The following is a 72089-nucleotide window of genomic DNA, read 5'->3' on the forward strand; positions in this document are numbered from 1 at the left end:
CTGCAGGGCACCCACACTGGAGCAGTCTGTTCCTGAAGGACTGCAGCCATGGAAGGGACCCACACTGGAGCAGCCTGTTCCTGAAGGACTGCAGCCATGGAAGGGACCCACACTGGAGCAGCCTGTTCCTGAAGGACTGCACTCATGGAAGGAACCCACACTGGTGCAGTCTGTTCCTGAAGGACTGCAGCCATGGAACAGACCCACACTGGAACAGTGTGTGAAGAACTGCAGCCCATCGGAAGGACTCATGTTGGAGAAGTTCATGGAGGACTTTCTGCTGTGGGAGGAACGCCACGCTGGAGCAAGGAAAGAGTTTGAGGAGTTCTCTTGCTGAGAAGGAAGGAGCGGCAGAGACATGTGATGAACAGACCACAGCCCCGTTCCCTGTTCTCTGCACTGCTGGAAGGAGAAGGCAGAGAATTTGGGAGTGAAGCTGAGCCCAGGAAGAAGACAGGGGAGGGGAAAAGGTGTTTTAAGATTTAGTATTATTCCTCATTATCCTACTCTGATTTGATTGGTAATAAATTAAACTAATTTCCTCAAGTTGAGTCTGTTTTGCCTGTGACAGTAACTGCTGAGTGATCTCAACCCATGAGCCTTTTCTTATGTTATCCTCCCCTGTCCAGCCAAGGAGAAGAGTGACAGAGGCAGCTTTGGTGGCATGTGGTGTCCAGCCAGCGTCAACCCCGCAAATTTATGCAAGAGCATTTTTGGCAGTTGGGTGGGACATACTTGACACTTTCATGAAGATACGTGAGGATTATGTGAGGAAAGGCCTTTGTGTTCTGGGCCTCACAAAAGTGGTTGAGTTTTCAGTAGCATGGAAACCCCTTCACTTTCTGGACAGATAGATTATGGTTTGGAGGAAAAGTACCAGGAATTTATAACAATAAGTTACTTCATTATTCTACATCCAGATAAGCAAAAACTGTCATAATTAGGATAAAGCTCCTTTGAAACCCTTCTGAAAAGTTTCTTAGAGTTTCATCCACTCTACAGACAGAGAGACATGATATATAGATCTGAAGTTATTTTTCTGAAGGCCACAAAATGCCTGAACACTGAATTAAGATCTCCTGAATGCTAACTCAGTACTACTTGACTGTGCTATGCTGATATACCCAGCTTTTTCAGTTGAGGCTTTTTCTCCTCTTCAGGTCAAGTGATTCTCAGGTAACATTTCTACATCAGTATAGCAGACTAAAAATTGTCCCCACAGATTTCCTCTAGCTAGTGTGTTAAATATCTTTCCCCTAATATTTCCACTGTGGATGCTGGATGCTGTTTTCTCAATTCACAGCAAAGTCTAGGATGTTTAACAGACTAGAACTACTGGTGCTTGTGTGTATGTCCAACACTACCAGCAGTAAAAGTGAAAATGGCTTCCAGCAAAGCAATGGTGTCTGGAAATGGTGTTGCAATAAAATAATGACATTCAGTTTCACAGCAAAAGCAATCCACATACTTAAGCTTTGTGTTATGATGCATCTGTGATATTAGAAGGGAAGACAATTGAAGGATTTAGAAATTCCCCTAGGCAACTCTCACATTTCCTCCTGCAACGTGTCAAAACAGCACAGGATGAGCATGATTCATAGGATGTTGTTATTCTTCTGCTTCCTTATGTGTCAGATCTGACTGCTTATAAAAATTCAGTTTGCTTTTGCTGTAGATGTGATGTAACCCAAAACTTGGTCCTGATGTAGGAGTTTTGACTCAACTCTAAGGGAAACTGGATAGTGGAGGTTTTTTGTTCCGGGAAAAAAGGCTTCAATCTAGATTTCAGTTCTCTTGTTTATTTAATTTGTAAATCTGATACACATTATGAATTTCACAGCAGCTAAAGGGTTCTTCCATTGGCACAATGGGAACACAGTTCACCGAAGTAGTTTTTCAGTCAGTGGCTCACAAGCCTTGGGAGATCCATGGACTGTTTCTTTGTTAGGCTTGTTTTGCTAAGGAGACTGTAAAAACTACTGTCAGTGGATTTAAAGCTATTGAACAATGTGTCTTTCTGCAGGCAAATATTACTAGGCTTGCAATTGTGACCAAAGGTAAGACCACTGGACTTGGAGGTTGCTGAGATGGCTACACACTCTATGGTATTACCCAGAATTTTACAGTCTCCAGTTTTGCTTACAGCCTTATATAAATTAGTATAGTAACTGTAACTATGAAATAGATGCTTACCACAACCTTTAAGGCTTTTATAATAACCTTGACCCGTACGTGCAGTTCATTGTTCCATGTATTTTTAAAGTACAGGCTTGGTTGTGCAACTAGTATCTACAATCTTTGCCCAGCGGCTAATGAAATCATGTACGTACATGGGCAAAGCAGCAGAGAAAGAATAATAATGCTTTAGATATGCTTCTATGTTCTCTGAGTGCAATTATTAATACCTCTGAAGTCAACAGGGTGCATTAGTACAAGCTGCTATGAACACATTTTAAACTAGGCCTCCGTATGCCTTCAGTTCTGATTCATCTGGGTACTTGCACAGGCCTGTGAAACAGCAAGTGCAGCAGTCTCATCTCCTCTTTTTAAGCAAAGCCAAGAATATACTAATTTGTTTTCCTAAATGCTGTTCTTGTGTTCCTTTCTCTCCTCTCTTTTCCTAGCCCATGGCAAGATGCTCAGGAAAGGGGATTAATGACTTATAGAAGGCATTGCTGAGACAATGTATCAAAACTGACAGATATAAAATGCCCTGCTCCTTTGTTCACCACCATGTTCATGTTCCACCCTTCACAGACCATAGGGCACACGACAATGGATCAGAGCGGTACTCCTGCTCCTGCTCAAGGGAGTGCAAGGTGCCGTGGATAGCAATTTCAGACATTCACAGTTCTTTTTCTTACAGCTGGATAGAGTCTTAAATTCAGGGAAAGCTTATTCAAGGTGAAATACTGACACATCACATTGCCCCAGATGAAACTTTTGACTTTGGTTGGTATTACCAAAACTTCTGCTATGTAAGCATGAATGAAGCTTTACTTTGTTAGTGGGTTTGAGTAACAGTCACCCCAATGATGATTACTAATGGCGTCTGTTAGTCTACCTGACCTTACTCATCTGCAGTAGTTCCAGAGTGTGTTCATTCCTCCTAAGTGACCTACTTAAGAAGCTCAGTGTTATCCTTTCCGAGTAGGAGTCACACCATATGACACTGACACATGACCAATGACTGTCCGGCTCAAACCACCTCACCCTCCTCTGGGTGTTGGTTTGAATAAACAAATAAAGATTGCTTCCTAGAAGCTCCTGACAAAGAATATTGGCATTGGTGAGGTAACTAGTCGAAAGCAGGAAAGGCAGGACTCCTGTCCTGTCTACCACACCCTGTGTTGTCACGTACCTGGAGCTCTTTTAATGTTCCTGCAACCTTTGAAGACAAGACAAAGGTCCCACTTCTGTAGCCTGTAATTCTAAGGGAAGATCCTCTTCCACCAATTACTTCTGCAAAGCTTATTTACTTCAGTGAGACTGGGGGATTCCTCCAGGACCTAAATTACTAAAACCTCACCTCTTACAGTTTATTCATAAGAGCCCCCAGCTCCTTGGCATAAGCAATGAAAAGAATATTTTCCTCCTCTTTATATACAGTATTGTCTTTGCCCAGCACTTATGAAGAAGTATACTTTATTTCTGGAAATAATTTCCTTATTAAAAGTCTATTTCATGACATTATGAAATATTCCCCCCATTTTTTTAAAACCCTTATTCATTCAAGTCTGATATGACATAACTCCTAGTTAAATATCAATCAGACTTTGCTGTACTTCAGGAATGTGTCTGACACCATCAACAGATTAAGGAAACAGAAAAATTGCATGGACCTAAGTATGTACTAGCTACTTTCCAAGATATTTTCCAGATTAATTTTTATAAAGGGGAACTGGTGATTACAACATCTGAGCACTCAGTTTAGTATGGCTAAGCATTTTATGTTGACCAAAGCATGAGATGTGTCTGATTGCGCACACAGTTAAGTGGAAACATTGATCAGTCTCTGAATTGGTACAACATCAAGTCAAATTCTTCTTGGACTCCACTCTTTCCAAGGGGGAGCCTGACTATATATCTGTCCCTTTTTGATCTGCCTTCAAGAAAATGCCTACATGGCAGGATCATCTTACAGCTACTTTTGACCTCTAAGACATCTTGGAGACTTTATTTAATAAAAATTGAAAATAAATGTATTATAAAGAGATAGATTATTATGCAAATCAATGTTATAAATAACCTGAGCTGCTGTGTCTCATCCCTGAAGTGTAACATCCTTACAAACAAATTTACTTTTGTTTTGCTCTTCCATTCCATTCATTTTTTGAATTCTAGCACTCCTCAATAAGCACCGCCTGTTACAGAAAGCAAAAGAAAACAAAAATTGAAAACATGCCTCTTCCTTTTCAAGCTGCCCATTGTTGTCCTGTTTAATGAGAACATCCTCAGATGTCCTCTGATCTCCCATTTGATTAGCCTCAGCAATCACTGAAGAGCAAAATCTGCAAAGAACTACAAGGATCTTACCTTACAGGCTGAATAGTAGTTACATGGCTAAACTACATACCCGAAGTTCATAAAATTGACAAGGTGATCTTTAGAAAATGCAGGTATGCTGCATGATGGCACTATGGTTTTGTTTACAGTATTCACACCTCTCTGGACAAAGACAGTACCATGTTCCTGACCCCATAGGTTTCAGGCATCAAGCAGAACTACACAGCAGAGTCATTTTAGGATCAGCAGTTTACTTTGAAAATGTTTAGCAAAACATCCACTCTCCCAAATTCTTATGTAAAATGATCTGACCTAAGGCAAGTCTAAGGCAGTGCTCAGTAGAGTCATGTGAAGAAACTTTTATTACTTGACTCTTATAGACAGCAGGGGATGCAGATGAGATGGTGTGACAACACTGAACCTATCCAACAAGAGGCTGAATAGCCTCATTTCTTGTCAACACAAGCATCCACACTTCGCTGGACTGAACTGCCAAGTCTTCCAGCTACAGAAAGAATGAAGTGGTTGATAGGAGGAGTTAACAAAGCATACAAAGCATTAAAATCACTGAATATGTCTATCTGGTATCTGGACAAAATAAACAAACAAACAAAACCCCCAATAAAACAAACACAAAAAAAAACCCCAAACCAACAAAAAAAAACAACTGCTAGCAAAGAGTGATCTAAATTTCCTTATTTAGCAATTCAAAGTAAGAGATTCAAAAAGCCCTGAATCTCACCCAAAGAGTGAACAGCATAGAGCAGAAGAGAATTGAAGGACATGGGAGGACTACAGAGATGCTGTTTGCCACTGCAGAGAGAAAATTTGTGTGGCCAAAGCTCAATTAGAGTTCAACCTGTGAAGGACAGCACTGTAAAGGACAACAAAAATGCCTTTTTTAAATATGCTAACAGCAAAAGGAGGACCAGAGATAACACTGGTCTTTTACTTGATGAGCTCAGTCACCTCACAAATAGGGACATAGACAAAGCAGAGACATGTAATGGTTTTTTTACCTCTGTCTTTAACACCAGTGACAGGCCCTGGGACCCCCAAAGCCCTGTGTTGGAAGACTGTGACTGGGGGAATGATAAACCTTCAGCCCATCCTGAACTTGTTCAAGACCTGCCACTCCAGCTGGATGTGAAAAAACCTATGAGGCCTGGTGAGATACATCCTAGGGTACTGAAAGAGCTGGCTGATGTAATCAGGGGAGGGAGATGTCTCCATTATTTTTCAACAGTTTTGAGGGTCTGGAGAGGTCCCAGTCAGCTGGAAACATGGCAAATATTGTCCCAGTTTTCAAGGGTAAGAAGAGAAACCCTGATAATTATAGGACTGTCAAGTCTCATTTCAGTAACTGGTAAAATTATAGAGAATGTTACTCTGGGAGTTACTGAAAGTCACTTGAGAGACAACACAGGCATTGGTCACAGCCACCACAGGTCTCTGAAGTGAAAGTCCTGCTTAAGTAACTTAATTTCCTTTTATGACAAGGTCACCCATCTAATTGACCAGGGGAAGCAGTGGATGTGGGGTTTCTTCGATTTTAGAAAAGCTTTTGGTATTGTCTTACAGTGTCTTTCTGGATATATCCAGTGTACAGCTAGACAAGTCCGTAATACGCTAGGTCAGCAACTGGTTGACTGGTAGAGCTCAAAGAGTTACAGTAAATGGTGTAAGATGTACTTAAAGAGAAACCTATTTCCTTGAAAAGCAAATTAGTCTACCAAATCTGGTAATCCTGAAGATTTAACAGAGTTGCTTTAACATAGGCATATTTTTTTTAATCTTTGTAATTCAGGAGTAAACCCATTGACTTGCATGTTGTTATACAAATGAAAAAGCCTGTGGGAGGTGAATATAAGATCATCAGATAGTAAAGCATAAACTCATGAATGTATATGGATATGGCACATTATATAGTTTGCTTTCTGAATGTTGTTCATCTGGAACAACAGAAAGAACTTATTTTCATTATTTTCAGATTATCTACAGTAGGGTTTGGGGAACTTTTTAGAATAGAATCACTTTTTTAAAACTAACATGAAACTTTTAATTATTTCTTCTTACCTTTTTCATTTTTAAAATCTTGATAATTCAGGTAACCTGAAATCTTAAAAAAAAAAAAAAAAAAAAAAAAAAAAAAAAAAATCTTTCAGATCTTGTTTTTCAAAAGTCTCTTCAAAGAGTAAGTTTTAATATAGTTGAATTATGACCTTTTTTTATAAGGTGCTTCTTGTGTAACAAAGAATCCTCCTTTTGTAGTTTAATATTGTAGCAACAGTAATATAAATGTAAAACTTTTACTTAACAAAATGTTCTTTGTTCACATAGGAAGAACTTCAGTTTGCTAATTTACAGAATGGCACAAATCAAAATTAATTTGATGGTGTATAAAAGCTGTTCTCCAAATATCCATGTATTAGAACTGTACGACACACTGGGGTGGTGGCAGTAAGAAGGATTCTGATTTTGTGTGTGTGGCTGCTTTTGTCTTTGCTTATAGGAATATTTGGGATTTTTTTTTGTCATCTAAACTAAACAGTCATGGAATATATGAGAGACAATAGATGCCTTTACATATATGGCAAGCAAAGGATTTTAACATGGTCTGATTATACTGACACAATAAGGGTTCTGGCCTAAAATCAATGCAGCTATAAGATTTTCACATGTGTCTGTGGCAATTTTGCTTGACTGTACTAAACCCTTGCAAAGTTCTCTGATCAACAACTCTTAAAGTACTGATGAAATTATTTCACAGGGAACATCCGGTTTGCTGTAACAATACTTTGCTCTCCCAAGCTCACCACACCACTTCTTGTGATTCTAGTCGTTATAAAACAGCTGGCACCCAAACAGCGCGGCTGGCACCACTCTGTCAACCCCCTGACATGCATCAACTGCAGCTTCACAGTTGGGGCTATTCATATCCCAAGTTTCACGAGTAAAAGACTTTTCAATGCAGTGAGGTTTATGCAGCAACACCCGGGGCCAAGGAGCAACAGGGCTCTTCCAGCACTGCTATCTTCATGCCCCAATATCAGAATTACAGCAACTGGCTCAGCCTCAAGCTTTGCTGTTTAAAGAGGAGGAAGGGAGTACAAAAAAATTAGAAGGCAGGGAGGAGAGGGAATCAGCCTGCCTGCAATAAAATCTATTTGACAAGTGGAAATAACATCCATACTGTATGTACACTCCCGTCCCAGTTAGAAAGTGATCTAGGGTCACAGAGCTCTGGAGACTTTTTTTCCTTTTTCTTTTCTTCTTTTCTTTTTTTTTTTTCTTTTCTTTCTTTTCCTTTTCTTTTTCTTTTTTTTTTTTTTCTTTTCTTTTTTCTCCTTTTTCTTTTTTCCTTTCCTCCTCTGTATTTTCTTTTTTCTCTTTCCTTCTCCTTTTCCCTCTCCTCTCCTCCCTGCCTTCTCTTTTCCTCTCCGTCCGCTTTTCTCTTCTTCCCTCTCTTTTTCTCCTCCCTCTCCTCTCTCATTTCCCGAAGGAACACGCTGACCGCGACCCTTGCGCGGAAGCTCCCGAGCAGGGGCCGCACTCCCCGCCGTGTGGGGGCGCCCCGCCGCCGTGTCGCGCCTCTTCTCTATGCATTGCTGTAGGAGGGCCGCCGCGCCTATTCCACCTGCTACCGGCCTTTAAAGTCGAGGCCGGCCGGGCGGCGCGATGACTTGGGTGCTGGTGCGCTCTGCGGTCCCGCGGCCGAAGCGCGGCTGCGCCCCCTTTTCTTTTAGGGGGGCTTTTTCTCCGTCGCCCTCACTCGCCTGCTCTTGAATTTCCACCCGGTGGTAAAGGACCAGTGCGAGCGAGGGCTGATTGGCCCAGTAAGTCCCCATGCCTGCGGCGGGTCACCTGCGCGGCTCTGCTGCCGGCCCCGGCGCGGTTGCGGATTACCGCGTCTCCGGTCCCCTGCCGCGGTCGGGCGGCCGCGGGTAGTGCCGGCGCCGCCGCCGCGGGTCCCTCCGGGGCAAGCCATGGAGCCCAGCGCCCCGTTGGACCTGCGCGACGTCGAGCAAAAGCTGGGGCGCAAAGTGCCCGAGAGCCTGGCGAGGCCGCTGCGCGGGGAGGAGCTCCCGGGACGCCCCGCCGCTACCGCCGCGGCCCTTGGGCCCCGGCGCCGCCGCGCCGCCGCCTTGGCCCGGCTGGAGACGAAACTTCACCTCCTGAGGCAGGAGATGGTGAGTAGCCGGGCGCCGGCCGAGGGGCCCTGCTGCAGCGCTTGGGGCGATTGCAGCCTTCCCGCCCCGCCGCCCCTCTTCCAGCAGCACCGGGCCGCCGCCGACAGCGCTCCCGGCGGGGTCGGCCGGGGACGGAGGCGGCTTTCCGCCCGCCCTGGGAGCAGGCTCCGGGAAGCAGCCGCCGCCTCGCACCGGTCCGGGGTGGCAGGAGGGAGGCGGTACCCTGGGTGCTGCCCGGCGGGTCGGTGGACTGCTGTGTGGACGGCGTGCAGCTGGTCGGCTGTGACTCGCTGTTGGCTTCTGTTGCTCTGCCAGCTCTCCGAAAGTACCGAAAGCTGCTGTACCAATAAACGAAATAACGCTCTCTCTGTTGCAAATGCCTTTCTGCATCCCACCTGTTCCTTGCGGGTGACTCATACCCAAAGAGACACTAGATGTTTTCAGGCTGAAAATTTGGCCTGGTATTAAGTGACACAGTTTCTGGACAGAGGTCTTCAGAGGCTTATTTAATTCTAAACAGGCTGCAGAAGATGCACAGTAATTCTTGAACAAACAACCATTTATAATTTGGCTGAGAGGTTTTTTTTGCATTTTATTTCCTTTTCTCTCTTTTTTTTTTTTTTTTTTTTTTTTGACAGTGGTCTGTGGTGGGACTGCTGTATTTAGTTCAGAACTTGTTTACTGTCTTAACCTGGGAGCTTCTCCTACTTTGTATGTCACCATCTCAATAAACTTATTTTTTGATGATGATGTAAAATGATGATGCTGCCTCTATTCCTTTAACACAGAAAAAAAAACAACCCAACCCTCTGCAGTCAAGTGAGCAAGAACTAGCGAGCACTCATGAGATATGATTCTTATAATGCAAAGTACTTGAGATGTGTGAGTATAGTTGGCTTCTGTTTCTACTGGAGTGTAATTGTTAGGTGAGGTCTCAAAAGGGTTTTTTTAGTAGCAGTTCTTTTCCTAGCTCTTGCCACTAAGCTTATGTGAAAACAGCATGGAATTTGATCTTGCTCAGAATGAGGATTTTGCTGGCAACATATTGAGATGACTTTATGCAACTATCTTGGAACTTGGCCGTTTACAGCAAACAAAGCAATCTCATCCTATGTGAACAAGCATAATGCCATACCATCAGTTGCTGTGCAGCCTTACACATAAATAAGCAAAAGGTGGGTTAGTAAGAGTTTTTAAAGAATAAGCTTGCTAGGGGAAAAGGGAAATAAGGAAAGGATATTCTGAGAGTTAACAGCCAAGATAATGATGTTAATCTGGAGGGGTAATTTATAAATCACACTTGCTATTGTATAGCTTCATATGGTTTAAGCGAGTCTCACAAATCAAACTATCGATGTATTTTAGTCTAATGATCACTGTGGATTTCAATTTTAACACTAAGTTCTATATTGTCGGCTTAGGTCATGTTTGGTTTTTAATTTTAAGCCTGCACAAGGGGTGTAGAGTGACCTCCAGGTAGCATGTAATGTAAAACTATTAGGGATGTTGAGCCAAAAAGGAAACAAAATGTAGGCAGAACTCTTGGCATGACTGTTTAGACATGTCATGACAGTTAGGCTTGTTAATGGAAGGGAGGAAAAGTGACTTGCTGTCATCACCTTTTCCTTTTGAGTTGTTCTCTTCACCTACTTCATACTTGCAAGTTTTATGTCACAGTCTTCAGTCTGCCTCTTTTTTCCCCTGCCACAGAGTTTCACTTTTCCCTGCCTACCCTGAGCATGACCATGTTTTAGTCCCAACATCCTTGACCGCTCTGGTTCTTTGTCACTTAGTCAGACTGACTTTAACATCTGAACTCGTTGCTCATGCTAGGTAAGGGGAGTTCTGCTACATACCTTTTCCTGTTCAATTTCTAGTCTATGTATGTCCATGCTTTCAGCCAGTTTATGTAACCCAGAGCATGAAAATGAACTGCCTGCCTGGGGTTTTTCTCTGCTGTCTTTAGTGAGCAGAGAAACTGGTTACTTAAGGATTTTCCATTATCATTAAGGATTCTTCTTGTTCTTTGTCACCTTCCCCATGCCATTTTCTTTTTGACATTGTACAGATCTTACCAATTTAAGAACAGCATTAGGTAAAAATCATACTGTTTCTTCCTGTGTTTCTTTATCTTTTTCTTCTGCACATCATTCCTAAAACAGAGCCAGAATTTCCATCTTCTTGTTTCACACCTCTGTAACATATTATTCTTTGGCTTCACTGCAAGGTCTAAAAGGCCTTAAACATGTAGAAGAGTTGTTTATAGCTGCTGCAGTTGTAAACAAATGCAAAGGGAAAATATTAAAAGTTAGGAAAAACAAGTGTCATCCAACAAGCTATCTTTTTCTAGTTGTGCTGTGATGGCAGTTTCTGCAGGCTACTCACTGCACTTTGGATAAGCACATCTGTGCTTTTTTTGCTTGCTTGCTTGCTTCAGACTTGAGACAAACCTCTAAGTGTTTACAGAACAAGGTCATTCAGGCTCTTTTTATCTATGACTGATCTAGTCGTATGTAAAATACTCAAGGCTGGTTACTGTGGTGACACCTTGATCTTTGAGCGGTCCTGTCTCATTGTCTTGTTTGTGTTTTTGTTAATGAAGATATTTTGAACAGTTTTTTGAGTTTTTTTTTTTTAACTTGGCCTTATACAAATTGTGCAATTATGCAGCTTGACTTCTATCCTTTCCCACAGCTATTGTTCGTCGCGATGACTGTGCCTGTGCTGACGAGTTTCTACTAAATCTGACAGCAGTTTTATAGACACTGGCTTAGTATGTTTTGACTTATCATTATGTTTAAATAATGGCAATCCCAAAGTTCTTGGCTGTATTAAGGATGTATTTTACTGTTAACTATGTTTTCTTGTCACTTTACAGCTCATAGCTACTATAAAATACCTCTTGAGTTCCTTCATCATCCCATTGTTTGTCCCCTGACAGTAAAGAACAAGGGAAACACACCTGAACCTGTTTCTAAAGCTTGGGAGTAGACACAAAGCTTTAGCTCAGGCACCATGTGATCCTTCCAGTGACCAGAGTAAATTCAAATGTACAGGAGTGAAAGCAGGTGGAAGTTTTTGTTTATTTAAAACTGGAGGGCCATCTCCTTTGCTGTCAATGTACACTTTGTCCTCCCAGATAAATCGATCTTCTGTTCTTCCATCCATCTTGTTTATGAGAAGCTAGTACTTGCCTTGCTTCAGAACAAAGTAGCGATTTCTGTTGAACTGGATACTTAGAAGGAAGAGAAGAGATGGTGTAAGAGCTTTGAGAACTCTCAGCAAGTTGCCATGTCCTTGGGCTGGAAGAGGATGAATGATATGGTGGAAGCGATTACCTCTCCTATGTCATCTGCTGCAGGGGATTGTTGAGAGATAAGGGTATTACCTTGCCAATATTTGACTTGAAAATGCTGGGTTTGACTGTGAGCTAAAGCACCTGACAGATTGGTGGTGGGGGAGTGTGGCCTTGAGGCTTGCATCTTGCTTCTTCAGATCCTTTTGCTGTTCCCAGTGTATGGTTCTATTCCATTTAAGCCTGATATTTTAAACCTGATTTTGCTGGTAGTCATTTGAATCACACATGAGGCACCATGGGGTATCTTTCTTGAAATGTGTACCTGCTTGGCCAGGTCTCCTTTCCCTTCTTGTTTTCCTTGTTTTCCTCACCAAGGCCATGATGAAGACTGTATTAAATCCTGCAAACCTTTGAGGCATAAGGCCATCAAGTTACAGGGACAAACAAGACATAATTGCCAGTGTGGGTCAAAACACTGAGCTTTGGTCATCCTAGGATGTGATGAATACTTCATACTAGCCAGTATGCCCTTGATTCAGTATGAAATTTGTCACAACAGTAATGTTAAACCCTTTGCTCCTGTGGTATTTTAGGGGGAATCTTCCATCGGGGGATTAATAGTAACCTTTTATAACTGCAATCTTATTCCTGTTGTATCATGCTCCTGAGGTCACTCAATATGTATGACTTCAACAGCTACACACTGCAGTAGATAATCAGTGAGGTTTGTTCTGCAGGCCGAAATGATACTGATTCAAAAGCTTCATTTCTCCTTCACAAGTTCTGGGGTTACTCAAAGGGAGATTTTACTTAACACATGAAAAAAGTTTGTAGGTTTACTTTTTTTCATTTTTGTTCAAAAGTTTCCCCAATCAACTTTTTATTGCCTTTTTGAAAGCTAAAAAAGCTAAATCAAGGGTAGTCTGTGTTACATGCAGTAAAAAAAACCAGCATGCTTTGCATAAAACTGCTACAGGCAGAAAAGATAAACTGCGTCCTGGAATTGAAGGGTAAATGGCAGTGCTGGGACTTTAGGTGAGAGTCTTTCCAGTGAACACTGTTGAGGATCAAATATTCATGAGTTTGAAGGACAAAATGGGTATTCTGAGTGTAGCAGGTTTTAGGATTGTCCTGGGTTCAGCAGTAGCAGTCAGTTTTTCTCCTTCTTAGTAGCTGTTGCAGCACTGTGTTTTTGACTTTCAGCCTCGGAACAGAGCTGATAACACTGATGTTTAGACTGACCAAGGACTTTGTGAGTCTCATGCTCTGCCAGGGAGGAGGAGGGGCCAGGAGGAAGCAGGGACAGCACGCCTGACCCAAACTAGCCAAAGAGGTATTCCATACCACAGCACGTCATGCCTGGGGATGTAACTGGGAGCTACCCGGAAGGGCACGTCCTCTTTTCGGTCGGGCTCTTTTCCGGCGAGCGGTATCATATTCTCTTCCCGTGTTATTTCTCTTATCATTATTATTATTGGTGGCAGCAGTAGTGATTTGTGTTATACCTGAGTTACTGGACTGTTCTTATCTCAACCCGTGGGAGTTACATTCTTTCGATTCTCCTCCCCATCCCTCTGGGGAGTGGGGGGGGGGGGAAGTAGACTGCGTGGTTCTGATTTACGGCCTGGGCTTAAACCACGACAAGGATGAAGCAATAAAAAAAAAAGTAAACAATCCTATTGCCAAGAGGCTGAGTGTGTCCGATTTAGGCTAGAGCTATTTGGGGTAGAGACTTATTCCTATGTTCTCTCATTAGCTGATTTTTCTTCCCCTTTGTTCTCCTAGTTCTATTTTAGAGTAACAATTTTTAAAAGTCTAATTAGCATGGAGTCCTGACAAAATGAAGCAGAAGTAAAAGTACTTTTTACTGACTGGAATTAAGGCAAATATGATCTTTGTGATGCCAGTCCTTTGCTTTTTTATTTTTTTACATACCCTTAGCATGTAAATGAAGGCACAAGCTGGAGGGCAGAGCTGCTGCAACTCTGTTCTACCAGCTTTTAAGAGTTTGGACAACTTCAGATTTGCTTAGATTTGTTAGACCCACAGTTATGGGGGGTCTGCGTTTATTAGTGTCTTTAAAGGACCTTCTTAAAAAAGTCAACAACTGTGATGTGAAACATCTCTAATGCATGCTGTAGGTACAAGCTGCTAAATTCAGTGTTTTGTATGATAAGATCAATTGATTTAACTGAAGCCAAGATCTGGTTCAGTGTGTCTAGTCAGCAACACAAAGCCGTGTATCAGATGCTGGTTTTCTATTAGATTAATGGAAGTTTTCACCTAAAAACTTGATGGAAGATAAAATCTTAAATATAAAATTACTAGTGGCTAAGCCTCAAGCCTGCGTAGGAGAGGTTGATTAAGCTTGGTTTCCTAGTGAGCAGTTATTCAGTAAATTACTAAATGAGTCTTTTCTTAGAAGTAGAAAGGCAGCATACAGAAATAAAACCACATTTATTTCTCCAAGTCCTCCTGAAAGTTCACTAAAAAAGAAGGTAATCTTGGATCTTGCTAATGAGATCTCTGCTTCATACCCTCTGATTTGCATGATGTAGTAGAAGAGTTTGTAATTTTTACATATAATGCAGATTGGGCAGTGTTATCAAGATACTTGGGTTAAAAGGGATTTGTAGATTGAACCTTAAGGAAAAAGATCAAATCTAGCAAGAAAAAATCTCAGCCCAGTTATAGTACCAGAACTTTGCCAAGTTTTCCATCTTTCAGACCATCTTTGGAAGGACAAGGTGAGCAAGGTTATTTAAATTAACGCATATTTAAATGTATCTTTTGACTGGAAAATCTCATCCAGTGCCTGACAAAAGGATTCAAATTGTGGAACATCTTTATGTTGTACTCAATCAGTGCTTATGGCTGTTCTCATTCAGCTGTAGCAGACATTGACGGGTTTAAGTCCCTGGGAAGTACAGGTGAATGTGCTTACATTATTAGCTACTGCTGGACCAAAAATCTGTGAAATGTTGCTGATCCCTTACCTAGCAGCATCAATGTGAGAAACAAGTGCTCATGTGTGGATCATCACAGCTGTGTCAGAGATGTTTTGAGATTTCCAGTTAGACTGCTCATGTATAGTGAGACACTTGTCAGCCCTTATTTCGAAGAATATACATTATGCTTTGATGTTGTTTCTTTCCTGATTACTTTGTTTCAAGGGAAAAGAAAGCATTTCATCTTTGATGATGCTTTTTAAAGTCTGATTGCTGACAATTTTTAATGAAAAGACATAAAGACTAAACCCCTCCTGCACAGACCACTACAGTTAAGTGACTTAGAATCATAGAATAGTTAGGGTTGGAAAGGACCTTAAGATCATCTAGTTCCAACCCCCCTGCCATGGGCAGGGACACCTCACACTGAACCATGTTACCCAAGGCCTCATCCAACCTGGCCTTGAACATCGCCAGGGATGGAGCACTCACAACCTCCCTGGGCAACCCATTCCAGTGCCTCACCACCCTCTCAGTAAAAAATTTCTTCCTTGTAGCCAATTTAAACTTCCCCTGTCTAAGTTTGAACCCATTACCCCTTGTCCTGTCACTACAGTTCCTGATGAATAGTCCATTCCGAGCATCCTTGTAGGCCCTCTTCAGATACTGGAAGGCTGCTAGGAGGTCTGCACGCAGCCTTCTCTTCTCCAGGATGAACAGCCCCAACCTTCTCAGCCTATCTTCCTATGGGAAGTGCTCCAGTCCCCTGGTCATCCTCGTGGCCCTCCTCTGGCCTTGTTCCAACAGTTCCATGTCCTTTTTATGTTGAGGACACCAGAACTGCACACAATACTCCAAGTGAGGTCTCACGAGAATAGAGTAGAAGGGCAGGATCGCCTCCTTTGACCTGCTGGTCATGCTCCTCTTGATGCTTTTAACAAACAGATTACAAACTTTCTGATGAAATTAGTCGAACAGCATGATTTTCGTAGGAAGGGATCGCAAAAGATCATCTGGTTCAGCCTTTCTGGGAAACAAGAGCCTGAATGAGGTTATCAAGTACCCTGTCTGTTTGCATCTTGAAAACCTTCAGTGATGGGGACTCTACCACATCCCTGTGAAGGTTGTTCTAGTCATTGGTTGTCCTCACTTTAAAAAAGTTTCTTATCTCAGGTGAAACCTCAAGATGAAACAATAGGAACTGTACCTATTGCCCTTTTTCTTCTCCACATAGTTCCTTGTGAAGGTAGAGTATCTGTTCTCTTTGTAGCAGCCCCCTAAGTATGTAAGTAAGTGAGTAAATACCATGGTGAAGTTTCACCCAAGACTTCTCCAGGGAGAAAAGACCTAAGTTCTGCAGTCTTTCTTCATAAGGCAGGTTCTCCGGCACTTTGATCATCATCATTTTGCATGGATACTTTGTTTTCTGTGGATACTTACGGCTAACAATAATTAAAAATTACCTTTTGTTGTGTAAGCAAAAAAAATTAAATGAACAATACCAAATACATGTATTGAGGAAGAGCTAATGGCCAACTAGTGCCTTTCTACTCTTCAACACTTCCCCCCCACCCCCAGCAGTGAATAGTTAAAGGAAAATAATACATTTTCAGTTAATTTTTAAAGATTACAAGATCTTTTGTCTGTTCGCTGCCTTCAAGCTCAAAACCCAGTAAACTTTCCACAATGGACATGTTTATTTCCTGCGTATTTCATTTCTGTCTGTGCCCTGGAAGAGAATCTGGATACAGGAATCTGGAGCAAGTGAGGATGGAGTTACAGAAGTAAAAAGACAGAGGACCTGAGCAGTTGAAAAGCAACCAGAATTTAATTAAATTGAGTGTCATTTCTCTGGGATTTTCATCTGCATTTGTAACCATGTTAATTGGGCATCCTGAATGTAAGCAGTGTCAAAAGAGAATTCTCAGATTACTGTTTTTAAAGGTAAAGAGCTCTGAACAGAAAATTATGGGCAATCTCATAATAAAAGGGGAACTTTTGTTATGAAGGCAGACTTGTAATCTTTGTTTTCCAGCCATCACTTTCATATGCGGGGCTGCTAGTTATGAGCATTTACCAGTGGTGGATAACTTTTTGCCTTCATGCCGTTGTGTTGAATTTTGACTTCAACCACCCACTTACCCTTATTGGTGTGGAATGGGAGCTGGAATCTAGTAGGGGAACTAGAGCCTGAGATGGCATCAGCGAGTCATTTAGTTTCTGAATTTGAGAAGTCTGTAACTTTTGATAGCAACAGTAAGACCATCTCGGATCAGAGGTTCTGTGCCACAGACAGTCTATAATTGTGTAGATATTTTTTAAATCTTACTGAAACACAGGTAACAGTCAGTGCTTGAAACTTCAGCATGGTTTTTTGTGATTTTAAACCTCCTGTACTGGAGATAGATAGGAAAGTGATGACTTTATGCACTGTGATGATGCAGAAGTAGCTTGACTATATATTGCTTTAAAATAGGTGAAACAAAGATTGCCCTTTTCAGGCTTGTCAAAAAGCTATTGCATTATTTACAATGCTGAAGAAACTGTTAATGGCAGCTGTTAAAAGCAACTGAAGAAAGAAGCAGAAGAAAACTGAATTTGGACTGAAGTGTGAGGGTATCTGTCAGCACAGAAATTCTGAAGAGCAAGATTACCCAGTTTGGGCTGATTAGTTTACTGAACAGATAGATAAAAACAAAACAAAACAAAGCAAACCCACCCCATCCCAAAAAGAAAAAAAAAAGAGAAAAAAAAAAAAAAAAAAAAAAAAAAACACCCACCCTCTGTAAGACTTATATATGTCTTACATATCTATTGCAAACTTTCTGATTAAATCAGCCAAACTGCATGATTTTCATAGAATAGCCCAGGTTGGAAGGGCCCTCAAAAGATCATCTGGGTCAGCATTTCAGGAAAATGAGAGGCTGGATGATCTTGTGTTCATGTTAGGAAACATCCAGGTCACTTGAGCTGTTCTGTCATGCTGTCCTGTGGCCTTGTACATACTGTAGTTGTTTGCAAGCACAGTTTTGAAATATCCTTGTCACTGGGTAGAGTCACAGAATGGTTTGGGTTGAAAGGGACCTTAAAGATCATCTAGGTACAACACCCCTGCCATGGGCAGGGACGCTGTTTTTTGCTCAAAGCCCTGTCACGGTTTTTAACATGCTTTCTCTTTGTTATCAGTCATTTACAGCTTAGGTGTCAGTGGGTGTCTTACCATGTCTGTCTTTGTTGAGAGCTGAATTCTGTCCACAGTGACCAGTGGTCCCATAAAGGGCTCAGGTTATGAAAAGCTGTTCAGCTATGTACCTGAGCAGTTTTGCAAGCATCAAGAAATGCTTGACTCTGTTAGGAAGTGTTCATGAGAACCATCTGGAAGGAACACTAGTCTGAGGGATGATCAAAATAAGTGACCAAAATACATCCGGAGAGTCTGTAAGCCACTTTGTGTTACAGCCTTGAAAAGTATAAACAACACAGCTCAAGTGTTTTCAAATCTAGAAGTGTATTTGGATGGTCAGTTATTTTAGAAATGTCCTGTGTTGTGTTCCAGTGCTGTGGATGAGCATATGGAATAAAATGTGTCTGAGGATTCTCCCCTTGAAGCTGCACCACAGAAGGCTTCCCTCTTTCCATAACAGGAGATAAGGAAAGCACACTAGAGAGTATATATATGTCAGGTGTTAAAGTATGCAACCTCCCACAGAGCTTCCGTGAACATGGAGATGTGCAATACTGGCAGAGCTATGCAACCCTAGTCTCGGCAATCTAATCCTTCTCTTCCCTTTGAATTAATCTGGCATTTCTTAATACTTATGTTTTGTCAGGGGAATGGTATGGCACATTTGTTAATTAACAGGAAACAAACTAGCTAAGCTGCTAAGAGAAGTTATGTGAATGTTTCATTTGCTGTGATGTAAAATAAACTCTTCTCAATACTGTAAGGCCCTGCTGAGTGCAATGCCAGGTGAAGCTAAAGCATTTAGTGCCTGTAAATCAATGTTAAATTGCTATTTGACTACTGGGAATTTCAGATTTTATAAACAGTCCACTGGCTTAATTTGTAATTTTGTTCACTGTTATTAGATATCAGCTGCATTCATGACTAAAATGCTTCCAGAAGGACAGACATATTGCTGCAATGGCCATGAAACCTCCTTCTCTCTAGGCAGAGAAGGAAGCATTCATCCTATTATATTGTAACAAATGTGCTGAGTGTTTCCAAGCTCTCAAGGTGGAAGCAAAGACAGAACAGTTCTGTTGCTTTCCATTTTTCTGAGTATTATTTTTTTTTCTGTAGGAAAGCATAGCTTATAGAAAAATTCTATTTGAAATGGTTGTACTGCTTTTTGTAACTCGTGTGGTTATGGGACATAGCAGACATTGGACCTGACTCTCTTTGTACTGAGTGTTTTCTGAAAAGATTTTTTTTAGTCTACAAAGCTTGAGATTCTGACTTTGACCCTTCAAATAATTATAAATGACTAGGAAAAACAGTTCTGACAGCAAAGAGGAAACTGTGAAGAGTTTCTGTGTAAGAAGGATCTTCCTTGGTTTGTCATTTCTTCAGAAAACTAGTGAAGTGAGTACCTAGCATCCTTCCTGGGATAAGACTAACATGTAAGTTTGGAAGCATGCCTGGAGAAGGACTGTTCCAGCCACGTTGCAAGCCTGAATTTGTTCTGCAAGTTTGGCTGCTGATACAGACCATTTTTTCTGTTGGGCAAAGCCAAATGATGTGTGTTGAGAATAAAGTACATAATGATAAAATAGTGGCAATGTAGTGTTTTTATGTAGTTGGTACTGAAGAAACCTTTCCATGGTCAGGAAGGTTTTCTGACTAACAGTATTTGGATGGGTCTAAAAAAATACAACAAGGTGGAGAAGTCATTCAAGTTTTACAATGTCTCTGATACAGACTATTGTTCTAGTCTTCTCAAAACTATACAGTTATGAGGAGTGAGCACAAAGCCAGAGTGATAATTTTTAGATTACTTTTCCTGATCCGTAACTACAAATGCATTTTGCCTTCACAGGGTCACCTCAGCGACTGTCACAGTTAGTGGGCTGTTCATGTGTTGTGGGAGAGCTGTGCTGTACACTGAAATGTTTTTAAGTCTTGAGTGGTGGCCTGTGGCAGGTTCCTGTGGTTATAGGGTTTGTAGGAGGAAACTAAATGCTGCAACAGTAGAGGAGAAAGCCTCTTTGCAAGAAAAGAGGAGTACCACAAGCATGTCAAAGCAACAGTAATTTTTTTCAACTTCATTTGCCCATGGAATTTGCATACTCCTTTGTTAACTCCTAGCACTAGCTGCTGTGACTGATGCAATGGAGTGGAGGCACAGCTGTTTTCCTCATAAGCAGATGAGGTAGCTCACAGTGACCATTCTGAATTCAATCCATAGAGCTGATATTGCAAAAGCAGGCTTGAATTTCAAGTTCAGATTTGTCCCCAGTAGTAACATTGTCATGTCTTAGTTCCGGCTTAATGGAACAAGTTGTTTTGGTTTGGTTTTGGGTTTGGTTTTTTCTTTTGGTTTGGTTTGTTTGGTTTTGTTGATGTTTTCTTTTGTTGCTTTGTTTCTGGTTTGGGTTGGGTTGGGTTTTTTGTTTGTTTCTTTTCCTTTTAAAAATAATACTGAGGCAGGGAACACTGTTGTCTCAGTAAAAACCAACATTTTCAAACTGGATCTTCTTTGACTTTTTAGTTCTAGGCTTTTAAACATGCTCCCACAGTGCCGGTATTCAAACCTATTAATTTTGAAAGGGATGAGCAGGTCTGGAGTGCTCATTAGTCAGACCTAATTCATAAATTAACAGATATGTTTTCTGGGTTTTTTTGCATGGTATTCTGAAGAGTATGTTTTGGTCAAGAGAAGCATAAGTAAGGCAGAGAGTGAAATCCAGTGAAAAAAAATAAATCTAGATATTGCTGTTGAGCCCCAGTGCTGTCTCATGTTGGTGGGGAAGACACAGTTCTGTGCTGTGGCTGGTGTCCAGAGCACATCAGAGTTATGCTGTGATCATCCGTTAGCGGTAACGCTTTCTGACACCCACAGCCGATTGTTACCACTGAATATTGACCTGAATGTTTTCAGTGGTATTATCTTGTCTGTCAACATATGTGAGTCCCTACTATGGATTTTTCTAGACATTTTCACCTCTATCATAGTAGATGCATTTCTAAGGTCAGATGCTGCTTTTCTGACAGCAGTATGAGATACTTGGAAACATGCAATAAAAACTTCCTGTCATATTAAAACCTTTTTGCTCTTCTCAAACCCCAGCATTTCCTCACTGCTCCCTTTCTTGTTCATTCGACTAAGCTCTAAAGTAATCAGGACCCTTTTATAAAGCTTCCTTTTATATTCATTCATACTCCTGAGGCTGGATGTTTCTGTCTCTGAATTCTATGGTGCATCCATATTTAAAAAGGTGATTTGGGATTTTTTATTTGGGCAGGAAGTGATGAAATAGGGACTTAATTAACTGACCTTTATTTTTTTCCTGCTGCTTACTCTCTGATGTATAGCACGTTTCTCTCCAGTAATCACTGTCATACCTACTTAGTAGGTATTTACACTGTCATTTTTCACACTAAAATAAAGAGATGGCCAAAAAATCAAAATGAAAAAACAAACAAAAAATATTTCCCCCATGACAATTTTGTGTTACAGTTAAGCATACAAGAGACCTCAAATAGTGTGATCTTAAAAAAAACACAAACTGAAACCCCACAACTGTACTCTCCTGAGTGAATGATTCATCCAAATGATTGAGATTTTACTAGGTATTAATGCAAACAGCAGGCTAACCACAGATACGCCAAAGAAAAGGATCATCCCTATTTTAGGGAGGTGGAAAAAGGCCTTGAGATCCACTATTTTGTTATGGAAATAATGTAATTAAATTATTGGCACAACTTGGTGGTATGCATTTTCCTGGTAAGTCTGAAGGGGATCAATTAGTATGTATATTTATGTATTAAAATAGAGTGTTGTAAGAGAAATGTAAATCACCAATACTGTAATTTCCTATACCACAGTGGCATAATATTTTGCTCATAGACTTGCAAGAAATTTCTTTGAGACCTATTCATTAATATATTTACACTCATTGCTTACTGAGCTAACTTGCTCCCTTATAAAGTAGCTCTGCCTCCTGATTATTCAGGTGGTGGCTCAGATCAGACCTGCCCACTTCCTTGCTTTAGTGAATGGTAAGCTCTGCTTACAGGAGAATCATTTTCTTGCTGATGTGAAATCACATTGTTCTTCTTCCTAGTTAGAAAGCACTGTTCACAAAGTTACGTTATGTTGCTGCCAAATTGCACAGAAGGACCTGTAGAAATATTTAGTGTAAGCATTTGGTGCAGGATTGTGCTGGAACCACAGCAGGTTGAAACAAAGTCATGAGTAGGTTAGAGGTTTTTAAACTAGCAAGGTCAAGGGACCCATTATTTTTTTCCTCCCATTATTTTTTTTCTAGAAGGCATGCTAAGATACATGAAAAACAACAAGGTGGTTTGTGACAGCCAGCATGGCCTCACAAAGGGGAAATCCTGCCTGACCAATTTGGTGGCCTTCTGTGATGGGGCTACAGAACTGATGGACAGGGGCAGAGCAGTTGATGTCATCTACCTGGATTTGTGCAAAGCGTTCAACACTGTCCCACACGACATCCTGGTCTCTAAATTGAAGAGACATCAATTTGATGGGTGGACCACTCGGTGGATAAAGAACTGGCTGGATGGCCGCACGCAAAGAGTTGTGGTCAATAGCTCAATGTCTGGCTGGAGACCAATAACGAGTGGCGTCCCTCAGGGATCGATGTTGGGACCAGTCTTGTTCAACATCTTTGTCGGTGACATGGACAGTGGGATTGAGTGCGCCCTCAGCAACTTTGCCAATGACACCAGGCTGTGTGGTTCGGTTGATACGCCGGAGGGAAGGGATGCCATCCAGAGGGACCTCAACACGCTTGTGAGGTGGGCTGATGCCAATCTTATGAGGTTTAACCATGCTAAGTGCAAGGTTCTACACCTGGGTCGGAGCAATCCCAGGCACGGCTACAGGTTGGGCAAAGAAGAGATTCAGAGCAGCCCTGCAGAGAAGGACTTGGGGATGTTGGTCGATGAGAAAATGAACATGAGTCGGCTTCAGTGTGAGCTCGCAGCCCAGAAAGCCAACTGTATCCTGGGCTGCATCAAAAGGAGCGTGACCAGCAGGTCGAAGGAGGTGATCCTGCCCTTCTACTCTGCTCTCGTGAGACCTCACTTGGAGTATTGTGTACAGTTCTGGTGTCCTCAACATAAAAAGGACATGGAACTGTTGGAACAAGTCCAGAGGAGGGCCACGAGGATGATCAGGGGACTGGAGCACCTCCCGTATGAAGACAGGCTGAGAAAGTTGGGGCTGTTCAACCTGGAGAAGAGAAGGCTGCGTGCAGACCTCCTAGCAGCCTTCCAGTATCTGAAGGGGGCCTATAAGGATGCTGGGGAGGGACTCTTCATCAGGAACTGTATTGACAGGACAAGGGGTAATGGGTTAAAACTTAAACAGCGGAAGTTTAGATTGGATATAAGGAAGAAATTCTTTAGTGTTAGGGTGGTGAGGCACTGGAATGGGTTGCCCAGGGAAGCTGTGAGTGCTCCATCCTTGGCAGTGTTCAAGGCCAGGTTGGATGAGGCCTTGGGTAGCATGGTTTAGTGTGAGGTGCCCCTGCCCATGGCAGAGAGGTTGGAACTATATGATCTTAAGGTCCTTTCCAGCCCTAACTATTCTATGATTCTATGATTCTAAGGGTGCAGACAGAAGCTGAAGATTTAGTGACTGCCCACTTTCTGAACAGCTGGGACTTCACTGATTGTAATGAATGCTGCCTAGAAATCTACAGTGAGGGTTTTAACAGTTTTGGAGCCTTCAGGAGAAGTAAGAATACAAATAATATATTTTGTAAAAGAAGGTAAAAAAAAAGCAATCAAGGTAACCTCTGTAACATGCTACAACGTTTTTATTGTGACTCATCATGGAAGTACAGCTGAGAAAGGTCAGTGTGACGTGCTCAACTTGTTGAAATAAGCTACATCAGCAAACTTCAACTGCAAATCAACCATAGCGTATGAAAATTTAGGTTTTGTGTCTGTAGCTTTTGTATGTACTCCCTTGTCTGAAAATTGCCATGAGCCTAGAAAACATAAGGAAAGAAATGGGAAAATGTTCCAAAAAGTGTTCCAAAATGTCCCATAAGTCCATGCTGAAAGAAACCAGATATCTATGTACTATGAAGCTCATGCACAGCCTATTAATCATTCTGTGTGTTTAAGGAGCACACATTGTTCTTCATCTGTCATTTGTGGTTATATTTTAGACATGTTAAATGGAAGAGAAAGCATTTATTTTACTCACTGGTGCTAAAAAGCTATTTTAATGATATTCTGAGCTTCCTAACCTTCAAGTGGCATGCTTCATACTTTATGGTGGTTGCTTAATAAACAAAGCCTGTGTGTGTGATCACACTCATCCCTGTTGTAAATGTGGTAGCTCAGTGACTCCAATTAGATAATGCATGTGAAATATTCTGAATTTTGGATTTTGAATACGTTGCTTATGGTATTTTTAGCGTGTTATGTATATTCTCTTACAGAATTTTTTGATGAGGTTTTACTGATGAGGTTTATATCCTTTTATACCTGCTTACAAATTTGTATCTTCATAAGAGGCAAATAATTCATCATTGCCAACCAATATTTATTTGATTTTTCATACTCTCCTTTTTCTCCTTGGGAATTAATTTTTTTAGTTACTTTAAAAATTATTACTCGGTGTTTGTAACAGCTAAAGTAACACCAGGAGAAAGTAGAATAAGGTTAGCTTTTGTGAAGAAAGAGACTTCTCAGAATCCAAAACAAATTATTATTTAGACATTGGTTGTTAGAGGAGTTCGGTTGATTGGTTGGTTGGTTTTATTACATCTCAAGTGAATTCCTGGAATTCATTACTCCATGGAAAACTGGGGTAATCTGCCTTTAATAAAACAAAGGGTAAGTAGTTATAACTGAGTAACCATAAAGCTGTTTATCCTGAATGACACAGGAAATAAATGAAATTGAATGGGAAAGAGGAAAACTGTCTCTGACACACCCTAGAAAACAGCAGTAGTATTAATATTCCTAAACCATAGTAATCACAAACATCTCTTTGGCTGATGATGATGATGAGGGAAAGATTCTACTGGGTTATAATTCTGTTTGTAAAATGGACAGTAGAGTTGTCTGATGTCCATTTCATCTAACTCTTCATGTACTAGTTCTCTTCTGCAGTACTGCTCATGTGCTGAACATCTGAGTGTCTTTCAGTGTGGTACCATATTTTGCTACTGTTTCCATCCAACTTCCATTTATTGTGGAATATCGATCAAAAATAATACTGCTTTGGAAACACGGATTCCGTAATTGCCAACCCTGAATCAGTGTTTTAAGTCCTGCTTAAGATCCTGTGCAGAGCAGAACTTCTGATCTGAGTGACTTAAATAGTACCCTGAATCCATTAAATTGTAAGTTTAAGATTTTATATCTGTAGAGACCTATTTCACTGTGTTCTGGCTAAACGATCTATCTTGAAGGAAAAGCCTTATTATTCAAGCTCAGTCATTTCCTTTCCTTTTACTAGTGGGCTCTTTACAGCACACAACTTCAAGATGCTGTGGAAAAAAATGAAACTAATATATTTTAAATAAATCTAGGAGTATCTTTTCTTCAGACCACATTTTAGGGTTATCAGTAAAATCCCTACAGACTTCTTGCAGTTAAAATAGGCAGCAGCAGCATGTGACCCCAGGAATCTAAAAGAAAGTAATCTGCAGAAAGGCGCTAGAGTTGCAGACATCTTCGACAGATTAAAATGATATATTGAACAGAATATTTAGCTTTGTCATTTTTGAAGAGGAAGGGGACCCTCTGTGTTTGGAGCTGACTGGAAGCCAAAAGTAAAAGTGACCAGGCTAGGGACAGCTAATGCGCTGTTTTGAGTGACCCAGGAAGTGATAATTGTCTTTGTTAACAGGCCAGGTCACTAAGAGTTTTATTCTAAAAGAATATCCTAGTCAAGTCCTTTTTGAAAAACAGTCTTTTTATAAAAGAAACCCATGAATATCTGTATATATCTCTGTATACAGATACGTACACAGATGTCCATATGTTTGTATATATAAAAATTCTCTTGACCAAATTATTACTGTGTTGCACAAGTTATTATGGAAGACCATAGGCTAGTTGTGTAAGGAAGAAATATCTTGTTAGAACAACCAGTATGAGAGGGAGGGAGGCACAGAGAGGTGTTTAAGCCAGTTACCCTTTACATATCTGAAGATCTGGTGTGTCTGAATGCTGATCTGTTCTGTCCACCTGTGCTGCCAGCCTGCATCAATTGAAAGATGCTGTTGCTTTAATTTCATTCTTTTCTCTTGCCGTGAATAGCTGATGTTAAGCATTTGTGATCCTTCCTGGGGACCTGTGCTAGTGTGAATGTACAAACTAAGCAAAAAGATATAAAAGCTCACCTGTAACCAGAATTGCTTTTTCACTCTTGTCACAGTTCTTTTCCTCTGTAAACCTCAAGTTTGTGCAGAGGACTGATATATGCTCACATACACCTTCCCTCTGGTGGTGCGGTGCTCTACCTTTAACTCAAAAAGCAGCTTCATTCGGAACAGAGACTGTTCTGAAATACCTGTATTAGCTATGATACACTCTATTTGGATTATTTTGGGAATGCACTTGTTCCTGTACGTAAGGAATCGAGCTGTCAAACATGATGAGATTTAATTGTGGTTAGTCCCTTTGGTTGAACCATCTTGGAAATTATTTCTTTACTCCAACAGTTATATGAGTTGCAGCTGCATAAGTGCATATGAACCAATGTGATTCTGTCTGGGCTAAAGCAGATAAGAGGCAAGAAATGTCGCAGTGACATTTATGTATTATCAAGCAGATGATAAAGTAATCCCTATTAAAGAAAGATGACACCTGGTGGACTAGTTTTTAATGTTTGCTTTAGGAAAATCTTAATGTGTGAGACTTGGGACAACATAGTAGCTTGGAGGAGGAGGACTCAAGTACACAGGAATGCAAAATTTACTCCCGGTAAGGCTGTTCCACAGAAATGTTGAAGCTGTGAGTGTATTTAGAACAACAACAAAATAAATACTTCCTGTGAACTGAATCTGAAATATATGATATGTCTATTTTATCCAAAAGGGACTGTTTCATTTGAAGGGTATTGGTGCTAGCTCTGTTAAACATTTCCTTAATCAGCCTTTTGGGCAATTTGCTGTCTCTGAGCTTGCATAAGCAAGTTGCTGAAGTCTGTAGTTGCATTTCAGTAGTTGTGTAATTTACTGCTTTCATGGCAGTCTAGTTGCTGAGCAAATAGTTTGTAGTGATTTATGGATAGGAGTAGAGGAACTGGCTTGAGCAAGAGGGCTACAAAATGGTCAATCTGTTTTCAGAACCTCATATCTGAAACAATGACAGATGGACAGTACTGTTAAAACTGAACAGTAAAGCTGTTCAGCACAGTACCTGGTTGGCTATGTTAAATCCTGTGATACTAGATTGAGGATAATTCAGAACTCATTCTGGGGACTGGGGAAGGAGACTGGGGATGCATATGTTAGTCTGTTGCTAGAAGAGTTTGAAATATGCCAACCCTAACTATTCTGTAATTCTATGATACTGTGTTAGTGTTGCGTTAACCCTGGCTAATAACTAAGCACCCACTGTCTATTCACTCATTTCCCTCTTACCTCCAGTGGGATAGGGGAAAGAATTGGAAGAAGAAAAGTGAGAAAAACTCATGGATTGTAATAAGGGCAGTTTAAAAAGTGAAGGAAATAAAGAAAAACAAACAAACAAACAAAAAAAAAGGATCAAAACAAAACACAAGTGATGCAAAGTCAGTCACTATCTCCCACCAACAGACTGATGTCCAGCCAGCCCCCAAGCAATGTTTGCATTGGAAAGACCAAGCCCACAGATTTTATTGCTGAGCACAACATTATCACACACAGAATCACACAGAACATTAGGAATTGGAAGGGACCTCAAAAGATCATCTAGTCCAATCCCCCTGCCGGAGCAGGAACACCTAGATGAGGTTACACAGGAAGGCGTCCAGGAGAGTTTTGAATGTCTCCAGAGAAGGAGACTCCACAACCTCCCTGGGCAGCCTGTTCCAGTGTTCCGTCACCCTCACTGAGAAGAAGTTTCTTCTCAAGTTTAAGTGGAACCTCTTGTGTTCCAGTTTGTACCCATTACCCCTTGTCTTACCATTGGTTGTCACCAAGAAGAGCCTGGCTCCATCCTCGTGACGCTCCCCCTTTATATATTTATATACACTAATAAGGTCACCCCTCAGTCTCCTCTTCTCCAAACTATAGAGACCCAGCTCCCTCAGCCTTTCCTCATAAGGGAGATGCTCCACTTCCTTAATCATCTTTGTCACCCTGCGTTGGACTCTCTCCAGCAGGGAATATCTCCTTGGTCAGTTCTGGTCTACTGCCACATCTTTGTCCTTTCCAAACATCTTTCCCAGCCCCAGCCTACTTGATGAGGGTACAGAGTGAAAAACAGCAAAGGCCTTGATGCTGTGCAGTCACTGTTCAGCATCAGATGAAACAGTGGTATGCTATCAACGCTGTTTTAATCACAGATACAGAACATAGCACCATACCGGCTGCTGTGAAGCATCCCAGCTAGAACCAGTACAATGTTCTGCAGTATCTAACAGAATAAAATACATAAAAATAGCTTTTTGAACAACTGTACTCTGTCAGTGTAATTTATGATATTGAGAAAATGGTATTTGTGTATGGAAAGTACCATGTCCAGATTGTACTCTTGGCAAAACAAGATACAGTCTTTGCTTCCTGAGAATAGTGATTCCATCCCAGTCCATTGTGTATGAACAATACAGGTGGATATATTTCTGTGTAACGGTTGTGGACTTCGAGAATAGCATAAAATGTCTATTGTGTGGCATCACAGATCTTAATTGTTTTCTTCCTTATTTCTCAATTGACTGAAGATATTCAAATATTTCATATACCGTATTGTCTTTTTTGAACTAATAATCTAGAAGTTAAGATGTTAGTGCCCTATGGAAGAAAAGCATGCAGTATATGTATATATGTTAGATATAATGGCACACATTTTTGTAAAGAAGTACACTCAAATTACATATAAAAGAAAGTATCTTCTAAATGCTTAAGTATAAAGAGTGACATATCTACATCGAGTATGCTTGATTAGTACAATTAAAAGATGTAAGAACACGGATAAAATATGACACAAATTGCGTGCTAGACATGGTATCCCTGTGAGTTAATCTGAAATGACTGGCATCTTTTTTCCAGTGGTTTTAAGTATGCACGCCCTGTGCTGACACTGTGGCAAAAGTTCCTCTAGGTAAAGGTCTTACTGTGGAAGTGATGAGACTGGAAGTGTGTTGTGATGTCCAACATTCAGTGGTCCTGAGGTCCTGTTGGAAAGGTCACAAACCAGCATCTTCTCACCATACAGGTGGAAGTAGCTTCTGGCTGTCCAAACTTGGTCAAATTCAGAAACTTCCTTAGTTTTTCTGACTGAATTTTCAGTATTTTCACTTGTGTGATGAATAAGAGGTCACACAGACTTTTATTGACTTGTGATAGGCTGTGATAACATCACAGTTTGTGATGTTTCAGATGAAAAGGAAAAAAACATGAAATAAACCCCATGGGAATCACCTTTATGTGTCATCTCACTGTGGAAAATTGAGTAAAAAAGTAGCTTATAAAGTGTCTGTTAAGGAAAACATGCAGTCAGTTAACTTCACCATATCTGTGAAATGCAGCACTGTAATATTGCATTGTGCTTTATAATTAACACTTCTCTGTGTGTGCATCAGCACCACAACTAAGTTGGAAAATAAGACTTTGTTCTTAATGTGTATTTTTTATTTAGGTTTGGGGTTTTTTTGCAAATTGTTGCTTTTTTTGTTAATCTGTAATAAGTGGTTGATGATGAACTCATCATCCTCAGCTTATGAGTTTAAATCATTTCAAATTTATAGTTTCAGTAAGTTCAGTATTTCAGCTCTCAGATGTTTATACAGCAGTTTGCAACCTAAACTGAGGGGCAATATGAATAAAAGTTGCAAGGCCACAAACCTGTTACCAAATTATGCACATCTGAAAATTTTAGATTGCCCAAATAGACATAAACTAAGGGTAGTTTAGGGTGAATGCTCAGCTTCCTGGATTGGTTGAGTAGCCTAGCGTAGTTGTAAATGGAAATGGGGTTTGTCTTATTTCTCTGAATAGTAAAAATCTATCCCCAAGACTTGTCATAGCAGCTATATATGCATTCTATAAATGGCATTGTACTGGTGTGTGTACAAGTCTCGTCATTGACTAGTGTTCGTGTTAATGGACTGCTTGTGTAGTCTGATCAGATTCCCACTTCAACTTCATTGGAAGTGTAGCATTAGTATTGCAATAGTTTTACTTTTTTTTTTTTTTTTTCCTAATTATTAAATGTATTTGTCCTAGATGTGAAAGGTGGATTTTTTGTGTGTTTTTTTAACACATTCATTGCCTCCAGCTTACTGTTCAGAGTTTGATTTTGAAGAAAATGAGTAATTTTTAAAATCACTTTTGCCTTGTAGGTTAATCTCCGAGCCACTGATGTGAAGCTTATGCGCCAGCTACTCATCATCAATGAAAGTATTGAATCAATCAAGTGGATTATTGAAGAGAAGACCGTTGCCAGCAGAGGTAGCAGTTTGAGTGGCAGCCTGTGCAGCTTGCTAGAAAGTCAGGAGACATCTCTCCACGGCAGCTGTAACAGTTTACAAGACTGTAGTGATGGACTGGATGGAATATCAGTGGGGAGTTATTTAGACACCTTAGTGGACGATGTCCCGGGTCACAGTACTCCTTCAGATATGGACAAGTTCAGTGATTCTTCTATTATGGAGGACTCACAGCCTCTGCATAAGCATCCCAAAATGGATTCTGATGAGTACTACTGTTTCGGTTAATGAGAATACGTTCCAAAGGGACACAAATGCACTTGTACTTACCCTTTTTCTTTGCTGCTATTTTATTTTGTGTGCAAACCTCCCAAACTTCTCTTGGAAGTAAAACATAATATGATAGTTCAATTCTACTTCATAACTTGTCTATTGCTTCTAATACATTTTCTCCTTGGTGGGTTGGGCTTTCCTTCTCCTTTTGTTTTTCTTAATTTATTGTTGCAGTTTTTCGTTTTTGTTTTAATTTTTTTACAATGCTATATTTACAGGTCTTTATAAGTGGTGAAGGTAAAGCTTTATCTTTAAAATGAGACATCAGGGAATGAGATCAACAATTTTATATTTGTTGGCAATAAAATATCTTCTAATAAATATATGTTGTGGTAAATTTTCTTGACTACCAGGTTTGGCCTTTCCAATGACACTGTTCTTATTGAGCCTTAAATCTGAATCTTGAAAATACCTCTGCAGAATGTATTTTCCTTTTGTAATCAATGATATTTGATTCTGTTAAGCTGTCTTCGGTTGGAATACAGAGTATCCTGAACTTTTCTGTGTGAAGTTTCTTTCTTCTTGAATATTCTCATCCTTATTGAATTATGATTTTAAATTTTGGGCTTCATTGGTGTCTTGCAGTGATGCATTCCAATACTGGAAGCTCTGCATAAGAGCGCATCTCAGTTTTGTGCTTCACACCTTTCATTTTCATTGAACCTGCTGTTTTATAGGTGCAGTCTATATCTGTAAAAAAAAAAAAAAAGGCATCCCACATTAAAAATATCCAATTATAATAGTTTGGATGCTAAAATTTGTCAGAAAAGTTATGTAAAAAATGTAATATAAAGTCTTGATTGGAATTTTTACCTTGAAGTTTTGTGGGATATAGAGGGCTCCTGTGAAACATTTTACAGGAGGCAGCATGCTGGAAGGCATGTCCTAGTCTGCTTTTGTATGCACACTGTTCTCCTTAACAAGTTTACTTTGTTTTTGCCAAATATTATTAAGAGAAAGTGTTGCCCTGCTGTCTTTTTGTTTCCTGTTTTACAAATAAAAATTTGCTTTAACCTTTTCATGCCTACTGGTACAGTTGAGAGCTGCATCTAGTCAATTCGTATTGGAAGCAGAAAAATAGGAACAAACTGCTGTGTGCAAAGTCCTTAGCTTCTCTGGCCCATGCTTTCGTGCAGAAGATTAGGAGGCAGATTTTTCTTTTAATTGCTTCAGAATTGAAAAGAAGCAAGTTTTTATCCTTCTTCAGTAAATAAAAAATAAGAATAAAAGAAATAGCATTGAACTGGACACTAACAGGTTAATGAAGGTGTATTTCCAGCTTATAGATTGTGAAAGAGATGTTCATACTTACACGTAATCTAAAAGTCTTGCCATGTCTGTATTTCCACTTCCAGTAAAGCGTGAAATTCCTCACCAAAGAAACTAATGTTTGCCAAGTATAATACAGGCTTCCTCTTTAAAATATATTTTACACATTCTGAAGGAATAAAGCTAGTATATGCAGGGGTCGACATATGTTGGTTTGGTTAATTTTGAGAGAAAGTAGTAGTTCAATAAGGTTCTGCTTTTGCAAGCCATGTTGCCATGGATCTGTCTTGTCCAGCCTTGATCAACGTCAAATGTGGAGAAAGATAAAAACTCAAGAAATTGGAAGTGGCAGTTTGTGCTTTGTGGTTAGTTCCATTAGTTCTCAACAGAATAAGTGTCTGTGTCCCTCAAAATTAAAAACCAAGTTATGTATATTTTGCTTTGGACATCATGATTTATTCAAATACAATGAGAGTGGAGAAATGTAGGGCTACGAAGCATGAGGCTTCTCAGTTCGGCTTCTGAGATCAACCAGGGTACTGCAGATAGCTTGAAGGAAAACAGAGGCAAACCCTCAAATGACAATGCTGTGCTGATGTAACATTTTTAGGATTTTTAATTCCTTCCCCAGCTGCACATAGTTTGGGAAAAAAAAAAAAAAAAGCTTCAAGGAAAAAATATGGAAAAATTATTTCTCTGTGCACCATTAAATAGAACATCAACTCTGAATTAAAAATAGGTTTTATTGCTTTGAATTATTTGAACCTAGGGAACAGAGCTAACTCCCTGATATAAAACTGTGACTCTCTTGAAAGTTTTTCTACCTTTATTGCTTGGCATGAAAGTTAAACATCAGGATGTATACTCCCTCTGAGGGTAATGAACGTGCAGTATATACAGTCTTTTCTTCTCCAGCTGAGACTTTGGGCAGTAGGCCAAGATGCACATAAAATTTTTCTGCTATGAAGGAAATTCAAAAGTCTTCTTAACGTATCTTCTCAAATATCCCCTAAAGTTATGCTGAAATGACTGCAAGAAAAATACAGGCTGTAGCTGTCACCACCCACTCACAGCTGTAATACTAGATAAAAAGCAATTACATCAATGATAGGTTTATCATGTTATGATTAAAAAGTCCATTTATATGGGAATCAAACATGGCAGAAAAAAAGCTTACTACTAGAGGTGGTGAGATAAAAATGCTATGTGATTAGAAGCTTCTATTCCTGACTGAAGGTGGAGAAAAAGTACAAATGACAAAACAGTGATGCCAAGAGACTGTGAAGCAAGAATTTCCAGGTGTTATGTTTCTCATATCCAGGAAAATGAACACCTTGAGTTTTAGTTTAGAAGCATAAAATCTTCAAAGATTTAGGTTTGACTTAGATTCCTTAATTGAATTAATTCATAGTGAAAAGATAATAATTTACTCTGATTTCTAGTTTAAGACATGAAATTTGAGTATCTCCTAAAATAAATAACTTATAATTAAACTGTGACTTTACTATTTAGAGAATGTTCAATGCTCCTTAAAAGTATATTCCCAGTGGTCCTTAAAAGTATATTCCCATTGGGTAATAGTTTTGCTTTTGAACATTTTACATATTTCTTCCAGCTTTCTCTTGACTTAATTGACCTTGGTCTTGCAAAATCTTTGTCCAGAAAAAAGGGCTCTGAATGCCCTCTTCTAGCATTTTAGACAGCTGTGTTCTTTTTTCCCCTGGGTTTCCTTGTAATATTTTTTTCTGATTTACAGATCTAAAAATCAATATTCAGTAGACTAGGGCAGAGTATATGAAAGCACTTTACAAAGCTATGTCTGTTTCAAATGGATAAAAAAAAGAAAAAAAAAAGTAGAGAAATAGCAAATATAAATCATTTATGCCCTGACATTTCCTAACATCTTGGCTCTTCTGTCACTCAGCTTGCTTCCAGGCATGACAAGCAATTTCAAGATAATTTGCAAAATCATAGGCAACAGGCAACAACCAGTCCATTCTTATTTCCATACTGCTGAAGTTTGTCTTTGAAAGACACTCCACTACGTAAGCTGTGTAATTCAGAGACAATAAAGAACAGTCCAAAAAGATATAGTCATAGAATCATAGAATAGTTAGGGTTGGAAAGGACCTTAAGATCATCAAGTTCCAACCCCCCTGCCATGGGCAGGGACACCTCACACTGAACCATGTTACCCAAGGCCTCATCTAACCTGGCCTTGAACATCGCCAGGGATGGAGCACTCACAACCTCCCTGGGCAACCCATTCCAGTGCCTCACCACCCTCTCAGTAAAGAATTTCTTCCTTATATCCAATCTGAACTTCCCCTGTTTCAGTTTGAACCCGTTACCCCTTGTCCTGTCACTACAGTCCCTGATGAAGAGTCCATCCCCAGCAGCCTTGTAGGCCCCCTTCAGATACTGGAAGGCTGCTCTGAGGTCTGCACGCAGCCTTCTCTTCTCCAGGATGAACAGCCCCAACCTTCTCAGCCTGTCTTTGTACAGGAGGAGCTCCAGTCTCCTGATCATCCTCGCAGCCCTCTGGACTTACTCCAACAAAGGACACATCAGATACTAAACTGATAAGAACAGATACTACACTTGATCTTAGCTGAAAGGCTGAGTAGTGATTCAGTATGCTTTCTGTATAAAAGTAAGTGTTTGCTGCTAATAATAGAAACCAGCCAGTGCTCTGCTTCACAAGCAAACTGCACAAGGAGACAAAAAGAAAAGAAAAAACAAAACAAAACAAAACAAAACAAAAGCTCAAATTTTCACTTCTGAAAACTGTAGTGCTTTAAAGATCCTGTCAAGACAGTCTCACCGTGAAGTTTTGATGCACTTTCAAAAGAGCAATTAAAATTCTTTGTAATCTCCCTGCCAGCTGCTGGGTGTAGTATTGATGTCAAGGTAGCCTGTGTCTCCACAAATGCTATGACAGGATAAAGAACCAAGCAGGAGCTCTTGGATCCATCAGTAGGCCAGAAACATTGTACTAGGATGCTGAAGACAAAATAGCATCTCTGCCATAGGAAGGTGCACTACCGTTATCCTGTGAATTGAAAAAGGATGGTTTAAAAAAACAGAAATCTGGTGTATTTTGTTAAAATGAGCCCTGTCTTTTGAAGAGTAATAAAATGCTGGAAGTACTGTTAAAATATTTGAAAGTTTGAAGTTCAGAAATCTTTCTTTGCATGTCCCTTTGAAAAAGAGAACTGGTTAGTTAAGGTGGATGAAGTGCAGTTTGAAATAATGTCTGGGTACGCCATATAGCTGTGTCTCATATACCCCTATATAATCCACAATGAAACTATGGGGGTTTTGTTTAGTAATCATTAACAGTTACTTAGCTGTCTAAAAAGCCTGTGCTAATGTTTCTCATGTTGCCAACACTTCTTCTGAATGAAGCCTAAAATATGTCTTTGATATAAAGAATTAACATATACCCAATAAACATGAGATCAGTAGAAAGCAACCATCACCCTACAGCAAAGGAGACTTTGTTTCACTTTAAATGTGCTCTATTTGTCTTTGTTAGAATAACTATGAATTTAGTATAGAAACAGTATAAGAACACCCTGCCCTGAAACAAATAGAAGATTTTCTCTTACATAAATAAAAAAGCAATTAATTCTGCCTGCACTTGACCACTTGTACTTTGTTCAGAGATTAAATTTCCCTGGTAAGTATATCCTGAGTAAAAATAAAAGAACTTTCCCCCTGGAATTTTCTATGCTGTGGCATGCCACTAATAAGATAAAAACCGTTCATGAAGCCTTTTTAAAAGCTTCAGCAAAAAGCTTCTTCCAGCAAATACGTTTGGCCTTCAGGACTAGCATTTCCCTATAGTCTTGCTTAGTTTTATTGGCTCAGTCATGAAAGAAACATGTTTGAAAGGTATGTCTCTTAGTTAATGTTAAATGGTAAAAATGTCTGAGAATAGGTATTGGTAACAAAATTTATCTTGGGGTTTGGAGTGGGTTGATTGGGTTGCGTTTTGGGTTTTATTTTTCAAAATTGGCTGAAGAAACTATGTCGGTATTGCTGAGCAATTTTTATTTTTTTCCCCATTTTTGTTTAAAATTTTGATAGAGAGCAACAAATTGAGCCCAAAGGTCTGGAATCATGCTTTTACCTGTGGAATGAGCAGTTACCCTCAGTACAAACTTGTCAGCATTGCTGGGTCTACAGCTACTGGCTATAACATAATGCATTAAAATCATTCCATGGGATCACTGTATTGATCATCTTCTGGAAAACTTGAGACCACTGAAACCTTTTTATTTACAAAAGATACTGCTTTGATTTTGTGAAGGAAAAGTTTATTATAACACCCTAAATTTTGATCTATGAATTATGAACTCAAAGGAAAAGTACACAATGAAATGAAAAATCTTTTGTGTTAGGTCTACTGTAGTAGACTCTGTTCAACTTCAGTGTTGTTGGAGACAGTGTTTCTCTTCAATGTTTGTTATACAACCTGAAAATAAAAGCAGTTTCCTTTTTTTTAGGTAGTGAGATTTTGTCACAGCTGTTCAAAGGTGTTGGTAAGAGCAAACAGTTATAATTCCTTATTTAAAAGAATGCATTAAAATGCTAAGTTAAAACATGGATTGTAAGCTTTAGAAATTTTAGCTGTAAACTATTGTTGGGCAATATTGCTATCTCTACTAACTTGATTTTAAAGTAAAAAACCTCATTTTTGACTCTCAAGTTCTATTTTTATTTGCATTTCAAGTCAAATTCCAAGAACCAGCACTGCAGAAAGAGAACCACAAATGCTATATGTGTGAGTATTTGTAGAGAATTATTTGTTAATTCTTTGTTCAAGTTTTACTGTCAGAAATGTTCCCATCATTTTGTCAGGTAAGTGTCTAAACAGTAGCATATGACTGATCAGGGAAATCAGAATTAAGCAACAAAGCATAAAGTAGTGCTTCTAATAAAGAGATTGTGCTGCCTTCTTAGAAAAAGAAAAGAAAACAAAAAGAGAAAACCACAGGCATTTTTCTAGGAAGCGGGGGAAGAGAGACAATAGCAAAGTAGCTGTACCCAGTCCTGTGTGTATTCAAATTATAGCGGACCTCAGTACTTGAACAGATCTGACCCTATGACCAAGCTTGCAGGAGGCAGCCTAAATGTCCTACACACAGAAAACAAATCTGAATGCCTCCTCTGCATTTTCCACAGCAAACCATTTTCCAAACCGTACCTAAAACTGTTTGTGAAACGGAGCAAAAAAAATTATGAGCCTAGCATTTGCTAGTCTGGCTTCCTAGATTGCTCATTCTAGGCCTAAGAAACACTGTTTTCAAGGGGACTGCTCAAATGTTTGAAGAAAAAGTGCTGCAGTTGTCTTAAAGTAGTACATGAATATAAGAAAAACTATTTAACAGAAGTATTTGGTATTTACTTTTCCCCTATCCATTTTTTGAGAGCCATATTTTACTCATAGTACATGACACATTTTCTAAAAGGCAGATTTTTCCTGGGAACATGAAAAGACTTTTCCAAAATTTATATATTTTACAATCGAATTTATTCAGCAAAGTTATCAGCCCAGTTGATACCACAAATTATCAAATTTTGTGCCTTCCTGACAATTGTCATTGCTCCGAAGACTATCCTTTCCCTCAGGAATACTGTGCCCTTTGTTTCCAGACAACTGGCTGTCACACAATTTGCACAGCCAAGTAACCCTAAAAATATTTTGATGATGGGGGAGGAGAAGGGTAATTAAAATGTTCCTCACTTTTTGCACAGAGAGGCTGTGTTTGGAACAGTGACATAATCCTTAGGACAAATACGTCTTTCATTGTGGCACCTCACCTCCCCATTGCCTGAAGTAATGTAAATATTTGCTTCAGTCCATGAAGCTACAGGAAGTCGTTGCTGGGTCACTTTCTGTCTGGTATTCAACATGCTGATATCAGCAGAGATTTCCAAAATAAGTCACAGTGCTGTATGGAAAGCTACCAACTTATATTAAACTTCACATAGAACAGATTGCTTCTTCAGAACACTACCGTCAGCAAAGGTAGAGTTAAGAAAGGCTTTTAGATAATAGTTATACTTTTCAAAAAATTAGTGTAAACATAGGGATTTCAGTCTTATTCCACTTGTCATACTGTAGGTTAAATTACTTTGGCAACTGAAAAAAGCTGAACTGTGAGCTTCAGGTTGTAATAAGAAAACTCTGATTTATTATGAGCCTTTTTGTGGATGCATAAGTAAAAAAAGAAAGATACCACTCAAAACTCTTATGAAAATATTATCATGATACTTTTTCCTCTGACATGAATTTAAATTCAGAAGAGAGGTAACATAAGCTTTCCAGGGAGTGTAGTTTTGTGATGAAATGGAACACACAGATGAGGGAGTGAATCAATGAATACGAAAAGAATAATTTGAATAACAGACTAGGCCACTGATCCCATTGAAATATGTATTAACAGTGGTCCTGGAAGCCAATTAAAACCTTAATGGATTTCCAGGGGTGAACCTTGAAAAGGATAGTGAATTTGATACAGTGTTTCTGTACTTCCTTCTGGGTAAAGATTTGGTGTCTGTCGTTTTTAAGGTTTGAGGGGTTCTTGGTTCTTTTGTTGTTTTGTTGTTATTCATCATAGAATCATAGAATAGTTAGGGTTGGAAAGGACCTTAAGATCATCTAGTTCCAACCCCCCTGCCATGGGCAGGGACACTTTCCACTAAACCATCTCACCCAAGGCCTCATCCAACCTGCCCTTGAACACCGCCAAGGATGGAGCACTCACAACCTCCCTGGGCAACCCATTCCAGTGCCTCACCACCCTAACAGTAAAAAATTTCTTCCTTTTATCCAATCTAAACTTCCCCTGTTTAAGTTTGAACCCATTACCCCTTGTCCTGTCACTACAGTCCCTGATGAAGAGTCCCTCCCCAGCATCCTTGTAGGCCCCCTTCAGATACTGGAAGGCTGCTCTGAGGTCTCCACGCAGCCTTCTCTTCTCCAGCCTGAACAGCCCCAACTTTCTCAGCCTGTCTCCATATGGGAGGTGCTCCAGTCCCCTGATCATCCTCGTGGCCCTCCTCTGGACTTGTTCCAACTGTTCCATGTCCTTTTTATGTTGAGGACACCAGAACTGCACACAATACTCCAAGTGAGGTCTCATTTGATGGTTTTTGGTTTTGTTGGTTTTTTCCTTACTGAACGGTAGGTAAACACTGTACTGTATAAGTTTCCTATGGTTTAGGAAATCAAATACCTCCTCCCCTTTTTCTAACTGTATTTTCAAGTGCTTGGCTATCAGAGCCAGTAAAACATTCACTGAATAACACTAAACTGTAAATAACACCATGACTGGAGTTGGGCTTTCTGTTAACATACTGACATTTCTGAATCTTTAACTAAGTATGCACGAAATGATTTAGTATATATTTGAATTTCCTTAGCAGATAATCAACTTGAAACAGATTTTCTGAGGAAGTCATACTTGTACCAAGGTTTCTTTACATTTCTGCACAATGTAAATTCTTTGATTCTCGTAGCACTCTTTTCCACAATACTAAGTCTGTAATACTATAAATTATAGAGGGTTTTTTCCCTTTCCTTTGCCATTTTTGCCAACAAAATTCTAGCAATACTGCCAAGCTCTTCTTATTCCATCAAGATGTGAGGATCATTTAAAAAGACAGAGAAATTTTCTGGGTTCTTTTTTTTTTTTTTTCTCAAGGCATTCAAAAATTGTATAAGACTTGCAAGGCAACATTCATGTCATCAGAGCCTTTTTCACAGCAATTAGGGCAATAAAAAGTACAAGTTCAGTTTACTCCACATTTCTAAGTGGATGTTGATCTAGATATTATGACAGGAATATTTAAAGCCTGAATTGCCAGTTTTGCTATGTTGTCAGGCTGATGAGGCTTTGACAATGTAAACATGATATATTGCCATAGTTGAAGACTAAGTGGTATATGATCTAGCTTGGGAAATGCTTTCAGTGAGGCATCCTAAGAACGGCTGATTTGTGCAACCAATCCCAAGTTGATACTTTTACACAGATGAATATTAATCAGATAGAACCTGGGGTGGTAACTGGAATGCAGAGCACACAGAAGACTGTACCATTAGAGTATGTCATGAACAATGTGCAATTCATTCAATTTATTAATGCTCTGTTTCCCCTTCAGGCAAATCATTTCACCAGTGTGTGATAATAAAGGGCTTCAGTTGGACGCTTTTGACAAACTTGACATGTTATTGGAGGGAAGCCATGTTCTCGAATATAAAATCATGGCTTGCTTTTCTGGGCTTTCTCACAGCCAGGCCTGGAAAAAGAACACACGTTTCCATCAGTGCCAGATTATTTGATGCAAAACTTCAGAGGCTGTTGGGATGCATATGATATTGAAGAGAACTGTTCAGCAAGAAAGATTAGGAGTTAGAGACAAAGAGAGGAAAAGGATTACAACATAGACAATAGCAAATGATACTGATGTCATGTAGATGGTTCTTGACAACCAACAGGACAGAGGGCAATCAGTCATGAAAGACAGAAACCAGCAAAAGAATTAAATTCCATTTGTCCAGTCCATCTTCCTTCCACCTCTGCAGATCTCATAGCTATTTACACTTGCATCATTATTTTTCACTGGCTGTTTCTACACATATAGGTGATAAATTCGTAAACACATTAAAATGCTACAGCTTGCTTGTCTTTCCTACCTCATGTCCCAAACCACTTTCCTTTTTACCTTGGGAAGAGCCTGGAAGAAACCTTAACCTTTTAACACTCAGGGAAGGAATCCTAGCAGAGAGAGCAATGATCACTGGTCAACAAACCTTCCCTTCTCGGAACTGCACTGCAGGCTGCTTTGCCAGATGATGATTTATGTTAACCAGTACAGTAAAAGAGCTTTATTAGTCAAAAGTAGTGGTGAGGGGACAAAGCTTATAGGTTTGGTAATTCTCTAATTCATCAACAGTCTATATTCTGTTTATGTTTCAGCAGCTTGTATGAAAAAATTTGTCTCAAATATCACAGTAGCAGGTAAGAAGCACTGAGCTTTGCCAAGAAGAAATTAGGGGGAAAAAAAAAAAAAGAAAAAAGAATCTTTTCCCTTACCATGAGGGAAGTTCAAAGTACATTTTGGAATAAAGCCCAGAGTATCTGAAGTCACGTAAATTTATCAAGGACTAGGTTTTCCTGTTTACAAAATACCATTCTCTGCTGTAGGTATCTCATTTTCTAACATAGAGTCATAGAGTGTTTTGGGTTGGAAAGGACCTTAAGATTATCTAGTTCCAACCCCCCTTCCATGGGCAGGGACACCTCACACTAGATTGTGTCACCCAAGGCTTTGTCCAACCTGGCCTTGAACACTGACAGGAATGGAGCATCTACCATTTCTTTGGGCAACCCATTCCAGTGCCTCACCACCCTCACAGTAAAGAATTTCTTCCTTATATCTAACCTGAACTTCCCCTGTTTATGTTTAAACCCATGGCATATGACTTCCATCCGCTAAAGGAAAAAAGTGATGTACTGTATGAATCTTCATGTTTTCTAAGTATTTCATCCTTCACATGTAATTTTTTTTTTTTTTCAGATGAATAAGTCACTTGTTTCTTGGGCAGTTAGCCTCATTTTGCAGATTAGGCAGGGTTTTGATCTGTTTACAGGCTCATTGTCCTTCTGGTGTTTAAAATGGTTCTAAATGAATTACTTCTCTTTGGAGCATCTTGTTTCCATAACACTAAAGCATGGACATTGGCTTCTCTCTTCTGTTAATCTAATTGAACTTAAAAAAGAATAATATCCTTTTGACTTCAATTTCATTTCAGCTGGCAATGCTGATCATTGACAGTGTTAGGGGACCTACCTTTCAAGCTTCTGGAATAATGTTGTTGAGATATTTTGGCTTTTTTGAAAAGCTACCAACATGAATAACATTTTGAAAATCTTGCAAATCAATCAGCACTTGTTCTTTCGTTTCAGAAGTACTTCCCCAGAAGATGATTTGCTACAATAATAAGCTCACTCATTTATATTCAAATATGAGAAAGTTAAATCCAGAAAACAACTGGCTTTCTTGACACACAAGGCAAAGTGGAAGGAGATTACTCTATGCCCCAGCATAATCTCCTTAAAGAACAAGGCAAAGGACTCTTTTATCTGTTTTACCTACTTGCCCCTAGCTATCCTGGCAGCTCAGTGGGGTGGAGAATCATACCTTTTCCTGAGAAAGCTCTGACAGACTTTCTAAACAAACATTACAGAGCTGATTCGTAGCCAATCCCTGACAAACCAGTTTCCACCAACTGTTCTGCAAGTGTAGGCCTCCATTTCAGAAAGATACTTAAGCACGTGGTTAACTTCAAGTGAGTAATCTCGTTAACTTCAATGGGACTATTCATGTCCCTAAATGCCTGTCTGAATCAGGAACTAAATCTTCTTGGTTATCCTTTCAGCCTGCACAGAGCAGACTCTGTGCAGACACTGAAGCTTTCCAAATGAAACTTTGCCAAACAGTCTTCACTTGGTATCCAGAGTTCATTGTTTTCACTGCCTCTGAAATTCCTGTGTAATCATCACATTACAGAGATAGTTCAAGAAGATAGCTCAACTTTCAATTGTTTCCTTAATCTTCACAGAGATCATCATGTAGCAATATTCTCTGATAACCCTGTCATTGGAATTGTGACTCTACCAGGGTTCAATCAGAAAGCAGGGGGTTTATTAGTCAGGTTATTAGTTAGTTTTCTCTTTTAAGAACCAGTATTCCATTTAAGGGTTGTGATAATCTAGGCCAATTTTTCAGACAGTCATTCTAAACAAACGGAAAATATCTATTTGGCCAGGAGTAGGGGAAAATGCTAATTATTCATCCATTGCTAAATCAGTACTACTTTCCGTCATGGCACCTGCTTAAAATATTTCACATTTCTACTTTCTTTGTCAGCTTGCCAGATACCTTCAAATTAGCTCCATAAAAAAAAAAAAGTGAAGTATCAACAGCTTTCTTTCTCTTTTTCCTATTATTATTATTATTAAAGGATAAGGGAAGCTGTTTCATCATACTGAGTAGTAGACTGCACTTCTCAGTTCTTTCACTGAAGAGCTGCCCTTCACATTGCTACATGTACTCCTGTGAATTGTGCGCTAACATACTGTAGTGTTGTGACTGAAGACATTACATGTGGTGTTAAAATCCAGAAACGTGAGAGCAGGAGAAGGAAGAATAAAACTATCTGTATCTTGTATGGATACTGTTGCTAAGTCCCTATTATATTTTTAGTGATATCCTCATTCCAGGAATTGTCAAACAGTAGTGACTTAGATTGGACTGTAGGCAAAGGCGCTTTTTTTTTGCCAATGCTGCTTTTACTGCTGGATTTCCATTTTTGTCTGCACAAAACATCCAAGCCTCTTCTTTTTTATTGCCTCCTAAGAACTCATGGGAGAAAGACCTAGAGAACCTGTGAAGTCATGAGACTATAACATACAAAGGGAGAGAAATGCAGAAGAAGGTTCTAGATAGGGATGTACAAAAGAAGCAATATCACTGTGGAGGACTACATGTATCTTGTGATCATTATTAACAAAGCTCATGTTATTGGACTTTTTACACAGTGTGTCTGGAGCTGGGTACGGATTAACAAAAGGGTATTTCTTTTTTCTTTTAAAATTAGAAGAAAAAGTTAAATGTGTCCTAACTATCTTCATGCTTTTCCACAGGCCCTATAAGCAGAAAATAGATAGTCTTGGTAGTTCTAGGAATGCGGAAGGAGAAATGTGTAAGAATAGCTGGTTTTTAAGATAAAAATATAGCAATAAGATCTTTGTATGAACTACATAATTCGTAAATGTTTGAGGACTAACCCTCTTTTTGTCAACAGCTACACACTTGCTAGAATTTATTTATCCAAATAGTCCCAGGAAATTTGGTAACATGATTTGTATGTGACAATGAATGGCATACAGTATACCAAAGTTTAGTGTTATTCTATCCCCTCCTTGCACGCGTGTGTTGTGACTTTTAAAAATCATAAACCCAGGACAGGAAATCAAGCCTTAATCTGAAAGCATAAGGATCTAGTTAGTGTAAATCCAGAAGGTGCTGGAAGACTTTGAACGGCCACTCTTCTTACAAAAGAGAAAGGAGACCCAATCCACATTTTGTGGCTCAAATCCATTTCTATTATTTATTGGTTATTTTATTTTAAATAAAAAACTATCTTGCAAGGGAAGTTCAAGATAAATAATCCAAATTTCTTTAATATAACTCACATTTTAATTAAAAAGGTGATTCGTGCTTACCAGAATCTGTACCTGTTTTGTTTTCACCCTAAATGCAAGATTGTTTAGGGAATGTCTGTTTAAATCATTGAGAAGTTCAAGGACATTGAGAAAAATGGTCAATGAGATCACATTTAATAGTGTACACCAAATAGAATGCAAGAACCAAAAAACCTATATAATAGGCTGTAGAATTAAATAAGTATTGACCAGTGCAGAAGAAATCAATGGCTGTTGAAAAAAGAATGATTACAGTAGATTGCATCCCCAGGGTATAAGCATATAAGCACATAAAATTGTTTGAGTTTTTCAAGCTTTTTTCTATTTAGGCATTGGAGCCCAGCAACAGAAAAAAACCCTTGGAATTATTATCTGATCTGATTGTTGCTTTCACTGAAAAGGAGAAGCAGGACAGGGACAGTTATTTTTGCCAAAATATGATAATATCTTTGTGGCAAAAAAATACGGATGGCGTAAGTTTTTCCAGAATTGTCTAAATGTTTACAGGGGCCTGAACTAATCTGACAAGAGCTGGAATGTCTGTAATTGCATTAGGACAAGAACATCAATTTATACTCATTTCACTCTGAAAAGTTATGCAGTAAAATGGCTCCAGGGGATTCCATGCTGATTACACAGGAAAGGCTTCCAGATAATTGTTGAAGAAATCAGGAAGATTTTGGGCCAGCAATCTCACAGAAGTGTAGGACTGAATCATAAACAGTATCAGTGTAGATAGACAAAACACAATTTGCTTGGCCAAAAAAAAGTGCAAACAGAAACTGTCATACTCTCTTGTCAAAAAATCTGGCATAACAGTGTCCTTGACATTTTGTACTGCTTTTTGGAGATATTTCTATGTGTGAGGTGTTCGTATTTATGTTTTCCCTATAATAAGGATGTAGCCTGAAGCTTTAAAAAAACCAGGTGGCTAGAATCAATTATTTTTTAAATGTGATTCTTTCATATAGTTGATTGACTTCCTCAGCCAACAGAACGAGATGAATATTGATGTTCTTGTCAGTATTGTGAGATACAGTTTAACTACTTTATTGAATTCCATGGGAGTTTACCTTAGACTCGAATGAGTTGTCCTAAAATAAAGGTCAACTACTTAAAACTGTATAGTCTAAAATTCAGCAAATAAATACACATTTATGTACACGAGGAAGTGGTTTGATTTCCCCAAAGCATTGAGCAGCAATGTGAAATGGCATGCTCATCACAGTTACACTTTTTACTTAGCAGAAAGTTATTTCCAGCATCTTAGCAGAAAGGTATTAGCTTATTAAATTCTGTGTGTCTGGAAATGTATGGTAAGTGCACAAATGAGGTGCACATAGTGAAGTCCTTGAACTGATAAATCGGTGCCAAAATGCTTGTACTTCCCAGTTAGCTTGAAGATTTTGTCTCAGTTGTGTTCATGAGGAGTGCTACTAATGTGACGCTGGCTACTTAATTTAACTCTGGCAAGTTGCATGACTCATACCCAGATTTAAGGTCTTTCCACTAAGAAAGATTAATTTTACCAGCTGTAAGCCCCAGTGGTGAAGCTAAGTTCAGAGTGCCCATTAACTTCATATTAATCAATTAACCATGCACATGACTGAGCAGCTTCACTAATTATTTAACTCCATCAAATTCAAAATTAACTTGGACTTTATGAGCATCAGTTAAGCTGTGGATATGACTTGGATAAATTGATTTACGCAGGAATTATTTACAACTGAAATGAGTTCTATGTTTGGGATCTATTGTTTCCTGTCTTGTTTAAAAGTCATCTTTGTTGAGAAATGCCGATTTTGCCACATTAAAGCTATTTATAAATCTAACGCTAATTCACTTAACTGTTTAGGTTGAACTGAAAGGAGAATTATTTTGGAGATCTCAAGAAAGTTAACTTTGACTTTTTGTGAACCTTCTGTTTCAAGTTTCCAAGCCAGCATTAGAAAGGGGACCAAACCCCAATATTCTAAATGAATAAGAAAGAAGATTTTACAACAGACTTTTCTTTTTAAAGCCCATTTCTCAGCCTAGTGTTCAGAATTGAAAATCTGATTCAGATCCATCCTAACCCTCACTTCAATTCCTTTGCCTCTAGATACTTCCTTATTGAGTGATATCGTTTACAGATTAAACCAATACCCTGGGAACTGAAACATTTGAGTTTTGGTCCTGCTGTCAATACAGATATATATTTATTTTGTACAAAATGAAACAACATTATCAGGAGAAATTGAAGGACTAATATACAGAATGCTTCCTCACCTGCTTCTAATGGCATTCTTCTATGAAACAGCTAAACTTTGTCCTATTGTCTTCCCTAAACCAAGCTGAAAGGGAAGTAAAGTTAAAATAATATTTCAGGCTATATAAATTGTTTAATTTGACCTGAAACTTTTTTGGGGGGGAGGTGTTGGGTTTTTTTGGGGTTTTGGTTGTTGTGGGTTTTGGGGTTTTGTTTGTTTGTTTGTTTGTTTGTTTTGGTGGGGTTTTTTTTGGTTTTTGGTTTGATTCCCCCCGTCCTCCCCCAGTATGATTTCTATACTAACACATCTATTTTTAAGAGGGATTTGAAGATGAAAGATGTCATTTGAAAGAGAGCACAGAAGGTTCTTTCCAGCACATGGATGTTACAAAAGATGTAGAGCCAGATCTGCTATGCATCTTATTTATGTTCTTCCTTGATGATAACAGTCCTGAAGTGTTTGAAGAATGTAAACATATCTCCTCCTAGTTACTATTAACCAAACCAAGGTATTTATTTCATTTCAGCTTTCCTCATAAATGAACCCCTACAACCACATGTTTATTTCTGTTGCTCTCTCTGAACTCCCTCCAGCTTGCTGAAATTTTGTATCGCAGAGGTGTTTGCAACCATAAGCAGTATCTGTGGTGTGGTCTCCTTTATACTACATAGATTGGAGCTATCTTCTTCCTAATTCACAGTATTGTGCCTCTACATGTGAAGCCTAAATTTATACTGGCAGTTTTTGTTGCTGTGTTCCTTTGCAAGCTTCCTTATAATTTGCTATTCAGTGTCACCCCGAGGGATTGTGGCTGAATCCCTCTGCCGCTAAATATCTGTGTTTCAGGTTAGTTTTCTCCTAGATGCAATAGATTGCACATTTTCCAGATTGAACTTAATTTTCTTATTTTCTGCCCAAGTTTCTGGTCTTCTAATTTCTCTTCTGGCTTTAATGTTCTTCTTTTAGCACATCAGACCACATAATATGTAAATCTCATTTACATTCAATCCCCATTGGTTTTTATTTCCTCAATGAGCAAGTTTACTGAGAAAAAAATTAAGGTGGATCTCTTTTATACCTACCAACCTCTCACTGCTACTGACTATTTTGTCACTTAAAGCATTATTTCTTAATTTATATTTTTACTATAACCCTTAACAAAGTGGGAGTATGTGCTATCAGTACCTTGTCCTTGCCTGACTTCTGTCCTTTGGTAGCTGATAAGATGAAAATTCAGATCAGTAAAACAAGTTTCAAACTTAGAGGCATAACTGTTTCAATGCAAGCTACTTCAAGAATTCATATGTATGGATTATTTTGTATATGAGAACCTTCAAATTGCAAATTTAATTAACTTGTCATTGCTTCCATCTAACACAAATGCAGGACTAGGGCAAAAAAGCCTGAATCTATGACTAACAGAATGTCTGGACCCTAACGACTGCAGCATATTAGTGAATTGGGATTCTTGTCCTAGGTTACTCTCATAGAAATTAATATCATTTGAGAGAATCAACAATATGATTTTATTAAAATAAAATAATGAAACAGTTGATAAAGCTGTCCTGGAAAAAGCAAGAATTACGAAACTTTGATTCCTATTATAAAGAATTGTTTCTAGTGAGTTAAAAACTATGTATTCATATATAAAAATAACAGTAATGTTATAAAAAGTTTTAATTTGTCCATAGGAACATTAATTCCAAGGCTTGCTTCAAAGTATTTGCTCTGTAATCACTGTGTTGTTTAAAAAGGAGGTTGGGGCAATGCAAATAAAAACCCCACTCTGAGATATTCTACACAAGCATCAAAAGGAGTTTAATAACACTAGTTGCAAAGACTTTGTAGATGAATAATAACCATGCAAAGAGTTGTTATTTCTTAAGGAATAAGAGACGGTTAATACGGCCTTACTTGGAATGTGGGAAGGTGTCAGTTTCATTGAGTAGAGGTCTGAATTTCATTTTGTTGTTAATGGAAGACCACTGATGGGGCGGGTGTCTATTATCTAAAGAGTAAACAATATTTTATTTGACACTCTATTACAAATATAGTAGAGAAATGTGCCCTAAAATGTTTTATAGGTTTGCTTAATCAGCAAAGAACATAGCAAATGGTTTTCATCAGAAATAAAAAGAAAGGTGCATGCTTTAAAGTTGAATTTTTGAAGGGTAGATTTATTGGATAAGGGGGGTTAGGTTTTTTGTTGAAATTTTTCTTTTTTTTTTAAGGAGAAAAAAAAGTAAAGCCTTGGAAACTTAAAGTGGTACCTCTAAAAACTGTAGGTCTGAAACCTTAACTTGTACCATGGAATTTGATATGAGATGCCATGGATACTGCTACAAACCTATAACATGTTGAAAAGGACTTCAGGAAAGTGAAGACTTCTTTCCTTGAAAGATATTACTCATAGATAGTTAGATATTAGTCTGTTATTAATACATATACACTATACACATATATTGTTGAAAGTATTCCACACCTTCTTATTCAGTGGAAAAGTCTGAGTTGTCTCTTATAGATCAGCAAATTGCTGTATATTATTTTATCCTATTATCTCACATGATCTCTTTTTTCAATAGATACTTTAGGAAATCAATTTCCAAGATAGACTGGAAACAGAATTTTTCAAAACCATCAATCCATCTTATGGAAACAAACATCAGAACAAGTCCTTGGAATCTTGCTTGGCTCCTTTACCAGACCCCACTAGTTTGGGGTGCAGCTGTGGCATATAACTGGGGATAAGGTGACTTGCATTCCACTACAGAAAACAGGTAAATGAAGACCTGCTCTCTGCTCAGCAAGAATTCACAAAACCAAAATATTTCATGTTCAAAAATAGAGTGTTTTCCAGCAGAACTCTTCCAGAGAAAATGTTTAACCAGATCTTATAATAAATAACATTAACATTCTTTGGTGCCTTTGATTCTGAAATGAGGCAGAGCAGGGGTTAGAGTGTTTACTATACAATCTAAACTAGTGATTCTTTTGTCAAAATATGTTAGATGCTTTTTCTAATATTCCAGAGCAACAGTATTTTTCCCAGCGAATTAAATCTGAGTAATTTATTAACATCCTGCTGATTGTTCCTAAAGGAAGATCCTGAAGCTTGAATGCTTCTGCAAGCAGCCTTGTCTTGAACTTTTTTCAGATCTTGGACAAGTAATTCCATCTCCAGGTTTTAATGTGGTGATCCATGCCTAAAAGTGTATAAAAGCACTATGAGATAAAAATAAAAAAAAACCTTTTTTTTTTTTTTTTTTTTATTTCCATGCAGATTTCCTCATTGTTTTTTCTCTTCTTGGCCTCAGAAAATCACCATGCTTGTTTCATCATGGTTCTGGGTGTGCAGTGAGGCACTACTTCTTGGAGGATGCAACATTTTAATGCATTTAACAAGAGACTTTTGTCTGATAGGCAGAGAAAGGAGCCTCTTCATCCTGTGTTTCTCTTAGCATGGAGAGAGAAAAGATGTTTGAGGGAATGACTGCACCAGCTATGCTTACTGACATGACTTGTTTTGGTTTTCCCATTTGTTTGAATATCAGTGTGAGGCTGGTTGGACAGTTTTCATTTCAACCTCAAGGGATTGTCCCCTGTGTATTCAGCAAAGCTCTGATACAAATACTATAGCATCTTCCTTTCCGTGGTTCACATGAGTCTAGAGTTGAAGAAGTATTTATAACCTGCTTGAGAGGAAAGTGCTACAGAGTACTCTGTGATCCTGTATAGACTTAAGACCTTATTTTTTAATACTTAAAACAGTGCTGCAGAGTAGAAATATACATTCACTGTCCAGGAGTGAGACCAAGAATGTTTTTGGCTCAGTTCACACATTCTGATTTTTATACCATATAAACCCTATTGAATGGACAAACAGTCAAAAAGATAAATGGCAATTCTCATCCATGGATGACATGCTTTCTTAAAAGGTCCATCTTTCTTGAAAAAAGTGTCCTTTGATTTAAAAAGAAGCTTGAAAACATGCCTCAGATATGAAAACATGCCTCAGGTCTTAGAACAAAGCAGGCGGAGAATATTAGGAGGTAGAGCAAAATGCTCTCACCCTTTATAGCATCAGTGAGGCTATTAACTGTGTCTGAAATACATATTTAAAAGTAATATATAAAATTGGAAAAGGTATGCTGAGATGGTCTGAAGTCTGAATAATGGACTATATAGGGTAAGATTTAAGATCCTTCTACTGTGGAAGATTTAAGGTATCAATCCATCAAATAATCCAACAGGAGGTTATCCCGTGGCTTGATCTCATTTTCAAAATACCTACATAGGAGAAATTTATGGATTTTAGCAGAGAAAAAAGCATAAAGAGATCAAGAGAAGCAAGCTGGTGGAGGTGAATGCAAAATAAAAATAAAGCACTTCATTAACAGTGGTGTGGTTTTCAAGCCACCTGAACCTATTAAATCAATACAAGCTGTCTTTTCAAAAGATACACTATTCAAACAGAAATTATGGGCTTACTGCAAACCCACCAGTGTTATGCAGTTGTTCAGAACTTAATTTCTTCTGTGTGGACTGGGAAAATTTCAGGTTGTTTTCCGGAGCTTAGCCTGTTCCACTACTTGTGACTGAGGTTTCTTTACTTTTGGTATGATACTGCTAAGGAGACAGAAAGCCACAGGCCAGAAGTCCTACACATTTTTGCCATGGATACTGATGTTTCTGATATTGACAAGCTAACACTGAAGATATAACACAGACACTGGTCGCTTTGCTTCTTGCATGTTACCTAGTAGGCATTTCTTCAGTTTTGAAGTAGGGAGTGGTCAAGCTATAGGAAATTATTGTAAGTACTAAGACATCTCATGGGATTTGATCTCTTGAACTGGAGACAGCCTCAAGAATTAGCTCTCAAGTCATTCAGGCTTCTGCTCCTCAAAGCAGAGATAATGGAGGTGAAATTGTGGAAAAGCTGCTCTGAACTTTGAAAAACATGATTTATGTAGTAGCAGCAGCAGCAGCGTTGTATCCCAGGGTTTGTGTTCTTCCCAAACTGCTATTCATTTCCATAGCAATGGATAGCCTCTTGTTATGTCTTAACCTTTGGAACAGCTTTAGGCTCCTGAGTAGCTTCCAGAAGGATTTATCATCAGGCCTTTTTTCAAGAATTAAGACACTTTTGATGTTAAACAAACCTCCATAGCTCTTAGAAGAATAGCTGCTCTATCACCTGTTAGAAATTTCCAGTTTATTGGTGGAGAGCCTTGAGATCATAAGTATATGTCTCAAGTTAGGAAGACTAAGATACTACTCTGTAATAGTTTTCTTCAGCTATCCAGTGTACATTTGGTACATACAGATTATTTAGACAACTAATCTCAGTAAATCAATTTTAAATAGACTTTTTAATCTGTTTCCTGATAGTCTTTCTAAATAACCCAATTGTACAAGAAATAAAAATGCTCTGAAAGACTATTCTATAGCCAAAGCATATCTAAAAAAAAATTATGTGTCTCTTCCTTTTTGAAGTATTTATTATCTAAAATTTCATGTTCCTAATTCTTTTTTGGTCTGTTTATATGACAAGATTTTATCTTTGTAACAGTTTGGACTAGAAGACAGTAAAATGTTCCAAACAAGTAAGAATTACTGAATTGTTGTTATAATATGTCCATACATAATTTTAATTGTATGGTGGAAAGTGAAAGAACGAATAACATATATGGTGAATTCATACTGTATTTCTATTTGACAGTGGCTTCAGATGTGCTTGTGTTGGCTTAGTATTCCAAATGAGTAATAAGGACGCTAAAAACTAATAAACTATAATACTTAATTCCTTATTCATTTGTCCCATATTAATGAATGCTTGCTTGTAAATTGCTTTGATACATGAAATTGAAGGCACAATTATTCAAGTCAGTAGACTAAATCTTTTATCAACAAACAGAATAACATGGAGACAAGAAAGGGAAGACTGTCAGATAACAGTGATCTCATGAGGCTGCTATCACAACTTTTCATCAGGAAGCAGTAGGAAGACTTTTGCACCAAATAATAGCATATAATTATCAAACTTTGGCATCCCAGTGGCTGGTGAAGGAGCTAAACAAATCAGGTGCATTGCATTCCAATATCTTAAGCCAGGAACTTTTTGAAAGTCATGATTTTAACCAAGGTTACTTTAGAGTGGGAAGTTTAAGGTACTTAATGAAGTTCTGTTTCTTGTTTCAAGGTTTATCTTTTCTCTCTGTTTCTCTTAATTGGTTTGATGTCACATTTACTTTGTCTTTATTTTCTATAAAAAAATAAAAGTGGTCTTATGCAGAGAGAGATGATAAACAATATAGGAATAATTCTTCATTTTAGCAGCTTCTTTGGCTTCCATAGTGACAAATGTTTCTGTTTTCTGCCAACACACTGGCAAGGAAAACCAAAACTTTTGCTGACAGTTTGTTCCAATTTTAATCCACATACTTGGGATCAGATAAAGAATTTTTTTTTTAAAGAATATCTTATGGAAACCGTTCGTCTTAATCAGTGGAGAATCCAAAGTTATTTACTGATGGAAAAACTTTTCTTTGATAGCCATCTAATAAAGGAGAAAGGACAACTCCATTTCTCACATAATTTACCAGCTATCTGTCTAAAATGCCTTCAGCAATAGCTTGAGAAGATAAGAAAGGAAGCAGCCATACTCTCATAAACAGTTTCTTCCCTGCTTTGTGTTCTGCTGGCAGCAACAGGTATTGGTTTTAAATATCCTTACAAATATGCATGGTGGTTTCATTTTATGCTAGCTCAAAAGTACAAACAAAGCCCTGCCTTAATAAGTGATCCTGTTATCATTTAATAGTATGAACTTAGGTCTTTGTTTCCACCTTTCCTACACTGAAATTATTTGTGCATGTTAACTGTCACCATGAGAATCCCTGGGGAGCAAAACACTGTATACATCTAGATGAGCTCAATATTACCTCATATCTGTGATTCATCTTATCTTTTGGTTCTCATGGTACACACCTAGCCTAGGTGACATGAGGATTTTAAAGTCAACCTTAGGCTGAGATAATGCTACGTATCTTGGCTGTCCCCACCTCAAAATAAGAAAAAAGCAAGAAGACCCATTTTAGTTTACAACATCTATGAAGTAAATAAAATTTCGACTTAATAGATATTTTACCTGGTATTCTTTTTGTTTTATCTGCAAGAAGAAGAGAAAATCTGAAATCATTATTATCTAAAAATTCATGAAACATACTACCAGAATGGTCCCTGTCTGTCTGCCTCCCTCAGTACAAATTACACCAGCCCTGAAAAGAAACAGGACTGCTTATACTGAAGGAGGAAGGCTCAGGCATGTTTAATGAAGAGAATAGCAGAGACATAAACAGGCTGTTAAGTGAGTTTCCTTCCCTCCTTTCCCTCCTTTTCTCTCTTTCTTCTTCCTCCTTTCTCCACTGCCTCTCACCCCACCTTACTGCCTTGTACTGGTTTGCTGTATCTATTTAAATCAAGATGAATAAGAAACTGCAGATCTTTGTGCTTCAAGATTACTTTATTGCAAGATGAAACAAAATCTTAGATGCCACCTGTGTGTGAATCCTCACTTCTGAAACTCACACATGAAGAGCCCAGATTTGTTCTCCATGAGTAGCTGTCAGTAACGATTTTCTTTTTTCTGGTTTATATACCTGTTTGTGTCTATAATTCTCAGAGATTAGCCTAAACTTAGGGCAGCAAGTAGTTTTAATTAAAAAATAGATTGAGTAGACTAATGAACTGTAACATGAAATCCTTGTGAACTAAGAGTGGAACTGAACCTGAATAATGTTTTTTACTGTGTAACATTTAAACAATATGTAATAACATGATGAATGACTTTAAATGTAAGTAGAAGTTAGTCAGCCATCTCAAGGCAACACAGGGTTGTTTTCCTGTCTGTCACGCTTTGATTTTTCATTATCAGCTTCTGTCATCTGCAGTTTCTTAGATCACAATTCCTGGGTCACTAGACTCAGAAATTAAAAGAGTTAAGGGTAGTATGAAGGTGTGGCCCCACAATTCTCTACAGAAAGAATAAGTATACTTTGACATGTGCTTTAGCAATGCATCAGAGTCAAATGGTGTGTGCTTCAAAACAAAGAAATCATAGACCATGTTTTGACTGTGACATAAAATCCTGGTTTTCAACAGCGATCTTTCTTACAAATGTAATTTCAGCCCCCAGGAAAGATCGCTGGCTGTTCCTTTTCCTCCAAAAAAAGTCTTTTTGTTTTGGTTTGTTTTTTTTTTTTAGCAATATAGATTTTATGAATTCAGACTTCTAAACAGCAAGTTGTGTTCCTAGCTGATTTTCACTTTTGTAACCTGTGAAGTTTGGTATTTGTCAAATGTCACTTCTATTTTTCTCCATCTAAAATGAGTAATAGTATGCACGAGAATAATTTTGATGTTTTGCATAATGAAAGTCTCTGCCTTTAACACGGGAGAACCTGTTACCAGTTAGCTGTATTTTCTACAGGCCATAAAGTAGTGTAAGCTAACTGCAGCTCTCATGTAAGAGAACTCTTTACATCACTTTCCAGGTTTTCTCTCATCTGGACAGTCATTGGTGATTAGCGAGCATCAGATTAAGTACATTTTTGAAATCGTTGATCAACAGCATATTCTTTTCAAAGTATGGCATACCTTGAACTCACTTGTAACATAGCTCTCACCTGCTGGTTTAGGTATCATACAATTTAGTCTGATGAATTAGAGGTGGGAATGAGGTCCTTTCCAACACTAACTATTCTATGATACTAAGATTCTATCATTATCATGATTCTGAAAGCAATGGGTAGGAGGAGAGCCAGAAAAAAACAAACTGACCAAAGCAATTGAAAATTGATGACTGCCCTAATTACTAATGCTATAAAGCACTAGCTGTATTTCAGATAAAGTTTACTGCTTTCTAGTCCTGCCAAGAATCAATATGCATGTTGTGCTTTGTCTCATTTAATAAATGCAATTATTGTGGAATGCAACCTATCATTTATACATAACTCCCAGCAGAACATCTAGCTTTAAAGTACTCTAGAATTATATTTGCTTCCACAGTGATCTGTGAACTTCCAGGTTGCTGTTGCCACCACTGATATTAGCTCACCCAGGAAACCTCTAGAAAAGAATAAATGAACTATTCCCTTTAGAATTAAATATATAAACAGGAAAAAAAAATCTCCTATAGAAACAGTTATTTGTTTCAGAACTCATTTTCATACATATACAGGTAGATCTGTATGTAAAAATGAGAAGGTTTTCCTTCCCATATTATGATTCAAACTGAGTGTTTAAACTTAATGGAAATTGTTTTAGTATCAATGTTTTTCAACCTTTTCTGTATCTCTGGATTTCTTCAGGGTTGGCCATGCTGATTTCAAGAGCGAGTGGAAAGGACTATGGGATTCTCATGTTTGTAGGCTCTCTTAGAAGAGGAGATGGCTCTCAGAAGATGTCATTAAACAGGGACTCTAGGTGGATTACTTCTGGCACGTTAGTAATTCGACACATGGTTCATACCTTTAATAATAAAAAAGAAAGGAAGGTATTTTTTAGGCAAATAGATTTATTTTAAGGTTTAATGGATTTAGGTATTTGAAGATTCCTACTGGCCTCCAGTCAGAGTTTGAGAAGCATCCTGTTATGCATTTCTAGGAGATGTCAATGAAGTTAAGGACCACATTAAGACCAAGTTTATCTTGAACACCTTTGTGAAGCTAGGCTGCACACTTTTAAAAAAAGTCACTATCCACTTAGATGTATCTTTGAGTATTTAAGCACCTGGTAAGCATGGTCTTTAAGTACTGAATAATAATTGGATGGAAAGAGTAAATCATCCAAAGTTTCCTTTTGTTTTGAAACTACTTTTAAACGTATACATAGAAGCCTTCCTCCAAAACAGCTTCACACCATGATTGAGTAGCTTCCCTTTGCAGCTCCATGAAACCCATCTGCCTACCATGGCACCATGAAGTGTTTCAAAAGCAATGACTTTAGGCAGCTCTCACTGCACCTCTTGAAAATTTACTTTTTTCTTTTTCTTCCTTGTTAGTAGCCCCACAGCCACACAACATTCCACAAAGCTTGCAGTAATGCAGATGATGTTCAAAAGGACTGAGCAAGTGTTAGGAAGGTAAATCTTCACTGGATGTTTCTTTAAGGACTCCTTCAAAGCACCACTGTATTTAGTTGTTTGGAGGTGCACCACCCTCATGACTTGACAATGTAACAGGAAAACAGTTTGTGTCATTAGGATAAATGTGCTGTTTCTTCACTCTCTGCCTATAGATTCCCAACACTTACAGTTCACTGAAGGGAACTAGATGTCTGAAAAGCAGATAGCTGTGGTACTATTTTCTGTTGAATTACATGGGCTGAAACTCCTCTCTGTGTAAACACTGAAACATCGGAAATGCCACTGCTGAAGAGGCTTATCCATTCTGAATTTTATAGTGTCTGTCTGACTGGTTTGTCAAAGATATTTGCAGATAGAAGGAAAACAACAACTTTGATGCCAGCTTTCTTAAAATAGCTGTCAAAGTAGTAGGAATATATGTGAAATAAATCAGATCATGAAAGGTTCATAACTTTTCCCTTTTCACTTTTTCCTTTTTCTTTTCCACTTCTTTGCCACATCTATGTCTCCTGAGCAGATTAAGTTTCAGATTCATCAGTTTACATGAGAGGAAAATCTAACATTTTCCACATAGAAAGGAGTTTTTGCAGTCTGAAAATGATGTGCATGTGACATAGTTGGTTTCTCCATCACTGTGATTTTGAGAGAAGCCTGAACTTTATGACTATTTTTTATAATGTAGCATTTGCCAGAGGTCTCTAGTTTCCCTAATTATTGAAAGTCTGGAAAAGAGTGGCAAACTTTCAAGATAGCTCAGAAGCTAGTCTAAGATTAAGAAGGGAATGTCTCCAATGTCTGAGAAAGGAGAAAGCATTAGGAGAACATAAAGGAGTAAGCTAAGGAATTTTTCATTTTTGCCAGTCAAAGTTGTCTGTCTAAAAGAAATAGCTTAGTCTGTGGTTGCACACAGCATAGTATTTTGTTATTGCGCTGAGCTGAAGCCAGAGCTCAAAGAATTGTCTGAGGCTCATGAACCATTAGAAACCCTTTGATTTAAGAAACAAGGAAGAAGGAGCTGAAATGCCATGGCTTCAGAGAGCTAAGTGACCATGATATTGTGGGAACATGCAGGATGTTTTATTCAGACTTGGATGCCATGAAGCAGGAGAGGCACTAGCAGCGTAAGTCAGGCAGCTACCGCAAATCGTCCGGCTTTCTGTGCTGCAGCAAAGAGCACAATAATCATGGCCTTCTGTGTGACAGCTGGTGAGTGAAAGACCTTGGGGTGAACTCAGGTGAAGACGTGTGGGAAGCATTTAATTCTCTAATAAATACATTAAGTCCCATGTATTGTGACCTCATATTTTGTACAGCAATTTGAAAATACAACATTCTTCTTGTCTGATTCTTTCTATCTTCCACAATCAATATCCGTTCATAAACCCTCTTTTATTAACATACACATGCAGCAATGTTTAACTTATTTCCTATGTACTTGCCTATTCTGGGCTTAAAGGATGCAAACAATATTAATCAACTTCTAATTATTGTAGTTAAAATTTTGCCTACATGTACAATTAATCTGCATAGCATTCCCTGTTCAGTGGCACAAAACTAATCACTAAGGTCAGGATAAAAGTGACTTCAAGGGCATAAAAATGATGATGTGCCTGAGCCCAGTTTCTGCTTCGGGATGATTAGAATATTCAACAGTCGCAGCTGGAAAACTAAGGGCAAAAGACAAAGTTTTACATCTGCTATGAAAGAGCTTTTCTTCTTACATTCTTACAAAAAAAAAAAAAGGAGGACATTCATTGAAAGTAACAGAACAAGAATCTAGGACGTGGCAATTACTGTACTGAAAGAGCACTGGTGTGGATGAAATGCTTTGCCTTCATGTGAGTCAGTAGTGAAAGGACAAACACAGAAACAAAAGTCTGGATAGAAGCAAGGTCTGAATAAGCTCTAAAGTTTCTCAGTAATAAACATCTTTGAAGAAATCTTGCTTCTTTGCTCACAAAGCAACTAATTTTAGTGCTGCTTAACACTCCTCTCCATTTTATATTATGCATTCTCCTTGTAGAAAGAAACATTAATTTTACATACACGGCTGCAGATCCTGGTGAACCAGAGAGATTTCTGTGAGTTAAAAAAAAAAAAAAAACCACCAAAAAACCTCTCTGAAATATTTTCCATTCATCTGGAGTTCTTTCTCATCCACAGAACCACCAAGTCCAAGCACACTAGCCCAATATTCCCAATAAACCAAATAATCCAATACTCTACTGTCTCGGCCTAATACAAGTATCTTTAACACTAAAAAAAAATTAAGAATACAGTCTTAATACATGATCCTGTTAAGATACCTCTGATTTTATTGTTAAGAATGAACGTAAAGATACTGTGATGCAGCGATATTTATCAGGCTAAAACCACCACCTATGAAATCGTGCAACACTCAATAAGCAAATCATAATAGATACTGTTTTAATGCATACATTTGGGGATACAAGCCCTTGTATTTGATTCCTTCAACTGCAGTGATTTCTGCACATACAAAATCTTTTTTGAATATTTACCTAAACTTGTGACTATTTGCTCTTTTTTAATGGAATAATTTAGATGTTTATTTGTTAGCAAGTTCATCACAGAATTTTGTCTCATTAGAGAGTATTCTGTGACAGTGAGTCAGCAAACACTGATGCCTTCCTACCAATATATTCGACCTCTTATGTGTTCTGTACTTTGACTGTTGATGTTTTCAAGTTCAAAGTGTGCATATTGAACCTATAAACAGAACAGAAAGAATGTAGCTAAGTGGAATATATAATAAACCCACGAGATCTTCTTTGAAGGTATCTGCATGGGCATGAGAATTGGACAGGCTTTATATTTTGCTTCAGTTTCATAAAATAAGGGAGCTGAAATGATGCTGTGCATGCAGGTGCATATCTGCACCACACAGGTGAAAGGCAAACTTATGCCAATACACTGTGAAGATTTCAGAACTGTGTTTTATCACAGACATCCTTTTAGCCATCAAATGGCAATACTGTAGGGGAACCTTTCAGCCTGGCAGAATGGCAGGCAGTATCAAATCTGGGAAAAATATTTGTTCTGCTTAAAGGAACTTCAGTACCATCTGGGAGCTAATCACTGCCTTGTTAATTTGCCCACAAGCTGCTGATACATACATCATTTTAGTTCTTAGCACAGTGGAAAGATCATAACAAGATAAGATCAACCTGTCCTTTGTATTTGTAGGAAGGTGTCCCATATTTGGGTGAGGAGGGAGAGGAGGAGGATCTGATAGGCCTGAAAACATTCAGACTTCTGGACAATTACCAGTCCCCTGAAAAATACGATGAAAGATGAAGCTAGCTGGGCATCTTGGTGGATGTTTGCTCCATGAGCACCAGCCATTATATTAGACTTAGGGCTTAAGTAGACTTCAGTATTTGCTCTTCCTAACTTTTTATGCTGATATTTACAGCTGTCATTATTACTGAATTTCATTCTTCCAAGGTAGTCCATAAAAAATAGTTTCATTTTACTTTCTCAGTTGCATAAATTTCACAAAGATGACTAATGAAATAATCTTCCTTTCTCTTCACAGAAATACACTTTCTATGATCAGATATTCATCAGAATCACCAGCTTCATTGTTTCTGTTTGGTTTTATCAAGGCTCTGATTTAATTGAAAATGTTTCAATTACATTTTAGACATACTGCTAAAAGAGTTTTTACACAAATTCATAATGACCTTGAAAATGTTTCTGACATCCAAGAAATAAAACGTAAGTAGTCAAATACATGAAAGCTAGGAAAATCTTGTTACTTTCAACATGAGAGCATTTGATTTTCAAAAATACAAAAAAAGAAAAAAAACCACCACAATTTCTAATACAATTTCTTATGACCATCAACTTGAAACAAGCCAGAAAATATGAATCTGTCTATATCCTTATTTAAGCAGCTTTACTGCTTGCGTAACACACACACAACTTTGTATTTTCCATCTCAAATGGAAGGGCATGGAAGACCTAAACCCATTTCTGCTTTAGAATACCAGGAAGTTAGAATAGAGACATATCTTCAAATTCTGCTTGTATTAACATTATTATTATCTAATCTTACTTTTTTTTTTTTTTTTTTTTTTTTCCATACTCTATAGAAAATGCTGATGTATTACTTAGGAAGACTACAGAAGTTAACACTGAAAACTAAATGTATTTTTGTTATGGCCATACAAATGCAAGGCCACAATTATTGTGAATTTGAGAAACATCTCCATCTGGTTTCAGTTTATTACTGTCAGTGACACTTATACAGAGCCAGAGCATAGCGTTAGTAAGTCAAATGTGAAATTATCATTGATAGCTACCCTTGAGAGCCAGAACAAAGCAGAATGTAAGGGAAGAGTATCAAAGCTATGTAAAGTGCAATTTGGTCACAGAAAATCTTGTGAGTATAGGTGAGTTTTGAGGCAGAAAATATTATAAATTAAAATATTTCATCTTTTCCTTCATTCTCGTATTTATAAGTACGTTGAATGAAACTGTTTCTAAGGAGTATATTTTGTGAGGAAGGAGCAAAGGCTTCATGGGGGAAAAAAGTTACCTGCAAGACAAGAGTAGCCTAACTGTAGATTTTTGTCTGTAACTCTTTCAATATTATTTTTAATCTTCACTTTGGTGTGATACATATAAACAAAACTGTCTACCTTTACCTTCAAATGAGCTTTGCCACTTCTCCTCTTCACTCTGCTGCCATGCAGTCTGCTAGCATCTCTTTTACAATGGAGCATCTGGAACCAAAGCCGATGTTGCTGTTCACTGGGATATTTATGAGCACATTTAACTGTGCATAATGGCCATGCTGACTGTTAGAGAAAAAACAAATCCATTTGTTTGCTTCAATCTGCTTTAGCTATTCATAACACAGGTGTATGATAGTTATATTTGTTTGCCAGGTATAGTAAAAAAATGCGCAATGGATGTCTATGTTCACTGAGGTTTTGCAGTTTTATCATTTAACCCTTTATAAGGAAGTGCGGTTTTAGGATCCTTAGAGTCACAGATGTTATCTAGCTTAAAGTTTTCATATTCAGTGCCAAAGTATGCAACTTTTGCAGAAGTGCAGAAGGAGTAAGAATTCTGTACATGCAGAACATTCATTCTATTCCTCATGTTTCTGTATGTCTTCTGCAGTGTTATTTATTCTAGAACTCTTGGCAAGCAAGCAACCTTGCTTTCTAGTTTGGTCTCATTTATATAGATTTCAATTTGGTGAAATAGGAGAGCTAATGTTACCATTTATCAGTGTTTTTCAGCTGTCCCGGAGATCTATTTATTAGATCTCTTCCAGGAAAAGTGGAGAGGTTTTGCGTGATCAATAAACATTTAAGCAATAGTAGTTTATATTCCCTTAATTTTTTTTTCCCCGCCAACAGTTCATTTAACATCTGAAGGTGATCTGTTGTGGAATATCCTGATAAATAGTATCTCTGTTCCTTTGGAAAGATAGAGCTCAGCATAGAATGAACTGCTTAGAAAAAGAAGATAATTATCTTCCTTCAGAGTTGATTATATTTTGAGCAGCCATATTAGTTTTTGCCTTTTCTTAAAGGACATTATAGATAGATAGATGGGCAGACAGAGAGATAGACAGACAGACAGACAAACAGATAGATAAGTGTACATCAAGTATTGCATGTTCAGTACGCATTGTTACATATACGCTTACACTTGTACAGCTGCTCACTACATTTCTCAAGAAGGCTGGTAGTAGGAAACAGTATGGAGATTAAGATTTAGGCTAAATTTCTTCTCAAGCTAGTGCTTGAAGGGGCTTAAGGGATTTAACACAGAAATTGTTGTGATCAATTTGTTAAAGGCTTGAATTGTTGGTTCATTTGAATATAGAACTCTTACCCTTAGAGATACAGATGTCTTTTAAAGTACCTTTTTAGAAATTCATGGGCCAGTGGTCCACATCCCTAGGCACAAATATTTGTATTTTCCATTACATTCCTTTCATTCTTCCTTCTACTTACCTTATCTCTATGGCTAAAGTGACAGCTGATACCCAAATTAATTTGCTTATGGAAGTGGGGGAAATCTTAGATTACTCTTTTCATGCTCATTCAGAAGGCTATTTTAGTCTGACTTCAGCACAGGTCATGGTTTCCAATCAGACTGGAAGATGGGACAACACAGGATGATGTCTAATCTTCAGTCCTTTTTCTGCTACACTGTTGGCAATCTGCTGCTTTACAGAACATAGCCACAGGTGAATATTTCTTAAATGGATCCCCCCTGAATCATTTGCTTTTTCTAGATATAATTAGCAAGTCATTAAAAGTAATAATTATTAAAAGTGCTTTCCATTCCAGCTGAATTTGTTCTATCCACATGAAATAACCTGTGATTCTCTCTACCTGCTATTTGATGTGTATACTTCATAAGTCAGCTTTGTAGGAAAGCTGTCCCTCCATCGTGCAGCATGCCAGCACAGATCGGCAGCAATTCTATGTTAACAAGTTGTGGCATTTCAGTTCACGGATGTTAATTCTCAATTCTTTTGTCTATGAAACCATGAAGAACATTCATGAGACCATTTAAAATATTACTTGACTAGATATTGAAAAATTTTATGTTAATTTATTATAATACAACAATCTTATACTTAAAGAATCCAGGTTTAAATTTGAAGGGAAGATTTCCTGAACATGACATTTGACTACTGGCAAGAGTAAAACATCTGTAACTATAAATAAGGAAAGGTTATAGATTTGGCAGGAGGAAGGAATGGGCTGTGTGATCATACAGTTTACCTGGATCTATGATAATTCGAGTCAGTGATTTGATAACATTTTTTAACATGGCCTGAAGCCCTGCGTTTAGATGGCTAACCAAAAAAAGACATTTCTTTTGCTCCTTCTTTCCCTGCTTGCTGAATTCCTCAGCTTTGAAAGAATAGCTACAGGTTGTCCATGTTTTGTGTGTCCAACCCAGCAGTTAAGAAGATTGAGTTGTATTATCTGTTATCAACTTTTCCTGGTGCCAGTGTCTTACAGTGCATGAAATTGATGAACATGGTATACGTAATATGTCAAAATCTTCCTTTTTCAGATGAATTTATAAGTTTAGCTCATCAATATGCTTCTAAAGAGTCTCACCGACTCTACTAAGAAATGTTTGGAAATTTAGTTTCTCCAGAATGGTGAAAGGAGCAGGTTCATTTGAAGTTTTTTTTCTTTTTTGTAGCATGTATATATATATATATATATATATATATATATACTGTATATGCTTATTTATTTGGTTTTCTTTATATATCTGTTTGGGTATATGACACATAATGAGTTAAAGTTATAAAGGAGAAACCCTAAATCATATTACAGCCTGAACACATGTTGTTATTTTCTCTTGCCCCTCTCACTTACTGCTATGTTGGGGTAGATGCCTCTTGCAAACAAGACCATCAGCTTTTCTAATTAAAGCATGAAATGTGCAAGTTGAAACTGAGCAACCTGCTGAATCTTTGTGGTGTACTTTTGCTCAGAGCTGCGCTTTAAGTGTAAGAAATCCTTTGGTAACTTTAACAGATATCAGGCTTGCATAGCAGAGTAGCACTGCTGTCAGTGGCATGGATACACAGCTGAGGCATCCTCTTTTGGATCCTTAAACAGTCTAAGAAATTATGCTTAATTGCTCCTCTGGGAGTTGCTTGTAGCTCACAAGCTACAAGCATCTTCCTCACCAGTTTTCCTTTTAAGTAGGTCTCTCTGATATTTAAATCCTTCACCTGGCTAGTAGCAAAGCTTGATATTTTTTGATGACAACCTTCATTAAGACAAGCCAGCAAAGGTAAGTAACCTTGCTGTCCTGTATGTCTGAATTACAGGTCTTTACAGTGTAGAAACGGTGTTCAGCCCTTCTGCAGAGAGGAGGACAGTTGTTGTCAAAAGCCTTTCAGCACAGTCCCTGCTAGCATGACTACCTGTGCCTGCAAGTAAGCATCACAGCTTCAGAGATGCCTCTTGATCTGATCCAGTTAAGGCTGACCTTTCTAAGCAAGTCAAGGGCTGATTGATGTCAAGAGTTGTAAACATAAGAAGAGTCAGATGACCTTTGCAAAGAAAAAATGTGGGGTCAAACATATTCCCTGAACTCAACACCGCACCACGTCTTTGCCCTTTGTGAACAAAAATATTTCTTCTAACAGCAGTACAAAGAAACTTTTGAATTTTGTATCAGACAATGAAGGCTAAGGTCACTGGATGGCTTATAACAAGCAGTCCCAACTATCATACGCTGTCCAAAATAATCTCACCATTCTTTAACTCCATGCTTACCTAGCTGAATGAATGAGGAAGAGGTTTTCTTTTGGATACAATAAGCTCATCACCAGAACCATCACTTATTATGGAAAATAATGGAGATTTTGAATCTGCATATCTAGAGTCAAAAAAAACCCCCAAATGTCAGGACCAAAATACCAGGACCTCCATCCATTCAGCACTAAATCCCATCTTTCTTTGAGTTTAATTGGCAACAGATAAAGACTCAAAATCATGTAAGATGCTGATCAATCTTTTAGGATGTTTAAATCCTGTTTTATCTCAAATTACGGCAAAAAGTTTATTTTTCACAAAGCTGAATGCAGGCTGTGTGTTGAGCTATGACACCTTCTCTGATGCCACTCTTTCTTACAGATTCAGTTTGTACCTAACAGCAAGAATAAATGAAGGAGCAGGCACTGAGGTGTTCAGGAAGGATGCCAGCAGTTTTCTGGTTTAGCACTTAATTTTTACTGTCCAGGTTGTCTTTCCTTTGCATTGCTACTATATTGTTTTCTTCTTAACTAAGCACTGGCTATGTGGCAACATAAGCATATATTAATACATAATAAGCCATTTATTAATATAAGGCTAAAGAGCGCACTCATAATTTACAACTTATACCCCAGGAGTTAGTACTGAATATTCTTCAGTTGCATCCCAAATACATGTGGCTTGGTTTTATAGGGCCTGAACATTAGCAGGTTGGATTTCTTAGATCCAAGACTTTGCACTAAGGATGGAGCTGATCTCACCCAACTTCAGCTGTGTAAAAGGAAGTTAAGCACCTGCATAGATTCCCAGTTTAATCTGTGGCAAACATCGTATTCGGGATCCTAGTCAATCACAGCCTGAAATAAAATCAGTCACAGGAAGTGCTAATCTCAGTGATTATCTCTGAAAACCAACACGAAGATGTCAAGGTTTGGTATGACTGAGAGTACCTTATCACCCTGGAAATGTTCCAGTGTAAGAACAGACACAGGTCTACAGCACTTTTGCAGATCCACTTCGAGACATAGGTCTCAATGACCATAAGCTGAGTTCCATCAAACAGTCTATGTCTGACAGTTTCTCCTTCTGATACACGCATCCTTGAAGTAAGCTATGATAGCTTAAGTAACATACAACTTCCAGGTTTTCATCAGTTGTTTTTTTTTTTTAATGGAAATTTTGAATCTGTGTATCTACAGTCAAAAAACCCATGTTGACCCAAATACTGGGACTTGCATCCATTCAGCACTAAATCCCATTTTCCTTTAAGTCAAACTGGCAACAGAAAACTAGTTTATTTTCAGAACCTAAATATAAGGGCTGAATTTTTTTTTCCTCTGAACTTTGGAAGAGTGTGAAAGAAGTTTTGCCCGGTTATGATCTCATTTCCATAACAAGAGTGATTGGTTAGTGTCAAGAAATGAAGTGGCAATGATCCAATGAAAGGCAAAGTTTTAATATACTATTCCCAACATAAGGCAGAACAGCTCCAATTGATTAATAAAATTGTATTTACAGACAGAGAACAGACTGAGTGGGAGATCCTCTTTTTCTTTCCATATAGAGAAGAGCTGTGTTAAATATATAAATAGTTTCAGAATGATGTAGTGGACTTTTTTTTAATCAATCCGTTTTTATAAGATTTTATTTGAAAAGACTATTGACAATTGGCTGCTAAAACATTTTTAGATTAGCAAACATATTTAAAAAAAATTAAAAAAAAAAAACCCAACAACAAAAAAAACAACCAAATACCCTGAGGAGATTCAGCTGCAGACAAGAAAAATGTGTCAGCAATAAAGTCTTACATATGGAGTTTGGAATACAAGAAGCAAAGCAATAAACACAAATTGCAAGTAGCTGGCATTTGTAATATATGTAGAGAGGGGGCCTTTCAGTTGACTCAGTAGAAAGAACAATGGTTTGTTTATCTGGGGTTATGCTCTCAAAATGTTAACTATGGACGTATGTTCTTCCAGCTAAACTTCACTGCCAAAACTCTCTGTGCTCTGGAAAAGTTCAATATTTTAAGTCAATGCCTTCTGAATATCAAAACACATGAAAAATACTTAATGAAAAAACCCTAGGAAAACAGTTATTCATAGATTAAAACTTGAATATGTTAGTCTACTCACAAGTGCTTGACAAAGAGTATTTGAATTAACTAAATGTCAGAAGTATCTTTTCCTGACTGCCTTAAAAAGTCATACACTAGAAATATTGGAAAGCCATAATAATGATGGAAGATACGATGCCAGTGTCTTGAGCACTGAGAGGCCTGGCCAACAGCATCAGCCTTGAATACATAACCAAAATGCTATGGCCAGCTATCATATATCAGTGTTCCCAAATATTCTGATTTATTTAGGAACACACACTTTTAGTAAGCAGCTTCTTGGTATTTTCTATTGAGCTCTTTTGCCACTGGAACTGCTTTAGAAAACAAATGCTGACTATGAGATCAGCAGACAAGAGGTCACTGCCTCTTGCAAGAACTCTTGTAACATAAATAATCCTCTTAGCTGATTTTTCCTTTGATACTGACGGTTAATGTAATACAGACCAAGCTATTAGAAAACCCGTATGCTATACCACAAGATAAATGTAACAACTGACATTTCAGATAAAAATGAATTTTCTGATAATCAGCCCAATTTGTAATCTTGCTGGAATGTCCCCTTTTCCTTCCTACCAACTCACTTGTAAATGAATTGGTTCATCATCTGCTATCACTCGTTTTTTTTGTTGGTTTTTTTTAAGTTTTACCGAGATTTACTTCAAATGGTAAACCTGTTTAATGGAGTTGGGGAGGAATATAAAATGATTTATCCAGGAAGTATTTCCTCCTATTAACCACTTTTCTACAATGAATGTAGTTTTATTTACTGATATCTGGAATTATTCCAATGACTCATGAATTGTTATCTAGAATACTGAATAATTTGAATTATCTTTCAGGACAATCTGATGATTCCTTTCTACTTTGTGTATTTGTGATTAAACTCAGTATGAAAATGTCAAATTGAATGAACTCACTGAGGAGGTACTAAAGCCAATCTTGACACTCCTGTTAGACAGACAGACATTCTGTTAACTCATTAATCTCCACCATCATAACTCAGGAAACATTTTTAGGAATTGAGGCCTGAAAATTCCTAATAAGTAACTTCAAAGGTTGTGAGAAATTGATCGATTGGCCTCTTCAACAACCATCTTCCTCATAACTCTTACTATAACCCACTGATAAAAGACAAGTTGTAGCAGCAGAATTATCAAACCCCTTAGAAGTAATGATCAAGGTCTGTTTGATTTTCTCCTCTGTAGCTTATTGAGGTATGTCAATTGAGAGCTACGTCACCTCACTAGTAATTTTGTTCACCAGCAGCCTCTAGATCGAGATCTTCTCTTGTTTTGGCCCTAAAAATAAAACTGTCCTGTGACCTTCTTTGGAGCTATAGCAAACTCTAGGATGACATAGTGGAAGGGTCACTCTACCAGGCTAGGAGACTCATCGTACTTTATTAGTGGGTGAGGAAGTCATGAAATATAAGCTTTGCTTGAGGGTTTCCCCTGCATGATTTCTTAGCACCAGCTCTTGGGTTCTCATTACTTCAGACCTCTGAAGCATTTGTGTCATTATTAGGGTGTGATCAATCTCTTCCCTCCAGAGCTGCCTGCTGACTGCCTTCCCTCCCTTCAGAAACTTAATATGCAAGCATTATATTACCAAGAATGGAGGACGTGCACTGAAGAGAAGCAATCAAACAGAAAGGCTCACAAGAACAAACAGAACAAGACGCTTCATCTTGTTTCTCAAATTGCACTGTATAAAAGATATAAAAGTCACTGGAGGATAGTTCTTGATAGTTCTTCTGACCTTCAACATGTAAAGCTTTGGTTTAAGCATTCAAAATGATTGAACACCTCTGCAGTAAAATTTTTACTAAATCTTAATTACAACTCTCCTTTTCTTTCAGTGCTGTGTGTCAGGAGACCTTGAAAACCAGCAAGGCACATCTACATAGCTCAAAAAAAGTTAGCTTTTTAGAAGACAAGAGGTTATGCAGTGTTTACTGATGCTCTGATCTGAAACTGTGTGAAGCACTTCTTCATTGCAGAGCACACAATTTTCATTCAACCTAAAGTGAGTGATTGTCCATATTTATTGGATCATATGGCTATATTCTTGGCTAATTGTCTTACTTCTGAGCTGATCTATGGCTAGAGTGCTAACATTAATAATACCTAATTATCAGAATATAATTTGTGAGTTCATAGAGCAACCTAAGGGCAAAGCATATGCTGCACTTGCAAGGCAGTATCAGGCTTGACATCATAGACTCATTCTGGCAAATGGGAAGGTTAAGACTTTCCATCCTTCTCTGACAGCTTGCATGAATGTATGAAAATCTACATTAACAAAACTGTTTTTTCTATATCTGATAGTTGGTGAAGAAAAAGGAGCTAGCTCACCTGATTTATGTTTTGGCCTTATATATTTGGCACTCACAGCCCAGAAAGCCAACTGTGACCTGGGCTTCATCAAAAGAAGTGTGACCAGCAGGTCAAAGAGGTGGTCCTGCCCCTCTACTCTGCTCTTGTGAGACCTCACTTGGAGTATTGTGAACAGTTCTGGTGTCTTCAACATAAAAAGGACATGGAACTGTTGGAACAAGTCCAGAGGAAGCTGGAGCCCCTCCCGTATGAAGACAGGCTGAGAAAGTTGGGGCTGTTCAGCCTGGGGAAGAGAAGGCTGCGTGGAGACCTCATAGCAGCCTTCCAGTATCTGAAGGGGGGCTATAGGGATGCTGGGGAGGGACTCTTCATTAGGGACTGTAGTGACAGGACAAGGGGTAATGGGTTCAAACTTAAACAGGGGAAGTTCAGGTTCGATATAAGGAAGAAGTTCTTTACTGAGAGGGTGGTGAAGCACTGGAGCGGGTTGTCCAGAGACGTTGATAAATGCTGTACCCCTGGCAGTGTTCAAGGCCTGGTTGGATGGAGTCTTGGGTGACATGGTTTAGGAGAAGGTGTCCCTGCCCATGGCAGGGGGGTTGGAAAGATCTTAAGGTCCTTTCCAACCCTAATGATTCTATGATGCTATGATTCTATGATTTATGTCATTTTATCTGCCTGCCTGTCTGTCTATCTATCTATCTATCTACCTACCTACCTATCTATCTATCTGTCTATTTCTAGATATCTAGATACAGATAAAGAGATGTATACATACCTACATACGTACACATATACATATACATATACATACACAAACATATACTTACATATACATGACATCTGTGAGACCACACAAATGCCATGCCTGTATCTCAGCCTCTCTATTTATCTGCTGTTCATCTATCAGTATAGAATACAGTTACATAAAACACATATTAAGGGCCTTAGCACTGAAACACAGACATGCAGTTTTAGGCTAAATGAATCTAAGTCATTCACTTTCTAATCATTACACTAGACACCTCTTAAAATAATAGAACAGTAAATGACTGAGGAAGCATTTCCCCCTCCGCCCCCCAAAATTTTGATGATGTGGTGGGGAGGAAAGGGTGCTAACATAATCAAAGCTGGTTAAACATATGCCTTCCAAAGACTATGTGTAGAGTGAAGAAACGTAGGTTCAGTCCTGCACAAAAGCATTATATTGTTATTCTACTTCCATTATTTTAGTCATGAGTGGCTATTAACCAGTTTTAAATTACTTCTTGGAGACAAGGTATGGCAAGGAGGTGAGGATGGCAGGAGAGAATGGGGAGAAGGAATTCATACTTTTCTAGACAGAAACTGTTTGGTCACATAATTTTATCCATGCATGGTAACTGTAGACAACAAAGTTGCTTCAGAAAATATAGTCTGAATGACTCATATAAAATAAACTGCTGGTCCAAACCGAGTAAAACTCATGCTTTTCTTTTTTCAGCCTAGTTAACCAGGTACTGACTAAATCAACATGAATTCCTTTTTTTAATGCTGCTTAATCAGATGACAGCCCTCTCCTTTAAAAAAGCTTAAGTAAGCCAGAGAAAAGAGAGAGAAAAAAGGACTGCAAATATCAAATACAGACTGGTTTCTAGGGAGAAACAAAAGAAAGCATAAAACATCGCAGCCTTGAGGAGAAGGACTTGGGGGTCTTTGTTGATGAGAAGCTCAACATGACCGGACAGTGTGGACTTGCAGCACAGAAATCCAAGCATGTCCAAGGCTGCATCAAAAGCAGCATGACCATTAGGTGGATGAAGTGATTCTCTCCCTCTACTCCACTCTCATGAGACCTTATCTCAATACTGCCTCCAGCTCTGGGAGCCTCAACGCAGGAGGGATGTGGACATGTTTGAGCGAGTCCAAAGGAGGCCACAAAAATGATGAGAGGGATGGGGCACCTTCTTCTGTGAAGACAGGCTGAGAGAGCTGGGGTTTTTCATCCTGGAGAAGGCTCAGGGAAGGCTTTACGGTAGTCTTCTAATACCTAAACGAGGCTGACAAGAAATGTGGAGAGAGACTTTTTATGAGGTCATGAAGGGATAGAACAAGGTGTAATAGCTTTAAGCTGAGAGAAGTTAGATTTAGCTTAGATATTAGGAAGAAGTTTTTTACTGTGAGAACAGGTTGCCCAGAGAAGTTGTGACTGCTTCACACCTGGAAGTGTTCAAGGCCAGATTGGACAGGGCTTTGAGCAACCTCATCTAGTGGAAGGTTGTCGTGGTTTAAGCCCCGGCTGTAAATTAGAACCACGCAGTCTACTTCCCCCCCCACACCCCCCAGAGGGATGGGGAGGAG

General features: G+C 38.4%; 1 protein-coding gene across 1 annotated transcript; it reads left to right on the top strand.

The window, feature by feature from the left end:
- Positions 1 to 8492: 8492 nt before the first annotated feature.
- Positions 8493 to 31736, top strand: LURAP1L (leucine rich adaptor protein 1 like; the record flags this gene model as incomplete). Its single annotated transcript, XM_080638462.1, has 2 exons — positions 8493 to 8696; positions 30650 to 31736. 2 exons carry the CDS (start codon positions 8493 to 8495, stop codon positions 31022 to 31024), a joined length of 579 nt encoding a protein of 192 aa, XP_080494588.1. The 3' UTR covers positions 31025 to 31736.
- Between the last annotated feature and the right edge of the window lie 40353 nt (positions 31737 to 72089).

This window comes from Psittacula echo, assembly GCF_963264785.1.
Source record: "Psittacula echo genome assembly, chromosome: Z".
Taxonomy (NCBI): Eukaryota; Metazoa; Chordata; class Aves; order Psittaciformes; family Psittacidae; genus Psittacula; species Psittacula echo.